Source organism: Miscanthus floridulus, unplaced genomic scaffold, assembly GCF_019320115.1.
Source record: "Miscanthus floridulus cultivar M001 unplaced genomic scaffold, ASM1932011v1 fs_417_1_2, whole genome shotgun sequence".
Lineage (NCBI taxonomy): Eukaryota > Viridiplantae > Streptophyta > Magnoliopsida > Poales > Poaceae > Miscanthus > Miscanthus floridulus.
In genome coordinates, this window is record NW_027096720.1 from 1 (window position 1) to 60,000 (window position 60,000).

The 60,000-nt window shown below is 48.9% G+C and overlaps 3 protein-coding genes, 1 long non-coding RNA gene and 2 pseudogenes across 6 annotated transcripts; 2 read left to right on the forward strand and 4 right to left on the reverse strand.

Moving 5' to 3' along the window:
• Positions 1 to 8,496: 8,496 nt before the first annotated feature.
• On the reverse strand, positions 8,497 to 9,695 carry LOC136531700 (protein ALP1-like; annotated as a pseudogene).
• Positions 9,696 to 11,127: 1,432 nt separating this feature from the next.
• Positions 11,128 to 24,138, reverse strand: LOC136531701 (uncharacterized). The gene is made up of 2 exons (XR_010778087.1): positions 23,937 to 24,138; positions 11,128 to 11,568 (listed from the first exon to the last, which is right to left on the reverse strand). It is a non-coding gene; the product is annotated as an uncharacterized lncRNA (long non-coding RNA).
• A 6,742-nt stretch (positions 24,139 to 30,880) lies between these two features.
• Positions 30,881 to 33,350, forward strand: LOC136531705 (intracellular protein transport protein USO1-like; annotated as a pseudogene).
• On the reverse strand, positions 33,138 to 37,283 carry LOC136531703 (tRNA-specific adenosine deaminase TAD2-like). Of its 3 annotated transcripts, XM_066524357.1 has the most exons (6): positions 37,154 to 37,283; positions 37,042 to 37,079; positions 36,880 to 36,946; positions 36,600 to 36,759; positions 36,266 to 36,513; positions 33,138 to 33,262 (listed from the first exon to the last, which is right to left on the reverse strand). In XM_066524357.1, exons 1-5 carry the CDS (start codon positions 37,187 to 37,189, stop codon positions 36,428 to 36,430), a joined length of 387 nt encoding a protein of 128 aa, XP_066380454.1. In that variant the 5' UTR covers positions 37,190 to 37,283; the 3' UTR covers positions 33,138 to 33,262; positions 36,266 to 36,427. The 3 variants fall into 3 exon arrangements, with proteins under 3 accessions (XP_066380454.1, XP_066380456.1, XP_066380455.1); XM_066524359.1 differs by lacking the exon at positions 33,138 to 33,262 and having other exon boundaries at positions 36,380 to 36,513; positions 36,642 to 36,759; XM_066524358.1 differs by lacking the exon at positions 33,138 to 33,262 and having other exon boundaries at positions 36,390 to 36,547; positions 36,642 to 36,759.
• A 310-nt stretch (positions 37,284 to 37,593) lies between these two features.
• LOC136531702 (octanoyltransferase LIP2, mitochondrial-like) lies at positions 37,594 to 38,477 on the forward strand. The gene has a single exon (XM_066524356.1). It carries the CDS (start codon positions 37,610 to 37,612, stop codon positions 38,342 to 38,344), a length of 735 nt encoding a protein of 244 aa, XP_066380453.1. The 5' UTR covers positions 37,594 to 37,609; the 3' UTR covers positions 38,345 to 38,477.
• A 2,260-nt stretch (positions 38,478 to 40,737) lies between these two features.
• LOC136531706 (transcription factor WRKY19-like) lies at positions 40,738 to 42,163 on the reverse strand. Its single transcript, XM_066524361.1, has 3 exons — positions 41,801 to 42,163; positions 41,583 to 41,687; positions 40,738 to 41,309 (listed from the first exon to the last, which is right to left on the reverse strand). The coding sequence occupies exons 1-3, from the start codon at positions 41,842 to 41,844 to the stop codon at positions 40,799 to 40,801; spliced, it is 660 nt and encodes a 219-aa protein (XP_066380458.1). The 5' UTR covers positions 41,845 to 42,163; the 3' UTR covers positions 40,738 to 40,798.
• Between the last annotated feature and the right edge of the window lie 17,837 nt (positions 42,164 to 60,000).

Sequence of the window (60,000 nt, forward strand, 5' to 3'; positions counted from 1 at the left end):
AGAGTTGTAGTGCTTTTTCTAAGCTTTATAAATGTGTCTGAGATCACTACTTTTGTTGGTCTAGAACTCTAGTTATTGCTATTCAAAGTGGAATTGCAGGTTCTGTCCAGATCTAGACAGAGATGTCTTCATTGTGTTGTTTAACCCTTTTAGCTATGAAGTCACCCTTAGATGATAATAACAAAGTTTTATATAATCTCATTCGCTATCCAGAAAGTCTAGGATCGTCCTTAGAGGCCTATAACTCCAGTTATGGTTAAATTGAGTGGTTGTTATATTGTTGCCCAGATTTTGTGCATATACTTGGAGTTGATTGTTTATGCTTAATCTTGATTGCATGATTACTAGGATTAGCTTATGCTAGTTGATTCCTTAAAGTAGATTAATTTGAGTGCCTCATTGGTGAATGCTTGGTGTTATTTTCTTGCTACCTTACCATGATAGGCATGTGCAATAATTAGTTAAATGACTTGCTCTCTAGTGCTTAAGTCAATATGATGTTACCTTGTCCTTGCCTTTGTATGCCTATTGTAGTGCATCATGAGTTGTTTTCTATGCATTCATACATCTGTATTTTTCATCTCATCTAAGTACGCTAGATGCACCACGTAAAGGACGTGATATTGGAGCCAAACCCGAAGATGGAGTTTGGTCAATCCATCCAGAAGACGGAAGGACTAAGCAAGTGTCGAGATGGGAGATACTCACCAAGCGAGTGTCATCTAACAAACATTGATCTAGTGTTGGATCCCAAGCAAGCCCCGGAGCATTCTAAGCCTCCTATGTTTTACAAATATCAACTTGAGTCATTTATGTTTGATGCATTAGGTTATAAGAGTTGGTTGAAAACACTTGATGCATAGAACTACCTTATTCAGAAATATACCTTGAACCCTATGCAGGTCCATGATCGAATGTATGCTTAGCAATGCTTAGACCGGTAGAAGTCGGGTGATTTCTTGTCACCTACGAGATATAGGTGAATACCAAACCACGGTTGGATATATTTAGTATCATGGAAAATAACCATGTGATGATGAATAAACGGAGATCGGACGGGATCTGGGGATTGAGAGGCAGCAGGACATGGAGGTCTTGTGTGCATATTATATCCCGTATGTGTCGATTAAGGACCGTACCGTTGCTCACACTTCTACCGAGATTGAACACATGCCTCTCACTTAGCTGGCCGGATAACTCGTTTCGACCGCGAAGCTGAGTAGCTCAACTCAGGCCGGGCCCCATTCTATAAAAGTGTGCACTCTGGATGGTAGTAAGGATGTGCGGCGAGCTAGACGTTAGCCCAAGAGCAGGGTAGTCCTGATCGTCCTGGCAGCTGGTCGTCCCTGATTGTGTGGCGCTGGTCGAACACGCGAAATGTGGACCTAAGTTGTACCAAAAGTGACTTAAGGCTACTGTGGCTGGTAGACCTGGGTTTATGTTAGGAATAAATTCTCAGCTGGTTCAAATCGATTCGAATCGCCGTCTCTCCTGGATAGTGAGAAACTCGACTAGCTCCAGCATCGTAGTAACTGGATTATGGAATATAATGATTATGATGAACATGAAATTATTACACCGACTATGGTTACTATTGTTATGCTACTAAATGATATACCACATGTTTGGCACAAGTTAGTTGCTAATCTAGAGATGAATAGATATAATTAACTTGATAATCGAATTATAAAATTTATAGTTGAATTAGTGGCTTTTTATGTAGAATGTGGTCAAGCTAGCTCCACTTATAAAGCCTTGCATGATCCTTAAAGTCATTTTATTTTTGGTTTATGACGGGTAAGTCTAGCTGAGTACATTTGAGTACTCAGGGTTTATCCCACCATGTTGCAGGTGAAATTTTTGGCCTGAGAAAGATGGTGCCTAACCGCGGTGGGCTCGGTGACTCTATATTTATTTCTCATCTATATGCTTTTATCAGAGGATGTCACTTATACTAGCAATGTATTTAGAACTTATATTAATGTAATCATTTGAAAGCTATGTTGTTTTCCCTTAACCGGTTTTGAAACTCAAACTTGTACTATTATTTGTGAACCCATTTGTAATATTATTTCCACTGTAATTCTATGTATGTGATGTGTATTTGCTTAATCACGCGATCTTGGTTGTGAAGTTCATTTACCGAGTTCCTTCGTGACACTCGGTGGATTACCGGATTTACCGTACTTGATCTTGTATAAATTGGACTATTCTCTCACAACAGTGACCCTATCTACTGTAGTTTCTGTGGAGCATATGTTAGTATAGAACCATAGGTAAAAGTTCTCTTGCAATCTACGTACTATAATGAACACAACGTACAATGAAATAGGTTGTTGTGATGAACTGGTGACCAGGAGAACTATTAGCAAGAAAATAGAGAAGAAATACCTTATCTTTTAGTCATCTTTGATGCTCTCTGGAAGCAAGCATTTGATGATTATATCAGCTCATCCAGACCGTTATCTCACGTAAATATATGTAAGGTTTTAGGCCCAGACCGTTATAATTTTGTCCAAATTCAGCTAGCACAGTACCTATCCTGGCGCAGCCCTGTGTGGAAGCCATTTCTGGCTCCATCTGTGCAAGGAAGAATGGGCATTAACGAGCCGGACACACTTGCTGAGTACTGGTCATGCTAAAGTATTGCTTAGTGCTTGTCCAAATCAATCTAGACATTACACCTCAACAGATATTATCATCAGCGTTAGAATGTGAACCTTGCAAGCTATAGCACACCTACCTAAACTAGAAACACTAACAAGACGGATTATCATCATGGAAATTATTAAACAGAAAAGGGAATAAAATTATCCAATCAATTTAACAATCCAAGGAGGATCCACCAAACAATATTATTCTAGAAAAAATGGGAATGCACTTTGCTATCTCTCTCCGTCTAGAAATGATAAGCATATTAGACTGGAGGAAAAGTCAAATTTTACAAAGTTTGACCAACAATTAGTCAAACTATGTGCAGGTTTAGAGCATAAAACTTACATCAATAGATTTGTATTCAAAGTGGCTCTAAGATGATATTGATTCTTTAGCAATTGACTACATAGTATAAGAGAAACTGCGGGTCAAAATCTATTTTGTATGACTTTTCCTATGATCAAATACGCCTATCATTTAGGGAGTATTTTAGACTTTCCCGCCCCTTTTGCCCTACCATTCGAAAAAAACTTCCTGCAAAATCCTAAACCATGTGCTTCTATTATCTTCTGTTTCCAAATAATATGCCATGGTCACTATAGAAATTATATTCAGATCAAGAAAAGATCTGTTGTACTTAAAATAGAATAATATCAATTAATCATCTGATTCAGCGTACTTTTGAATTCATGCTTGCTTTGATCACATTGTATGGAAGGTTAACCTGGTATGTATGTGAACACTCTGTGGAGACTGGAGAAATGGCTTCATAGTGATTGATAATGCAAATCATCAGAAGGGAAAAAGTAACGAACAGGGAGCTCTGCATTTTCTGACAACTTTTTAGTTCATACCTTCAGCATTCCGTACAGATACCAGCAGAGGTGCATCAAGTATGTAACATTGACAATATATTAAATCTCAACTTTGCAGACAAACTCTGTAATTAAGAACCAAAACAGAAATAGCATTTCATTTTAGTTCTTTACTATGCACTACAATGTATCATAAAGGAAATAGTAGTGCTTCACTGCTTCCTGAACATGACATCAATTGGCTGAAATCAGTCCTTGTCAAGAAACCTAAAATTGATTGTGTACCAAAAGGGTAGCCCGGGGCCATAACTACTATTGGTGATTGACAACATTCAACTGGCCAATGGGGAAGGTCTGATTCACCTTATCCTTTCCTGCAGCAGCTAAAAGGGGTAATAAACATATAGAGAAATATTGTGATCACGCGTGCTGATGGCTATATGTCATGAATGGTCTTTGAAATGTGTTCGATCATGGCTTATCTAGACAAATGAAGTCACAAAAAAGTAGTCTGTCATATCAGTGCCCTGAAGTGTGTCTGTATGACTGTGCGGTGTAACTCCATGGAAAACAATCATTGTACCCACTTAGGCATTGATAAAAATGCCGAAGTCTTGCACTAGCCTTAGTGATTATAGAGCAATTGTTGTGGGCTGCCATTTGGATAATAATTGCCAAAAAAAGCACATGGAAAACTGCAGATGTACCTGACATTCAGAACCTAAGAGATAGTGGTCAAGTCAGATCATGTAAGGGAAATGTCACCAATGTAAATGGGAGTAATTAAAACTCAGCAATGCACTAATTTTGGACTGCTGTTGGCATTGGAGACACTGCAACACAAACGGCTAGCTCGCTCTGGTGTGTCCAGCGAGCCCAATGTACCATACATGTCCACTACCATGTCTTCCTCCTACTGTTGTTAGCATATATGGCAGCATAGGCATGATGTAGTCTTCCGAAGGATTGTATCATCTTTGGCTCGACTACTGCTTGGCTGCATGGGAGATGCACGGCTGTGGAGCTGCCACCTAGCGGCTAGCGCTGCAACATCACTACATAGCTGATGCCAGCCTACGAGTTAATCAACCCCGAATCCAAAAATGTAGAACCTTTGTGTGGCCAAGAAATGAATTTCAGGTGGTGGGGAGCAACAACCCCCTACCACCCCCATGCGCATTAAACTCAGAAATAAGATGTGTTCAATCTAAACAAATGTGTGTATCTTTGAAGCAATGCAAGATAGTTAAAACTCCAGGATCAGAACTGAAAATCTTTCTTATTAATTGTGGTTTGTGGACTAACACTAAACCAGTCAATTACAAGCATTTGCCGACCAAAATGGAGCACCCATAGGCCATAGGCTGAACTGGATGTAGCTGACCACAGTTCCAATCCCCTCCGCGTAGTTTTGCGGGTTTGCGCTTCAACCTAGCCTGCAAGCTAAGCCGGTCACACGCACACAACTATTGTCCATTGACGCGAAACGCGCGGCACAATTTTCCTGACCCCCGCGTGTTCACCTGAGGAAGAGGAACCCCTCACTACGATAAGCATCGCGCAGAACCGAGGCGTACGATCGTGCGCCGCGGAAGGGAGGATGGCGGAGGGAGCTCACCTGGTGCTCGACGAAACACCGCCGCGCTGCCGGCTGAGGCGGCGGCGGCGGCTCGGCGTCAGGGTTTCAATTTGAAAAAAGCTGGGAGGCCGACCCGGGCCGGCGACGGCCGACGGGGCAGCCGCAGACTTTCTTGTGACTCCAGCCTCTGGGCCGCGGCCTTAAAAACGATTTTAATTTTCTACGGATGATTGAATAAAGTGAGTGTCATTGTGACTTGTTCTTGTTGTAACTTGTGTTGTGTTATTTAACGACGAAACTACAAATTTACGATGTATTGTGCTTGTGAGCTACAATATATTATTCTAGACTTCTAGTTAGTGAACTTTATGTAAGACTATCTCTAACAACAACATTCAAAATACAAGACTTATTCAACGTTTGGGTAGCGCTACAATCAAAGTGTTTAATACACATTCGACATCCTCTCCCACAACAGGACACGAAAGAGAATCCTTTTTGTAGATGTGTTTTCAGGAGAGATGATAGTCATATTTAGGTTGTGTCTCTCAGATAACTCAAAATGAGTCTCCCGTATAGGTACTTTGTTGGAGGATGATTTTGAGTCTCCTGCTATCCATTTTGGGTTTAGGTGTCCATATAGGTTAACTATTGGAGACAGTCTAAGTGAGGTTAACATATTCGTGGGTTGTTTAACTATAATTATTTATTTCATCTCACTTTGTATTTGATGTCCCTTGAATATACCCGAGATACCCGATAGGCACGGGCATGGGTATAAAAACTTACCCGTGGGTATACTCGTGGGCAGGTAAAACCTAGGGTCACGGGTTTGCTTTCGGGTGGGTAAATGCTTTACCTGCACTTTACTTGCCCGCTGTCATCCCTAGGACTAACCAACAGTTTTCAGTGGGAGATCAGGTCTTGCTTCGCTTACAGCCCTACACACATTCCTCAGTGACAAATCGCCCATTTCCCAAACTAGCTTACAAGTTCTACGGTCCTTAGAGCAACTCCAACGGTTTTGCAAATGGGCTTGGCATTCTTGTTTTTGGAAAAAACTTTAAAAATCTCCTTTCCAATGGTTTGGCAAATGGGCTTGGCATTTCTATTAACTTGGCAAAAACCTGGGATGGACTCACATATATGCGCGCTTGCGCTCGGCTTCGCATTCCCTCTCGCGCGCTTCTCCCGCGCAATATTTCCCTCTCGCGCGCTCGCTATTCCCTCCCGCGCCGCCGGGTTTCCTTCCCGCGAAACCCCAGAAGGAGTCGACGGGATCGCGCCGTCGTACATTCCCGCGAACCCCAGAAGGACCTCCAAGGGATCACGACCTGTTCTTCCTGGGCGACCAGCATCTTCATCAACGCGGCTAGGGTTGAGGTACTCCATGATCCAATCTTTCAATTGATGGTATACGTTTTCCATTGTTGCTAGCTAGCGTTCTGTGGCTCTGTGCGGAGGGGATGGACGGCTGTGCTATGATTCCCAAATAGTAGCGTTTGCTTCTAGAATTCAACAAAGGTCTTCGATGATATGCACAAATGTGTCCGTTTAAACAATATCCTCCTCGATGATATGCATGTCCCTGTATGATGTGAAGGTGTATATGTACAGATGTCTACGCATGTCCTTTGATCTTTATTTTTTTCAAATAAGAGCGAATATATGTAGTGTCTTTGATCTATTCGTGCTAATTTGAAACACAACATTTGCTGTTTTTTTGGCAGATTCGTTCAAATGGAAGGAATGGGATTCTATACGGGCATACTCACATCAAATGGCACAAACGTTCCTGGCTTGGACGACTTGAACTTTCCACTGACTCCACACACTCAGCAAACTAGTAATGATCTTCCTTCCGCATTTCAAGATGATGATGTTGTGGAAGTGCAGGCAGCTGAAGTTGCTGGTTGCCGTCGTGCTGGAAAGGGTGTGTCACATAGGACAAAAAAATTTGATAAAGACGAAGATATAGTTATATGCTCAGCTTGGTTGAATGTTAGCAAAGATCCCATTCACGGTGCCAATCAAACTCGTTTATCATTTTGGGGTAGAATTCGTGCTTTCTTCGACGAACACAAGACAACTAAAGCTATCAGGACAGAGAACTCTATTATGCATAGGTGGCTCACTATTCAGAAGGATGTGAACAAGTATTGTTCATGCTACGAGAAAATTGAGCGTAGGAATCAAAGTGGAGCGACTATCCAAGACATGGTTTGTTTTCGTAGTTGGTTCTTTTATTTGTTTCGCAATATTTAGTTAATATGTGAGGATATAAACATTTTAAATTTTTTACTTGTGTAGATTACTGAAGCATCTGAGATGTACACGGGAGTAGACGAGGAGAAGAAGTCGTTTACTCTTCTACATTGTTGGAACAGGTTGAAGGATGAAGACAAGTGGAAGACAAAAAGGATTGAACTGGCTGAGCAGCAGAAACAAGCCACTAAGAAAAAACAGAAGACTACCAAGGACTCCACGCCGAACAATGTGCAAGCTAACGTCAATGACGAAGTGCAAGAGATTGCAGCGCCAAGTTCTGAAGATCGAAAGAGGCCAATGGGTCAGAAGAGGGCAAAAGAAGCTTTTAGGCGAGGAGGCGCTGACGCTTGCATTGAAGCTTTGGACAAGATGTGGGAGAAGAAGGAGGCTTTTGACAGGGAAAGAGATAAGGAGAAAAAGGAGAGGTACATGGCCTCAATTGAGGTAGAGAAGGCTTCACTTGAGCTTGAGAAGAAGCGATTGTCAAATGAAGAGAAAAAAATTGAAGCAGACTTGTTGAAGGAGGAGAAAGAAATCATGTTGGCGGACAAGAGCTCCCTCGACCAGGACCAGCTGCAGTGGCTTGAGATAATGAAGAAGAAGATCCTTGCACGACATATGGCAAACTAGTTTTAGTTCATGCCTTGCACTTTATTTACCCAAACATTATAGGATTCGATTTGTGAATCAGAGAACCTTTACTTCTTCACTTCAATTGTTTTTCATAGAATCATTGGTTCTATTGTCATATTTATTTGAGTGTACTTGTGTGATACATGCAGCTGTCATATTTTATTTGAGTGGAAATTTGATTCAAAGATGCAGCTATCATATTTTATTTCAGTGTATGGCATGTGAATTGGTTCCTGATAATGATCAACGTGCATGGTACTGTGTAGCTGTGCGCATGGACTCGATGGAACCGAGTGCTGCTCCTGATCAAACTGAATGCTGTTGCTGACAATTGATGGAAACCAAGCACTGTACAGCATAAATCAAATTGTGACGTCCAGGATCAAATTGTGTCTTGCCGAGACTATGGAATTAACACATATGTTAACACAAATCACTTAAAAAGAAATATCGAATACAGAAATATGAAACTAAATTGTTCATTACAATTGATAACACAAAGTGTTCAGTACACTTAAATGAAAATGCTAAGAAATTGAAACTAAATCATGATGCTGGTTCCATAGGATATAGATCAGGATGATGGTTCCATAGGTGCTCGATGAGGTCTTCTTTCAACTGGAAATGTGTTTCCTTGTCTCAGATCTTTTTATGCGCTTCAATAAATTCAGCTAGTGTGCGAGTAGGAATGCCATGAGAAGGTTGCACATTTTCACCACCATAATCGAATCTCTCATCAGGGTCCACATCTCTTTCATCTTCAACAATCATATTGTGCATGATGACACAAGCCCTCATGATCAATGCTAGCGTCTCTGTGTCCCAAACGCGACCTGGTTGTCAAACAATGGCAAACCTAGATTGAAAAGCCCCAAAAGTTCTTTCAACATCCTTCCTCGCTGATTCTTGCGCTTTGGCAAAGTATTTCCTCTTGTTACCCATAGGAAGAGAGATGGACTTCACTAAAGTAGCCCAGGGGGGATATATACCATCGGCGAGATAATAACCCATCTTGTAATCGTGACCATTAATGGTATAGTTCACCTCTGGAGCAATACCTTCCGCCAGGTTGTCAAATAATGGAGACCGGTGAAGGACATTGATATCATTATGAGACCCAGGCATCCAAAAAATGCATGCCATATCCAAAGGTCATGAGACGCAACAGCTTCTAAAATGATAGTTGGCTTGTTCACATGCCCCTTGTACTGACCCTGCGATTCAACTGGACAATTCTTCCATGCCCAATGCATACAATCGATAGACCCTAACATTCCAGGGAAACCTCTTTTCTCATTGAGTGCCAGTAAGCGTGCTATGTCAGCCTCATTGGGATGTCTCAGGTATTCCGCTTCAAATATTTCAACAACTGCAGCAACAAACCTACGTAGGCTCTCAAGTGCAGTGCTTTCGCCAATGCGAACATACTCATCTGTAGCATCAGCAGGAACCCCATATGTGAGCATACGTAGAGCGGCAGTGACTTTTTGGAAGCAACTCAGACCAAGCACACCTGTCGCATCCCTTTTCTGCACAAAGTAATAATCATGTGCTTCAACAGCATTCATGATGCGTAGGAAAAGATCCCTATTCATTCTGAATCTGAAGAAAATGAAAAAAAGTTCAACACCTCGTATAAAAATTTAACAAATACTATGAATTAATCTGAGGTGAAAGAACAACAACCTCCGACGGAATAAATCTGGACCATACGTCGGATTATCCGCCAAATAATCTTGAAACATCCTCCGGTGGCCGCCTTCTCTATCGCGATAAATAACAGCATGGCCATGGACCGAACCACCGGGTCTTCTTTTTTTATTCCAAAACATGTGCACAATCCGAGCAGCTGTCAAGATGAAGTAATCATCGTCGTCTGAAGAATCGGCATCCAATCGTCTTCGGAGACGTGATCTGGAAGCCCTCATCTGTCAGAAATGACAATTGCACATTTGAGAACAATTGCGCATCTGAGAACATCCAACAAAATACGATAGGCTCTGCTGCAAGCTATTCATCTACGAAGCACAAACCTTGGAGATTTGCAGGGCACGCCGGCTTGATGTAGTCTCCAGCAACCTGGAATCCATCTTTGGCTTCCTGGGCACGGTGGTCGGGGTCAGCTACGGCGGGATGGTGGCGTTCAAGATGGTGGAGGCGCACCGTTGTCGGGCTACCTGCTGGCGAGGCAGCCTGGCAACGCCGCGACCGCGCGAGGAAACTCCCGCGACGGCGCGAAGAAAGCCCCGCGCGAGATCGAAGTCCGCGCGCGAAGGGAAAAAATCACCGGGAAATAGTGTGGGTCCACAATTTTCGTTTTTGCCAAGTGAATAATGGGGAACCGTTGTAGATTGATTCTTTTTACCTTTGCCATATTTATTTGGGAGTTGGCAAACTCCATGTTTTGCCAAACAAAAAATGCAAAACCGTTGGAGATGCTCTTATAAGATCTTGGAGAAGGTGGGCGCCGTAGCATATCGTTTGGAAATTCGGGCTGACAGTCTAATCCACCTAGTCTTCCACATTTCTCACAGTTAAAGCTATTTCACCTAGACTACACTCCAGTGTATTCTACACTTCCAATGCTCACTGATTTGCAGGCAACAGCAGCCATACCCAAGGAGATCCGGGAGCGTCAGGTCGTTAAAAAGGGGAACAATGCAATCCCTTAGGTACTTGTTTCCTGGATAGGTCTGCCGTCGACTACGGTGATCTGGGAAGACTTCAACGTCGTTAAGCATAGGTAACCTGATGCGCCTGCTTGGGGACAAGCAGTGTCTTCGGCGGAGGGAGCTATCACAACCCAGCAGTGAAGGCGTAAAGAGGAGGCGTTTTCCAAGGCAAAAGTCGTAACGCTAGATAGTGTGTAATATTAAGTGTAGTTAGTCTTTCAGAACTGTTGCCTGTAAGAATTATTGCATTATTATTATTAAGTAAATCGTGTGAGACAGAGGCAGTCCTCTGCTCCGTTGGCCGAATCCGGCGATCCTCTTGTCATGCTCACGTCGACGGCATTGCAAACGATTCATCTTATTCTCTTGTCATGCTCACGTCGAAGGTCATGTTACTTTTAAGCAATTCAGCAGCATCAATTTTGCATCAAATGGTGCAATGCAAACGATTCATCGTATTCTAGTGTTCTACAAAAACATGCTACAAATAATAGTGAAACATGCATTTCAACCTGACATTGTGATCAGGAATGCCTTCAAAGCTTCAGTCCACAAAAGGAATCTAAATAGGGAAGCTCCAATGGGCCAAAACTACCATCAATACAGGATCAATGTATTAGAAATTGTGTACATGTTTACTACCACGTCCACCCTAAATCCTAGTGTTACTAATGCACAACTGTTACACAAACTTGCAAGTGGGTGGTGGAACACCGTTTCCTGGTTTACGAGCAAGGCTGCACTGTCCTGTTCGGTATTTGTTTTGGTTTGCAATCAATCAAGCGCTCGGAGCTGAACTGGGTATCTTGAATTGCTTCTTTACATAATGTGATGCCTCTGAATCATTTCTGTGACACAGGACCCTAAGAAGAGTTTTGGAGTCCACTCCAAATTTGCTTTTGCCCCCTTGAGTAACTTCTCGTAGGTCATCAATAAGCACACGGGTCTGCAGATATATGATGAACAATAACATGTGATGCTATATAGATAACATTAAGGTATGTACAGATTTCCTTGAACATGAAGGATAGCTATGTATCATTATATATTAAGAAGAAAAAGGGGGAAAGAACCCTCACAAGCACACCCACTAACACCAGAGAGACTCCTACTGACTGCTATTAGGCACAAGGGCAAGGAGAAATGAAATGCCCCTAGCCTGGTCAAATCCCCAAAAGTATAATTCCTCTCTAGCGATGGGCAAGGCCTCAGCTAGGCTAAAAGAGCTCACTTGAGTGAGAATACTGGGCCCTAAGGGATTTTAGGACGCTAGTACGAAGTTACAATGAACCACTAGCTTCTAGCACCCAGCCTAAGTTACGTCTATCTGGTTGGTGATGATTGTGGCTAGCGGTAGGTTTCACTCTCCACCTTGGAGGATATTCTTGTGGACTGAACTTTATATGCACGTATATGTGACAAGATCAGATCATATATAAAGAATCTTGCTTCAGTTTTCTGGGTTGGGATGATTCCATCTCTTTGTTGTTTGGTTGTGCAGATCGGGCCATCCCTGTTTTGTGTTTGGTTTGAGGGATTGAGAATAATGGGATGGATGTCTAATTCACTCCATTACCAACTGTTGTTTGTGGGGTCCATGTGCCAGTCTCCCTATGCCTTGTCTTCTCCCTGGGCGTGTGGCCCAGAATGAGCTCAGCAAGGCCACCGGGACAGACAAGGCAGCTGGCGCCCACCGGCAATATTGGGAGAGGAAATCAGGCGTCAGCAGGAGGAAGAGCACCAGGCGTCGGCGGAAGGAAGAGCACAGAGGGCGGTTGCAGGGGCGCCTCTTCGCACCAGAGAGTCGACAAAAAAAAGGAAAAAAAACATCAGAGAGGGCCCATGCCCATCTGCCTCCAAGCCACAGGGATGTGAAGTCGGCTCGCCCGTGGCCCCTGCCTGGCAGTGCGTCTATGCCTGTTGAGGCCGCCCCTTGCTGACTGCGAGGTGAGGAGGGAGGCGGTGGCATGGGGAGACAGCATGAGCAAGGGACGAGTCGGTCCGCCATTTTTTTAGGGACGAGTCGGTTCTGGATATGAGGGAATATTCCCTAGTCGAACTGTCCCGTCCTCCGTGTTGGCTGCCAGAGGGCAGCTTGGCCAACAGGCCGCTTGGATTGTATTGCAAAAATGACTTAGTGATACAAAGATGCTAACCACTGCATATATAGGCAAGTGGTGTACCTACTCCTTAGCATATTCTAACTGCATAAAGCAGATGCTATGATTCCTACTTGGTTGCCAAGGCACCATGATCAACTTGGTTGCCAAGGAAACACATTATAGTGAATAGTAAATATCTATAGTATGTAACTTAGAAAAACAAGAACACTAGGCTAACTACTAACAATTCTCCCCTTTAGCCTTGTGGTCCTTGGAAGTGATGTGCTTGAGCCCAATTCTTCCCCTCATCTCTTCAAATTTTGATCTTCCAAGAGACTTGGTTAGAATGTCAGCTAGCTGATTAGTGGTGGATATGTGATCAGCCTTGATACTTCCATCTTCCAAGCAGTTTCTGATGAAATGGTACTTGATTCTGATGTGTTTACTGCGCTCATGAAAGACTGGATTCTTGGCTAGAGCAACTACAGACTTACTGTCAACCTTCAGTTCGACCACTTCCACATTCCTTCCAAGGAGGTCTGCTAGCAGCCTGGATAGCCAAATAGCTTGTTTTGCAGCTGTGGTAGTGGCAATGTACTCAGCTTCACAACTAGATAGAGCCACCACCTTCTGCTTCACAGACTGCCAGCACACAAGATTGCTTCCCAGGAAGAACAGAGTGCCGCTAGTGCTTTTGCTGGTGTCAATGTCCCCAGCCAAGTCACTGTCGCAGTATCCAACAAACCTTGCTCTCCCTAGAGCTTTAGTGTAGTGAAGTCCGAATTCCAGAGTACCAGCCACATATCTCAGGATGCGCTTGATGGCAACTTGGTGCTCTGCTGTTAGCCTCTCCATGAATCGACTGACAAAGCCAACTGAGAAGGCTAAGTCAGGTCTTGTGTGGACCAAGTATCGCAGGCTGCCCACCAATCTTCTGTATTGGGTAGGATCAACTTCTGCAGCCGTGCTCTGCCTGCTCAACCTCAGCCGCTCCTCCATCGGTGTATGGGCAGGGTTGCAGGCATCCATGCCTCCTAGCTCAAGGATCCTCTTGGCATAATGGGTCTGCCTCAGAGTGATCCCAGCTGAATCTTGATGTACTTCGACTCCCAGGTAGAAGGACAGAAGGCCGAGGTCGCTCATGTCGAAGACCTTCATCTGAGCCTTGAAACCTTCTATGGCTTGAGTGCTGGCACCGGTGATGATCAAATCGTCAACATAGACACCGATCAGCAGTAGCTCCTCCCCTGTTCCTCGCCTGTACATCGCAGCTTCATGGTCGCTTTGCTGGAAACCCATCTCCTTGAGGGTGGCATCCAGCTTGGCGTTCCAAGCTCGCGGAGCCTGCCGTAGGCCATACAGAGCCTTGCGCAGACGGTACACCATCTTCTCCTTCCCGGCGACGGTGAAGCCAGACGGCTACTTCACATACACCTCCTCCTTGAGGTCGCCGTTGAGGAAGGCTGATTTGACGTCCATGTGGTGGACGCACCATCCTTCTTGGGCCGCCAGCGCGAGGAGAACTCGGACGGATTCCATGCGCGCCACGGGAGCAAACGCGTCGTCGAAGTCGATCCCTTCCTGCTGGACGAAGCCCCGCGCCACCAAACGCGCCTTGTACTTGGTCACCGCGCCCCGCTCGTCCTTCTTGAGCTTGTAGACCCACTTCAGAGTGATGGGCCGATGACCGGGAGGAAGCTCCACAAGTTCCCAAGTGCAGTTCTGCTCAACTGCCTTGATCTCCTGCTCCATGGCGGCCTGCCAGGCAGGATCGCCTTCAGCCTCCGTGAAGTTGGCCGGCTCGCTGGCGTGCGTGAGGTGAAGCTCGGCGAAGAGTCGTGAAGCCGGCAGCGATGTGGGTGCGTCCCCGATGATGTTGGGCATGGTACGGTACCGCAGCTGCTCGTTGTTAGTCGCTGAATTCTCACTCTTGGTAGTAGGAGAATTCTTACTCTCATCGAGAGAGGATGACACTAGGAGTTGGGGCAATTTTCTTGTCTATTCCTCACACAAGCTCACACAAATGCCATGCCAACCCAAGGGGTTGGGGTTACATATTTATAGGCTGCTAGCCAGCCAAGCATATGCCAAGATGCTAATATGCTGTCCTAGCTAAGATGCTGTCCTCTAGTCTAAGATGTTGTCCTCTAAGATGCTGTCCTCTAGTCTAAGATGCTGTCCTAAAAACAGAAAAAACAGCCACAAGGACCATGACCATGTGAGCATCATAGCCCCACAAAGACCAGCCACACATGAGACTTATCCATCATTCTCCCCCTAAGTCTTGTGCGTCGTCTTGTGGGAGAGTTGAACCATCCCGGTCCTGGAGCAGAGCTCAAGGAACTTGATCCTCCCAAGGGGCTTGGTGAGCAGGTCCGCAAGCTGGTCCTTGGTGTTGATGTAGCTCGCCTTGATGCTCCCTTCCTCCAAACAGCCTCGGATGAAGTGGTACCTCACCCGGATGTGCTTGCTGCGTTCGTGGAACACGGGGTTCTTTGCCAGGGCCAGGGCGGACTTGCTGTCCACCCTGAGCTCCACCGCTCTAGTGTCTCTGCCGAGGAGATCACCAAGCAGTCGAGCGAGCCAGAGCGCCTGAGTCGAGGCGGTGGAGGCCGCTATGTACTCGGCCTCGCAGCTGGACAGGGCCACCACCTGCTGCTTGACCGACTGCCAGCTAACGAGGCACTTGCCGAGGAAGAAGAGGATCCCGCTCGTGCTCTTGCTGGTGTCGATGTCGCCGGCGTGGTCGCTGTCGCTGTACCCGACGAAGTGTGCCGCCCCAGGGCACCTCGGGTAGTAGAGGCCGTGGTCGAGAGTCCCCGCAACGTAGCGGATGATCCTCTTCACAGCCTGCTGGTGCTCCGTCGTCGGTCGCTGCATGAACCGACTAACGTAGCCGACGGAGAATGCCAAGTCCGGTCGTGTGTGGGCGAGGTAGCGAAGGCTCCCCACAAGACGCCGGTACTGCGTAGCGTCCACCTCCGTCGTGCTGTCGCGGCTCAGCTTCAGCCTCTCCTCCATCGGAGTGAGAGCTGGGTTGCAGTCGGTGAGCCCAGCTAGCTCAACGACGCGCTTGGCGTAGGCGGTCTGTCGAAGCGTGATCCCAGAGTCATCCTGGTGTACCTCGATTCCCAGGTAGAAGGAGAGAGGCCCTAGGTCACTCATCTGGAAGGTGGCCTTCATCTCTTCCTTGAATGCCGCCACCTCCGCATCCTTGGTGCCGGTGATCACCAAGTCGTCGACGTAGACACCCACCAGCAGGGCATTACCTCCATTGCCCCGTCGGTAGATGGCCGCCTCGTGCGGGCTTTGCTCGAAGCCCATCCCCTTTAGCGTGGAATCCAGCTTGGCATTCCACGCCCTCGGTGCCTGCCGCAAGCCATAGAGGGCCTTGCGCAGGCGGAGCACCTTGCCCTCCTTGCCGGGGATCGCAAATCCCGACGGCTGGTGCACGTAGACCTCCTCCTTCAAGTCGCCGTTAAGGAACGCCGACTTGACGTCCATGTGATGAACACGCCAGGCCTCCTGGGCAGCTAGCGCAAGGACTCCATCCGTGCCACGGGAGCAAAGGCGTCGTCGAAGTCGACCCCCTCCTGCTGCACGAAACCTCGTGCCACCAAGCGAGCCTTGTGCTTGACGATGGCACCGGCTTCATCCCTCTTCAGCTTGTACACCCACTTAAGGGTGATCGCGCGATGACCACGAGGAAGGTCAGCAAGCTCCCAGGTGCGGTTCTTCTCAACCGCATCCATCTCCAACTGCATCGCGGCGCGCCATGCCGCGTGTCTCTCGGCCTCTGCGAACGACCGAGGCTCGCCGTCGTCACACGCAAGGTGCAACTGCGCCTCCAGGTCCTCCAGGTCATGAGGCACCAGTCCCGGCACCAACTGGTCGCCGAGAAGGTTCTCCATCGTACGGTACCGCAACGGCTCGCCGTCGTGGTACGCGTCGATGCGCTCCTCGTCGTGAGAGAGCGGAGTAGCGAGCTCGACCGGGCTGTGCTCGACACGAGCTGGTGTTGGAGTAGACGTGCCCGGAGAGGTGCCTGTCGGTGCTGGAGTGCGTGGCGTTGCCGGCTGTGGTGAAGCCGGCGAAGAACTCATCGCAGCCGAGGTCCTGGCTGGAGAGCGTGGAGCTGTCGGAGTAGCAGGCGCTGGGGTCGGTGGAGGCTCGGGGACTGGGGTAGACGCGCTCGCCGAAGAAGAGCTGCCTACTCCCCCAGCTCCCTCGAAGTGGACGTACTCGACAGTGAAGTCGTCGTAAGTCGGAGCCGAGCCATCGTCCACCGCCTTGTCCCACGCCCATCCTCGCCCTTCGTCGAACACAACGTCGCGCGCCGTGCGCACACGCTGTGTCTTCGGGTCGAGGATGCGGTAGGCCTTCGAGCCCTCCGCGTAGCCGATGAACACTCCCGGAGTGCTCCTGTCGTCGAGCTTGCTGATGTGGCCAAGCTCCTTGGCGAACGCGAGGCAGCCGAAGACCCGCAAGTGGGAGACCGCCGGCTTGCGCCCATGCCAAGCCTCGTACGGCGTCCTGCCGTCGAGCGCCTTGGTAGGCGAGCGGTTGAGGATGTAGACGGCCGTCACCACCGCCTCTCCCCAGAAAACAGCCGGCATCCCCCTCTGCTTGAGGAGGGCCCGAGCCATCCCCACAACCGTCTGGTTGCGTCGCTCGACGATGCCGTTCTGCTGCGGGCTGTACGGCGCGGAGTAGTGGCGCTGAATGCCCTCGTCAGCGCAGTACGACGCGAATTCAGCCGCCGTGAATTCGCCGCCGTTGTCGGTGCGCAGCACGCGCAGCTTGCGGCCGCACTCCGCCTCCGCAGAAGCCTGCGCGCGTCTGATGGCGTCCGCAGCCTCTCCCTTGCTGCCGAGGACCATCACCCACATGTAGCGGGAGAGGTCGTCGACGAGCAGCAGGAAGTAGCGTTGTCCTCCCGGTGTGGCCGGTGTCACCGGGCCACACAAGTCCCCGTGCACGAGCTCGAGCCTCTCCTTGGCTCGAAAGCTCGCCTGCTGGGGAAAGGGGAGTCGCCTCTGCTTCGTCAACACGCAGACGTCGCAGAGCTGCTCCACATGGTCGAGGCACGGCAGGCCTCGCACCATCTCCGTGGCACTGAGCCGCTTCAGGGCCTCAAAGTGAAGGTGCCCGAAACGCTCGTGCCACTGCCACGCCTCGTCGTCCCGACGAGCAGCGAGACAGAGGGGTTGTGCCACCTGCACGTTAAGGACGTAGAGTCGATTTGCGCTTCTGGATACCTTGGCAAGAAGGCGACGACGACGATCCCAAATCCTCATGACTCCGTCCTCAACCACCACGCGCGAACCGTTCTCATCCAGCTGTCCCAAGCTGATGATGGAGTTCCTCAACGCGGGGATGTAGTAGACTCCGGTGAGCAGCCTGTGCTCACCAGACACGGCGGTGAAGATGATGGAGCCAACGCCCTTGATCTCCACGCCGGAGGCATCCCCAAACTTGACGGAGCCTCGAACGCTAGAGTCAAGCTCGGTGAAGAACCCCCGTCGACCGGTCATGTGATGGGTGGCGCCGGTGTCGAGGCACCACCCGTCAGTCTTGTCGTTGCCGGAGCTGTCGCCGAGGAGGGCGTGTGCTTTTGGCTCGTCAAGGTGGAGGAGAGCCGCTGCGGCCGGTGCCGCTGGAGGTAGCTCGATGCTGGCATGTGCCATGAACAGAGCCGGCTCCTCCTCCTCCGCCTGTGCGACGTGGGCCTGGCCGCGTCGTGGCTATCGACAGTCCTTGGCCCAATGGCCAAGCTGGCCGCAGTTGCGGCAGGCGTCGTCTCGTGCCGGCTTGTGCCTGCCGGCGGCGCCGCCTTGGGCGCCTCCGCGGGCATCACCCTCGGCACGTCCTCGCGCCCCAGCCTGGGCGTCTCTACGCGCCTTGCGTGGCTTGCCACGCTTGCGGCCGCCTGTCGCGGAAGAAGGCTCCCCCTTCCTCCGGTCACCCTGGCTGGCAAGCCACTGCTCCCGAGTGAGAAGGAGCTTCCCGCCAGTGGTGATGGGCCCTGAGAGGGACTGTGGCTCATCACTATCGACGACCTTGAGGCGACCTATCGCCTCCTCGATCGACATCGTGGAGAGATCCAGCAGCGACTCGATCGAGCGAGCCATCTGCTAGTACTTCTCGGGGACGCAGCGGAAGAGCTTTTCGACAGCTCTCTCCTCGCCGTAAGTGTCGTCGCCGAACTGCACCATCGTCTGCAACAGAGTGTTGAGACGGAGAGCAAAGTCATCAACGTCCTCACCTGGCTTGAAGGCCAGGTTCTCCCACTCCTTGCGAAGTGCCTGCAGTGTGGACTTGCGGGCGCGGTCGCTGCCGATGCGTGCCGCAGCGATGGCGTTCCAAGCCTCCTTGGCAGTCCGCTTGCTGGTAAGCGAGAACTGCATCTCGGGCGGGACTGCAGCGATGAGAGCATCCAGCGCCCGTCGATCTAGGTCGTAGTCGACGTCGCCGTACCGGACTGCCTCCCACATGTGCCGCACCTGGAGCTTTACCCTCATCACCGCAGCCCACTCGACGTAGTTGGTCTTGGTGAGGGTAGGCCACCCCACCGCCGGGACCGACGTCCCTGACAACAGCCTGGAGCCCGTGGTAACCACGATACCGATCCGGGGGAGAGAGAGCCACGCTGCCTGTGAAGGCCGCGCTCTCCATCGACCCGTCCGCCACCGTTGCCGTGCGCGCCTCCTCCAGGAGCGCCGCCGCCGTGCACGCCTCCTCCAGGAGCGCCACCGGCGCGTCCGCGCCTGTCTGGGCTGCCGCCGCGCTCGTGGGCGTGCGCGGCTTGCCCCAGGAGCGCCACCGTCGTGCGCACCTCCTCCAGGAGCGCCGCCAGCGCGTCCGCGCCTGTCTGGGCTGCCGCCACGCTCGTGGACGTGCGCGGCTGTCCACTGCGCCGCCCGCGCTCGCGCTGCCTCCCTCTCTAGCAGCTCGAGGTCCGCGTCGGCGGTGTCGTCAGCGGAAATGGAGCTGCCGATGCTGCCGCGCAGAGCCTCGACCTCCGCCGCCGCCGCACGCGCTGCATTCGCCGCCGCCGCTGCTTCCGCCTCCGCTCTGGCTGCTGCCAGCTCCGCCGCTGCTAGCCTCGACGCCCTTGCCGCCGCCGCAGCGGTCTCTGCCGCCGCTCGCTCGCATTCCTCTGCCGCGGCAAGTTCGGCCTCCTGCCGACGCCGCGTGCTCGAGGCGACCGAGCGCTGAGACTGCCCTGCGGACATGACGCGCTACCGGGGGGCTGCTGCGTGGGGAGAGGGCTGCTTCAGACGAGCTAGGAGAGGAGTGAACAGGAGCGGCCGGAGCTGCTGCTGCCAACAGCTGGGGCTGTTGTGGGGCTGGGAGAGAAGATGAGCAAGAGATGCTCAGGCTACAGGATAATACGGCTTTGATACCAGTTGTTAGTCGCTGAATTCTCACTCTTGGTAGTAGGAGAATTCTTACTCTCATCGAGAGAGGATGACACTAGGAGTTGGGGCAATTTTCTTGTCTATTCCTCACACAAGCTCACACAAATGCCATGCCAACCCAAGGGGTTGGGGTTACATATTTATAGGCTGCTAGCCAGCCAAGCATATGCCAAGATGCTAGTCTAAGATGCTAGTCTAAGATGCTAATATGCTGTCCTAGCTAAGATGCTGTCCTCTAGTCTAAGATGCTGTCCTCTAAGATACTGTCCTCTAGTCTAAGATGTTGTCCTAAAAACAGAAAAACAGCCACAAGGACCATGACCATGTGAGCATCATAGCCCCACAAAGACCAGCCACACATGAGACTTATCCATCACTCGCCACCGTAGGAAGCATCAAGGCGATCGTCGTCGTCCTCGAACGGTGACGCGAACTCAACTGGGTCCGCCTGCTCGGTTTCTGCTGCTGGTGAAGCAGAGGAAGTTGGTGAAGCAGAGGAGGCTTGTGGATTGTGCTCCCCTGGAGCTGGTGACGGCGTGTGTGGCGGAGCTCCGTCTGTGTCGACTCCCCAGAACTCGATGTCGAAGTCACTGGAGGCGGAAGCAGACGTCCCAGCGGCCGAATTGGACCAATCCCAGCCGCGCCCTTCATCAAACACCACGTCGCGGCTCACCTTAACACGTCTCGTCGCCGGATTGAGGACCCGGTAGGCCTTGGCGCCCTCGGCGTAGCCGATGAAGACCCCAGCCTTGCCGCGGTCGTCGAGCTTGCGCAGGTGCCCGAGCTCCCTTGTGTAGGCGACGCAGCCGAATGTACGCAGGTAGCTCACCGCCGGCGCTCGTCCGTGCCAGGCTTCATAGGGGGTCTTGCCTTGCAAGCTTCTTGTCGGCGCGTGGTTGAGCAGATGCACCGCCGTCATTACCGCCTCCCCCCAGAATTTGGCCGACATGGACCTCTGCTTCAGGAGCGCGCGCCGCGGTCGCCACGACCGTCTGATTGCGCCGTTCCACAACACCGTTTTGCTGCGGTGAGTGTGGTGCAGAGTAGTGCCGCTTGACTCCTTCGGCGGCGAGGTACTGTGCCAGCTCGCCGACGGTGAACTCTCCTCCATTGTCGGTCCGCAGTACCTTGAGCTCACGGCCGGTCTCCTTCTCTGCTTCAGCCTTCACCCGCTTCACGGCATCCGCCAGCAGCATCCTTGGTCGGCAGAAGAGCACCGCCCACATGAAGCGGGGTGGCGTCGTCCACCATCAGCAAGAAGTAGCGGCGCCCTCCTGGCGTCGCCGGCCCACATAAGTCGCCGTGGACGAGGTCAAGGGCGCCTGCGCGCGTAGGTACTGCGCCTGCTGCCGGAAATGGCTTGCGGCGGAGCTTGGTAGTGACGCAGGTGTCGCAGACTTGCTCCGCATGCTTGATCACCGGCATCCCCCTCACTATCTCCTTCTTGCCGAGCTGGTGCAGCGCCTCGAAGCTGAGATGCCCGTAGCGCTCATGCCACCCTCCATGACTCGTCCTCTTTCGTGGCGGCAAGACATACCGGCCGCGCGGCCTCCAAGTGCAGGACGTACAACCGACTGGGCCCGCGATGTACCTTGGCGAGAAGACGACTACGCCGGTCCCAGATACGGAGCACTCCATGATCAATCTCCACCCTGGAGCCTCCTTCGTCGAGCTGCCCCAAACTCATAATCGAGTTCCGGAGCGCTGGGATGTAGAAGACGCCGTGGAGGACGCGCTGATCTCCGTTTTTGGCCTGGAAGAAGATGGAGCCGGTCCCCTTGATTTCCACTCGAGACGAGTCGCCGAAACGCACCGTGCCGCGCGCCGTGGTGTCGAGCTCGGCGAAGAGCTCCCGGCGGCCGGTCATGTGATGCGTGGCCCCGCTGTCGAGGTACCATCCGTCGAGCGCCTCCTCGTTGGCGCTGGTGTTGAGGAAGACGCGCGCGCGGCTCGTTGATGTCGAGGGAGACCGTGGCCTTGGAGCAGACGGCTTCGTCCTTCTCGTCAAGCTTGAGGAAGCCGTGGGCGAAAAACAGAGCACCATCATCGTCCTCTGCTTCTGCGACGTGCGCAGCACCGCCACGCCCTCCACCGCGCCGTCCACCTCGATCACCTCCAACACGGTTGCCTCCTCCGCGTTGGTTGCCACCGCCGCCGCCGCGGTCACCACCACCACGGCGCGGCTGGCGGCAGTCGCGCGCCCAGTGGCCGCGATAACCACAGTTGAGGCAGGTGTCGTCGTTTACCCCGCGATCGTCGCCACCGCCTCTGTCTCCTCCACCGCGATTTCCCTTCCCGCGCTGCTTGACGTCGTGGTTCCTTGCCCGACGCGGAAGCGGCAGCCTCCTCCTTCTCCTTGGCACGCCACTGCTCCCTTGTCAGCAGCAGTCCACCGATGGCGGCCGGTTCCGCGTCCAACGCCTCCATGTCGTCCACCGTCTTCAAGCGTCCAGACACCTCCTCGATGGTGAGGTCCTGGAAGTCCAGAAGCGTCTCGATGGCGATCCGGAGCTGAGCGTACTTTGGCGGCACGGCGCGCAGGAGTCTCTCCACCGCACGCTCTTCATCGATGTCGTTGTCGCCGTGGAGAAGCTGCTGCTGCTTCAGGGCCATCAAGCGAAGGGTGAAGTCCTCGATCTGCTCACCTGGACGGAAGGCGAGCTTCTCCCAGTTGCTGTGGAGTCGCTGGAGCGTGGCGCGGCGCACTCGATCGACTCCGATCCGCGCGGCGGCGATGGAGTCCCAGGCCTCCTTGGCCGATCCCTTCTCGGACAGCGGCATCTGCATCTCCTATGGCACGGCGGCGATGATCGCCTCCACCGTGCGCCTGTCCTCATGGTATGGCAGGTCCTGGTACTCGATCGCATCCCAGAGTTGCCGCGCCTGGAGCTTCAGCTTCATGATCGAGGCCCACTCATGGTAATTTGTCTTGTTGAGCATCGGCCCAGGTGGAACTTGCGCCAGAGTCCTTGTACACGGTCTGGATCACCGGCGAGCGGCCCCCGGCCCGTCCGTGGCGGCGATCCTAATCCCGATCGGGCGACCGCGTCTGCCTGCGCTCGCGCTCCGGACTCCTCCGCGGAAACGGGCGGCGATCACGCGGCGGATCCTCCTCCACCAACTCTCGACGCAGAGCCGCGGCCGTGGCGGCTGCGTTCCGAGCTGCTGCTGCGGCGGCCTCCGCGGCCTGCTGCGCCTGCGCGGCTGCGGCCTCTGCCGCGGCCAGACGCTGCGCCCGCTGCTCGGCGGGCGGCGGCTGCTGCTGCTGCTCTCTCTGCGGAGGTGGCCATGCTCTTCCCTGTCTCTCAACCGGCTCTAGATACCAATTGTTGGCTGCCAGAGGGCAGCTTGGCCAACAGGCCGCTTGGATTGTATTGCAAAAATGACTTAGTGATACAAAGATGCTAACCACTGCATATATAGGCAAGTGGTGTACCTACTCCTTAGCATATTCTAACTACATAAAGCAGATGCTATGATTCCTACTTGGTTGCCAAGGCACCATGATCAACTTGGTTGCCAAGGAAACACATTACAGTGAATAGTAAATATCTATAGTATGTAACTTAGAAAAACAAGAACACTAGGCTAACTACTGACACTCCGGTGTCTCTGAACCAACAGTAGGATGAGGTGAGATATCCCACCTTGTCCCTGTCCTGCCCCCAAACCAAAACCTTAAGTTTTATGCTAGACTACAGATGAGCATATAGATATTAGGAATTGTCATTTTCTGAAAGCTATGGCAACACATGAGCACCTGATTAGTGAGAACATAATCCAAACTTTACCTCTTGCTTGATCAGATTTATTACAGGACGTACACGCGAGACCAAGTTTTCAACAGTTCCCCGAGGCAGTCCATCTCCACCAGAAATAAAAAATTCCTACAGCAAGTACATGAATATTTAGATCACAGTTAATTGTTTGGTCAATAAAGACAGCAAAAACAGTGTCCAATCCTGTCAAGGCATGATACTCCATTCCAGATTATATGCCATTTTAAGTTTGTACAAGTCAAACAACTCAGATTTTTTTTTTTTCTTGAACACGCAGGAGAGCTGCGTATCATTTGTATTAGTAGAAGAATAAGGAGTCATACATAGACCCAAAAACACTCACCCCCACACCTTCCCTGATTTCTAAAGCTACATCACCTGAGTCTGAGAGTACAGCGACCAAGCATGCTAACTAACTAAGCACCCCTAGCAGTGAGCAAGGACAGACCCTTGGCTCCTGCCAAACACCACCAATGGGCATCATCCCTAGCTATACTAAGGGCTGTGTTAATGTTAGGTGCCACCCCATTGAAGACACAGTCATTCCGGTGCTTCCAGATGCTCCAGGCTCCAAGGATGATAATGGAGTTTAATCCTTTTCTCACATCTCCAGTGGTGGCCGCCTCTGCCTTCTCCCACCAATCCTCCCAAGCTGAATCCTCGGGTTGAGGCGTGAGTGAAGAGAGTCCGAAGCGCTGCAAGAGGGCAAACCAGAATTGTCTGGCAAACACACAACCAACTAGGAGGTGATCAATGTTTTCTTGTTCTTGGTCACAGAGTAGACATTTGGCCGGGTGAGGAAGTCCTCTCCGAGCAAGCCTGTCAGCTGTCCAGCACCGTTTATGAGCCACCAGCCACATGAAAAAGCGGCATTTGGGAGGAGCCCATGACTTCCATATTCTCTCATATGGCCTGAAGTATATGGCGCCCTGAAAAAATACATCATAGGCAGACTTCGCTGTGTATTTTCCTGAAGCCGAAAGCCTCCAAATGTGTCTGTCCTGTGCCCCATCCTGCAGCTCAATATTAGATAATTTATCCCACAATTCCAGATATTCCATCAGAGCTTCCACAGGTACTCCCACTCGGATGTCCTCGATCCATTTCTCATCAGTCAAGGCCTCCGCTACTGTACGCCTGCCTATTATTCTTTTAGAGACCAAACTAAGGATCTTAGGCGCTACTTCCTCAATATTTTTCCCCTCCAGCCATCTATCCTTCCAGAACAGAGTGCTAGCTCCGTTTCCTACATCGGTATACACTGCCATAGAGATGAGGCCATCCACCTCCTTGCTCACTTGAAATGGCAGACTTGCCCAAGGTTTACTTGGTTCAGATTTTCTCAGCCATGGCCACCTAGCTCTGAGTGCAAAACCTAGGGATTTTAGGTCCGCAATTCCCAGGCCCCCAAGTTCTTTAGATCGACAAACTTTGGGCCAAGCGATGAGGCAGTGTCCTCCATTAGCTTCTTTTCTGCCTCTCCAAAGGAACGCTCTTCTGATTTTATCAATTGCCTTAATAGCCCAAGGCGGAAGCTCAATTGCCATAGCCAAGTATACTAACATTGCAGTCAGGACATGTTGCACCTGCACCACCCTTCCTACCTTTGTCATTAGATCTGCTTTCCATCTTGGCAACTGATCAGCTATTTTATCGATAATTGGTTGGATTTGGTCTTTGGTCAGCTTCTTGATGGAGAGAGGCAAACCAAGATATTTGCAAGGAAATCCCTGAATACCACAAGGTAGCAGACTCTGAACAACTCCCATATTTTCTTCAGAACAATGGATTGGCATTACGTTACTTTTCTGCACATTTGTTTTGAGTCCAGAAGCTTCCCCAAATAGCTGGAGTATTCTCAAAGTCAAATTGATATCCGCTGCTGCAGGTTGGAGGAAGAGAGCTACATCATCAGCATATAAGGAAATTCTGTGCTGAATAGGCCTTCTAGCCAGGGGTTGCAGGATTCCTTCCTCATCAGCCTGTGTGACCATCCGATTCAGCACATCCATCACCAAGATGAAAAGCATTGGAGAGAGAGGATCTCCCTGGCGGAGCCCTCTTCTATGTTGAATAGTCTCCCCAGGGCTGCCATTTAGGAGCACTTGGGTGGAGGAAGTTGAGAGCAGTCCGCAAAGAAGATCACACCATCGAGCACCAAAGCCGAGCTTTCGGAGTACCTCCAGCAGGAAAGACCAATTTACTGAATCAAATGCCTTTGTGATATCCAATTTCAGGAGTATTCTTGGCTGCCTTTGAGAGTGTAGGTATTTTACAGTCTGCTGCACCAACATGAAATTGTCCTGAATAAATCGTCTTTTGATAAAGGCGCTTTGGTTGGGGGAAACCATTTCATCAAGACGGCCAGCTAACCGGTTGGCAAGGATTTTAGTCACTAGCTTAGCAAAACTGTGTACCAGACTAATGGGCCTAAAGTCCTTTACCTGAGCAGCCTCATAGTTCTTTGGGATTAGGGTGATAAATGCAGAATTTAGCATCCACAAGTTCCTGAATCTTTTTTCCCAAATGGTGTGCAGAGCAGACATTACATCCTCTTTGATTATTGTCCAGCAGGTTTTATAAAACTTTCCTGTGAACCCGTCTGGACCTGGGGCCTTATCAGTTGGCAAGTGTTTGATGGTTCTCCAAACCTCCTCCTCCGTAAACGGTATGTCCAGGGCCTCTAGATCATATTCTGGGATATTGAGTGCTTCAAGGTTTATAGTTCTTTCTCTGTCACAGGCTGTGCCGATCAGGTTTGAGTAAAACTCGAAGATTTCAGCTTCCTTTTCCTCATGTGCAGTGACAATGTGATCACCCGCCTTCAATCTAGCAATAAAATTCTTCCTTTTTCTATGTCGTGCATGCATATGGAACAATCTGGTATTGGCATCCCCTTCTTTAAGCCAACCTATTCGAGATCTTGACCTGGCTATAGTTCTCATTAATGAAGCTAGAGCGAGCGAGTGCTTCTTCAAGTTGTTGCGCAGCCATAGCTCGTCAGGCTGGAGAGCACGACTGTCTTGGGCTATGTCAAGCTGATGAATAATTTCCCTTGCCATGGACAGTTGGGAACTGATGTGACCAATTCTCTTTTGACTCCATCTTTGTAAGCCTTTTGCCGTTGCTTTAAGTTTCATGGGATAGAGTCTCCAAAGGGCAACGACGGGGTTGGACAGAAGACCACATCTCTTCAATAGTTTCCTGGAATCCATCAAGACTAGGCCAAAAGGCTTCAAAGTGGAAGCGTCTTTTGCTTGGCAGTCTGTCACACAATCCGAGGATGAGCGGACAGTGGTCAGAGTCATCAGAAGCTGAGCTCTGAAGAAGACTTTCCGGGAACATTTCCTCCCAGTCAAGAGAGCAGAACACTCTGTCTAGTCTTACCAGAGTAGGAGAAGCACTGGTTAGGGAACTAGACCATGTGAATTTACGACCATGCAAGGGGATTTCATTAACCGCCATATCCTCAATCCATCTCCTGAATCTTCCCATCATTGCTCTATTTAAATTATTATTGTTTTTATCTTCATCCTTATATATGAGATTAAAATCTCCTGCCACCATCCAAGGGCCTGTACATTGGACACGTACATCCTGCAGCTCTTGCAAGAATTGGATCTTTGCTTCATTATCTTGTGGCCCATATACACATGTCAACCACCATGAGCCTCTACTATCAGAGTTGAATTGAACAGATGTGGAAAAAGTATCCACTCTACTTGCACTTACTGAACCCAGGCAACTTCTCCAGGCAATCAGAATCCCTCCACTGGCTCCGGTCGATGGTAGAAATATGTAGTTGTTATCAAAATCAATACCGAGCATAGAGAGCACAAGCTGCCGTGAAATTGTAGTCATTTTTGTTTCTTGTAAACAGACAACATCAATTTTGTAAGAGTTTACAACTGTTCTGACGGCATCTTGTCTTTTTACTGAATTAAGCCCCCTTACATTCCATATCAATATATGAGATGGGTCCATAAATATTGAGAGTAAAAAACGACCAATTAAGAGGAAGCCTCCATCATACCAGGTACTCAACTGGCTCCTCAACAGGGATCTCATCAGGAGAGAGCCATCCAAATAGAGCAGCCAATGCCTTGATGTGCAGGGGTGATAGAGGTTGTTGAAATCGTCGTACATATTCCTCCAGAATGTGCTGGCTGAGTTGCTCCCTTTCTTCTTCCACATCAGAATCCAGGGCCCGCACAACTTGTTTCTTTAAGTGGTCAGGACACGCTTCTGGTACGCCCAGCCCGGCGAGGCGGCGACTTCGTCTTGGTGCGTCGCTGGGTGGCGGAATCCTTTTTCTCCTCCGTATGTTGATGCACGGGATTGGCAGGATCCGCCCCGGCAGCTTAGAGAGCTTGCTAATGAACTTTGATGCAGGACTGACCGGGCTGGATGGCGCCGCAGCCACAGAGCGAGCTCCAAGTGATCTCCTCCTGGTGCGACGGCGGGTGTAGACCTGGATGGGTCGGGCGTACCTCGCTGGGGCACAACGTGCTAGCTGTTGGCGACTCGAGGAGACACGTTGGGTCCGCTGTGAAGTCACAGACCTCGGCCGGGGCGCAGGGGATGGCCGTGGCGAGGAGGTAGAGTTAGAGGCGGTGGGAGCAGCGGTAGCAGGGGGTGGTGAGCTCAGTGGCGGGATAGCAGCAGAGGCGCTGACGGGCGGCGGGGAGGGGGCGGCGGGGGAAGAACACGGTTGCGGGATTGGGGATGACGGAGACGTGGCCGGTGACACGAGGCTGACGGGAGTCTCAGCCGGAATAGATGTGCTAGCAAAACTGAAAGTTGGGCCACCTGGAGCTTGGGCCTCGAACAGCCCATCCAGGCGGGATGTGGAAAGCAGCCCAGAAACCACCAGCTGATGCCCTTCAGGGCACACCGAAGGCCCATCGGAGAGCTCCAGAGGGATCTCGATCCGTCGCCTCACGATGTCATTAACCTGCCCGACATCTAAATCTTCATTCGCAGCCACAGCCGTATCCACCGCTGTATCCACGTCCAGATTGCCCGCGCTCTTCATAAACGTCGTAGCACGAGAGCATGAGCCCTCGGGCAGCGATCCCGCGTTAACGGCATCACCCGCAGGCCCGGCCGCCTTGGACTTTGAGCGAGCCGCCTCGAGACTATGCGCGCGTCGCAAGGCCCCAGTAGTCTCGTCGTACTGATCATCAATGCCAAGATCCACTGCTGCCTGGACGCGAGGACCCAAGCGTTGGTGAACAGGAGCCCTGCTCGCTTGACCGGCGTTCGTAGCTTCACCCGGCGCCGCGGCCGGAGCCATAGGAGACGACGGAGAAGAACGAGGCCTACGGCTCCGGCGACGATCACGATCCTCATCCTCATCTTCTGCATCTTCTGGAGGGGGGTGGGGAGGATCTTGATATGCACCCGGCTCGGCGAGAGGACGAACGTTGACCTTGATGGGGTAGGCTAACGTCCGTACGCCGGAACCGCGTTCCCAGGCGGGCTCCACGATCTCCAGCATCATCTCCGGGGGGAAGAGAGCGGGATCGGAGCACCATGCCTTTACCATGAATACATCACGACGATCAGCATTGCCCGGGTGCAGTCCATCAATCCAGCAAAGCTCGTCCAAGAGAACTTCAGCAGTCTCCAAACTCCAGGCATGGGTAGGGATGCCCACGAGATCAACCTCTACAGCCACTGGGAGGCTCGCCGCCGTGGCCTGGACAAACCTCGTCCACCGCCTGACGTGCAAACGGGCAGAGCTGGTGACGATAGGTCGCCCTCCATTATAGATAGTGCCAGCGAGTTCCTCATTAGGCAAGATCAAGAGGAAACTGGACGGACCCCAGGGACGAAGGGACAGCCGAGTTTCTTCGATCTCGAACCTAAGGGCAATTGTGGCACGTACGAACCCGATCCCGCCGTCGCCCGAACCTCCAAGCCAGGTGATAATCAGAGCGCAGCTCAAGGCATCCTCGCAGCGGGAGAGCCGGTCTGACCAGTCGAGAATGCGTCTGGGAACCGCTGGAGCATCAACGCCCTGCGTAGCTTCGACGGTAGGCTCCGGCAGAGGGTGGGCGGGGGCGTCGTCTTCATCGCCGGTATCGCCACCCAGGAAAGCCGCATCCGCTGCGGGACGCGCCCTCCGCGGGCGACGGCGTCGCTTACGCCTGTGCGTCGTGCCATCGCCCGAGGCCGAGGATTGCACGCCCGTTCCACCACCAGCAACAACTGGAGACTGCGTGTCCGTCGGTCGCGACAACGCCGAGACCTTGGGACGCCAGACCAGCAGCCTACGGCCAGAAGCGGGGCGGGGACGACGGCGGGATGGGCAGACATCAGAGCGATGCCCAAGACGCCGACAAGCAAAGCACCTCGGACGGGAACGGCAGGACGCGGCCAAGTGAGCGGTAGACAAGCAGTTGAAGCAGCGCCCTCGTAGATCCTTCGGGACTGGCCGCCGAGGGGGAAGCGCTCTCCGATGACGCTCGCGGCGGCGGCGACGACTTTCCGAGGTAACCCAACCATCGCGGTCAGGAGGAGCCGCCGCGGCCGGACGAGTGCGCCTATCGCACGGCCGGAGGATAATCCGCACCGGCGCACGAGGAGGTGCCGTGGCCGCAGACGAGACATCCGCCTGAAGAAGGGCCGACGAGGCAGCGGCTGGCACCGGGGCAGCAAGAGGAGATGCATCGCCGCCGCCCAGCAGGACATCCTTGAACGTAGGGGGTTCCAGCTCCACAGGGAAGCCACCAGAAGACGGGGAGTCGTCGCACCATCGCTGGCCTTTGGAGCGCCCAGCCGTGGCACCGGGGGTGGAGGAGAAGGGGCCCTCAGGCGCCGGAGAGGGAGGGGGTTGGGTGGTCGGCGCGCCCGGAGTAGGCAGCGGCGAGCGGCTGGTGGAGCTAGGGGACAGGGAGGCGCCGGGAGGGGGAGCGGGAGCGACGGAAGCCATTGTAAGCAGCTATTAGTTCACTGCTGACATTCGTTGTCATGATCAGTCTCATGGTGTTCATGATTTCAACTTGGAACAGGACAGTGGTGAAAAGTTGCTTCAAAGAGCTAAAGAAGTTGATGCATGCCTTATGGTTCCCCTTGTAGAAAACAGTAAGTTTAATGCGCTCAGGGATAAGAGGTCAAATTCAACTGAAATCTTCATTGAGGGTCTGATTGAAGATAGAAAAAAAATTGGCAGCTGAAGTATCTTCACAGATTAAGGCACACCTTACAGAAAGATTTGCAGCCAAAGAACAATATAAGAGATCCAAGTTAGAATTAGAAACCAGAACTAGAAGGCTGGAGAAGGAGAAGATCGATCTACAAAGTAACTTGGAAAGGGAATTGGATAGAAGGTCAAATGATTGTTCAGTCAAACTGGAGAGGTTTCAATCTGAAGAACAAAGACTACAGGAAAGGGTAAGAGAGCTTGCAGAGCAGAATGTGTCATTTCAGAGAGAAATTACTTTGCTTGAATCATACAAAGTTGATGCTACTAGTAGGATTAAAAGTCTAGAGCTGCAAAACAAGCATCTGAACAATGAGTTGCAGGAAGTAAAAGGTGATCTTGACAATCTTCATAGCTCCTCAGCAAAATTGCAAGATAACCTTACTATAGCTATAGAGGAAAGGGACAGGATCCGAGAATCTCTGAAAGACAAAGAGGAGGACAAAAAGGTGTTACACAAAATAATTGCAAGATTACAAAGGACGTATAACGAACAGGAGAAAACAATTACTAGCCTAAGAAAAGGATTTGGTGCTGAAACAGAAATGAGAGCTACTGGAAATAGTGACATAATAAACAGGATGCAGATGGAACTTCTCAGACTTACCAGAGTTGAGCAAAATCTGAGAGGAGAAATTCAATCCTGTACCCTTGAGATGGAGTCTCTTAGGCAAGAGAATGTAGCGATTTTCAATCGTCTACAAAGGAGTGAGGATGGAGCGAATTTTTCCAGAGTTCGTCTTGGCCAGGAGCTTCAGGCTAGAGTGGAGAGTTTGCAGACACAATGTTTATCATTACTTGACGATTCTAGCCAACTTTGTGCCATGTTGTTGGAATTGATCAAATCAAAGAAGAGTGAGAACAGCAGTGTTGTTGATGCATTAGTAGCCATCGAGTACACTCTGAAGTACCAAAGCATGATAGGAGGAATTGAGAATGTAAAACAGAGTCTGCGTATGATCAAGTCTCTGTGGACTGAGAAGCAAAACGAAGAAGAGATTAACAGAGAGCTGAAGGTTATCTTTCAGGACAAGAGAAGTTATTCAGGGTATGACCTATCTTTTGGTTTCTTATGTTTAGGAATAACTTAAATCTTTAAATGTTGTTAGTAGTATTATGAGTTCCATTTAGATAACATGACATTTTTCGAGAAAAAAAATTAGATAACATGACAGACATTTTCTTGTAACTCATTGTGAAATAATTCTAGTGTAGTATCTGTTTTGTAGAATATGAAAATACATTTTCTTAGCATAGAAGTTGCTGGAATAATATAGTAGCTTGGGTAATTCAAGCCAAAAGCCAGCATCAGAAGCTAAATCAATCCACATTTTTTGTATTTTTCTTTTGTGCAGGATGACATTGAAATTAAGCTGAGAGAAGAAGCTATGATCAGCAGGGTTCTAAAGGAGAAACTTCTGTCCAAGGAATTAGACATTGAACAATTGCAGTCAGATCTAGCAGCTTCAGTCAGGGTCCAAGAGGTACTGCAAAATGAGATCCAGAGAGTTCAAGATGAACTGTGTTGCCTCACACACAAGTATCAAGCATTTGGAAGTTCAGGTGACCCGAAAACCCTGATTCCTGAAAAGCTATTTTTGATATTTTCCCTTGTCAAATCGATTTTAGTTTCTTACTTCCTAAAATCTGTTGTTTCTGTCTTGATGCATTATCCTTCTAAAGGTGAATCATTAGATGTTGCCAGCTATATTTTTCTACTTGTTTCTGTTGATATTACACCTGCACATGACTCCATTGTCATATTTGGTTTCAATTTCGTACATTGCAGGGTTTGAAGAAAGACGAGATAATTAACCAGGTTGAGCAGGATTACCAAGAATCTGCAAAGGAACTGACTGCTCTTCGCTGCATGCTCAAAACAGTAAGCGATGAAAGGGATGTCTCGTGGCAGGAATCTAAGCAGATGAGAAAAACTGTCAGTGGCTTGCAAAATGAAGTTACTTCGTTAAAGCAGAAGATTAGAGCACTTTATGAAGATTCACAGCTTAAGGAGAGTGAGATACTGCTTCGAGAGGGTGAGATTTCAATATTGCGTGACGGTAGCGACGAGCCATTTAACATCATCAGCAGCCCTCGATCGATGAGGCAGTTCGGCATGGAGTAAATAAATCTGCATAGAACAAATAGCAGAACTCGATTCTGAAGTAGACGATGTTTTTGCCTTTGTGAACAACAATAGTAGCTTGTGTGGCTCTTTAAACCAACTCCAAGAGACTTTATATCCTTCCTAATTTATATGAATCAAGATTTTGGTGAAAAATACACTTCAACATCCTATTCAATTTTGGTGAAAAATACAATCCAACACTCCGCCACGATGAGGGTGGTAGCCACGGCGGGTACGCCTGCGGGCGTCGAGGGTGTAGCGCGCGTCATGATGAAGGCCGAGATGTTCATGCACCAGGACCGCAGCGCGCGGCCTGTCACCTTGCTGCGCCTGGTCGACTGACACGTCCCTGTTGGGTTGCTCTGAGGACGCGCGCTGGCTGGCGTCGAACTCGCGTCGTCGGGACAGCGAGCTCTCGGCCTGTTGTGCCGCCGCACGCTAGAGTAGTGTGCGAATCTCGCGATGGGTCCGACGATCCTCGGGTGTCGCGGGCCCGGAAGCCCCCGGAGCAAGGCCGCCGCAGCAGCGATGTTCTGGCTTGCCCTGGTGAAGTGTGGGAGGGCTTCGTCGTCCTCGATGATCCTCTGGTTCACGTCGCGGGCCATGGCACACGCACGCCCACTGTCTCTGTGGCGTTCGAGCTCCGCGCGTTCCTGCTCGAGCTGGAGTAGTGCTTCCTTGAGCTCTTAGTGTCGGGCCTTCAGCTGCTCTACCCGCAGGCGAGGTGGGGCCCCTGCATCCCCCTCGACCTCATCGTCGAAGCCGTTCGTTGGGGTAGCCTTTCCTTCATGGATGCTTTCGACATACCCCTCGGGAGTACCTGTCATAAAACATTCACGAGAGGGGTGATGGCTCCCCCTACTGGAGTTAGAGTTGGAGGGTGACTCCGATTCTCCTGCGAGGAGGTCATAGAAAGATTCCGCGACATATTTGGTCATCCCCACGAACTCATCGTTCGTGGGGGATGGAGGCGTGTGTTGCACCACAAGGTGGCCAACGGTCTCGGCGGCGTTGCGCAGACCGAACGGAAGCGCTGTCGGGGCACTCCGGTTGAGGTATTCCGGGGAAAGCGGCTCTCCTCTGATAAGCAACGTCATGACATTAGCGAACGAGAAGGTGAGGCGGCCTAAGTCCTCTCGGGACGGTCGGGGTCCTAGGAAGGAGCCGAGCTGGCGTTCTAGCCTCCCGTAATCGAAGCCGAGGATCTGGTCGCTCCCAGGGGCGCGGGCCTCTGGTGCGTGCAGCCGCAGCTCCTCAAGCGCCTCGGCGATCGCATCAAGGCCGACGGAGTGGAGAGGTTGGACGATGACGGGAGCTTGCACCAACTCTCCCCCCGTCGTGACGATGAAGTGCAGGTTCCCGAAGCGCACATGTGCGCCCAGGACCTAGCTGAAGCCGTGACTAGCCATTCGAGGCCTGATGTGGACGTTGAGACGCGTAAAAAGCCCCTACCTAGCGCATCAACTGTCGGTGTTTCGAGTTACCAACTAGGAAATTTCTAGTATTATGCGTCTAGCTCGGATGGTGCGCTTAGAGGACACGAGGTTTATATTGGTTCAGGCAGAAAGTCCCTACGTCCAGTTCGTCGCTGCTGCTCATGTTACTAGCGCTGAAAATTTGTAGCAGGGGTTACAAACAAGCGAGAGAGGGACATGTCCTAAGTCTCTGATGTGCGTGTGCTCCTAAGGCATGTTAGGACGTGTGTTTTGATATCTACAGCCGTGTAGAGTGGTGAACCGCTATCCTCTCTCCTGGGGCGTCCTGCTTCCCCTTTTATAGATGAAGGGGAAGAGCAGGTTACATAGAGAGAAAGAGGAAAAAGAGCCAAGGAGAGGAAGGCTTTCAGGACCGCTGGGCCTTTCTTCTCCTTTATGCGGGTCCCACCGACACTGCAGATGGTGACAGGGACGGCTTCACGTCGGGCGCCTGTTCGCCGCTGATGCCACACTCCGGTGTTGTCGGTGGGTCGTGACATCCCATTTCGTCCCGGCGGGTGACGTGACGAACCAGCGTGTTGGTCAGCGGCCGTACAGGGAGTATGCGGCATAGTGACCATGCGTCCGTCACTGTTGGTGATGTGAGTTCCCTGGAGTGACATGTCGCGGGCATGGGTCATGTTGAGATGTGCCCGCTCCCTGCACGATGCCAGAAGTTTGACCTTGGGTTGTACTTTTTGGCCCGTAGTGGTTGACGGCGGTACGGGCTTCCATCAAGAGCCGCGCCTGAGGGGTCGAGCGAGACAAAGCCCCCGACCCAGAGGTCAGGCGAGGCGGAGCCTGCGCACCTGGGGGTCGTTTGGAGCTGTAGTTGCGCTCTTCACTGCTCGGATGAATCAATGTTGATGACCATTAGCTTATTCTCTTCGGATACCCTAGTATTAGTCCCCGACACACCTAAAAAGAGCTACGGCTTCTTCAGCCATGATCCCTCAGGTGAATTTGAAACCTTTTGGTTTAGGGGCTTGGCTCCTAACAAACAAACATACTAAGGTAATGTTTGTAGGTACAATTTGTTAGTGCCTAAAACAATGTATCACAAGCATGAAAACAGAAACACCAAGCAGGTCCAACTTTGCAGTAATCATGACAGCGCATGCAACATACTAAGTGCCAGCACGAATAAGCAATCATTTTGACAAGATGTTTCGTATTGCATTCCACTTAGGGGGTGTTTGGTTGTCACCCCTAAAATTCATGTCACATCGAATGTTTAAATACTAATAAGGAGCATTAAATATAAAGTAATTACAAAATCAATTACATAGATGGAAACTAATTTGCGAGACGATTTTTAAGCCTAATTAATCTATCATTAGCACATGTTTACTGTAGCATCACGTTGTCAAATCATAGACTAATTAGGCTTAAAAGATTCGTCTCGCAAATTAGTCGCAAGTTGTGCAATTAGTTTCGTAATTAATCTATATTTAATACTCTATGCATGTGTCCAAACATTCGATATGACAGAAATTTTAGGAGACACTGCAGGAACCAAACAGAGCCTTACCCTGATGAATCATCTGACAAAGAAGTAGCACCCTTGTGCAATGACATGATTGATCCACATCCTCCAAATTTGTCATTGGCACAACCAAAGTATTAGCCTGTTTGTTTTGGCTTATTCGCTTGTATCTGACTTATAATCCACGGTTTGAACAGTGTTTTTCTCTCACACCAAACCAGTCAGCAGTACTTTCAGCCATGGCTTATAAGCCAATTCAGCCGAAATGAATATGTTGTATACTTCTCTTATTCCTATCCATGCACAACATGTCAAAATCAGAAATTCCTATAAAAATAAACAGTTTAACAGGGGAGCATAGACAATAAAAAATTCAGACCAATTATCGATAATGCTGTTGCACACATTATACAGGGCTCACACGTGACATAAAGGTCGCATCCTGCAAATTTCTCCGCGACCTGTGGCTGATCAAGACCCATGCTTTGCCACTGCCGAAGCAGGACATCAATAGCTTCCATCTCAGCATGTCTTGTAGCCTTGCAACATGGGAAGTCACAACATAACGACATGAATTGGCCAAACGAACACACGAAAGAAACATCTTAAAGCCGACATCTACAGGCTCCAGTAAAAAAAGAAAAGAAAACATAGCTCACATCTCGGGTGGCATTCGTCTTGTTGCTTACAGAGGAAATCACTTTCCCGTCCTCCACAATCACACACCTAACATGAGCGAGGGAATTAGCAAGGATATAACCAGGCAATTAGCGAAAAAAAAAGAATAAGTAAACGACTATCGCGAATAAGCGAGAGCATACCCAACAGGGACCTCGAGGTTATCTAGCGCAGACTTTGCCTACACAAAACAATCAGCCGAAGGTAAAATCATACACGCTCCAGTTGCAAAGCGAGCAGGATTAGCAGCCGTACCTGCTCGAGTGCTAGCTCCATAAAAGCCGCCGCCATCCTCCGGACCAGGGAGCGAGGAACCGAATTTCTACGCCAAGCAAGCACAAGGAAGTGACCGCACGGGTCGGCTGGCGTCAGGGCGCAGCCGCGCAGGGTGCTGGAGCGGACGAGCTGGACGGCGCTCGGCAACTCGGGGGCACGCACGGCCGCGGCGCGTCGAGTTAGGGGCGTCTCCGCGGCGGCGGCCGTCGCTCGGGCGTTGCTGGAGAGCGTCTCCGCGGCGGCGCTGGACTATACCCTCTGGGCCCTTTTCTATCTTGGGTGGGTTGGGTCACTTTTCGGTGTCTCATAAGCCCGTGGGCCGTGCCCATCCCCTTCGCCTCCCTCCTCTCTGTCTCTGCTCGTCGCTGACCACGGCGTCGAGGCGTCGAGCATCTATCCCAGACCGTCTCTCTTCCCCTACCGACCGCGAGGGAGATGAGCGGTGGCGCGCGGAGGGTCCTGGAGGCGTGGAGGCTCGGCGTGGTGAAGTACGGCGAAGCGCTCCAGCTCCAGGAGCGTCTCGTCGCGGACCGCAAGGCCGGCCGCGTCGGCGACCTCGTTCTGTCGCTGCAGCACCCGCCGACCTACACCCTGGGCAAGCGGCGCGAGAAGGCGGAGCGGAACCTGCTCGCGCCGGAGGCCGAGCTGCGCGCGCTGGGCGCCGAGCTCCACCGCACGGAGCGGGGCGGCGACGTCACGTTCCACGGGCCGCGGCAGGCCGTGCTGTACCCTGTCCTCTCGCTCCGCGCCCTGGGGCTCGGCGCGCGGAGGTACGTCGAGGGGCTCGAGTCCGCGATGATCCAAGTGGCGGCGCTCCACGGCGTCTCCGCGAGGCCCGGGGACCCCGGCGAGACCGGGGTGTGGGTTGGGGACCGCAAGATCGGCGCCATCGGGGTCAGGATCTCATCCGGGTTCACGTGGCACGGCCTGGCATTCAACATCGACCCCGACCTGGGGTACTTCGAGCACATCGTGCCATGCGGCATCGCCGGCAAGGGGGTGACGTCGCTGCGGCGGGAGGTGGGGGACGGAGTGGAGCTCCCGGCCGACGGGGTCATCCACGACCAGCTCGTGCGGTGCTTGGCGACAATTTTGGGTTTTACCGATGTGGAATTCAAGGATGATTGTGAGCGTGGAGACCTTATTGGAGCTGCAGCTACGCAATCCTGACGCGTGGTTCAGTTTGCGTTCTTTAGAACGTCCTGGGATCAAAATTTGGAATGTCTTTTTTCAATCTGATACATCCTGTGATCAATTTTTGGAGCACAGCTTGACAGGGCACAATTCTGTCTGTACTTGCCTACTTATGGCTCGTTTAGTTCCTTCGTCTAAAGTTTACTTCCTATCTCATCAAATGTTTGAACACATTTTTAGAATATTAAATATAGACAAAAAAAAAAATAACTAATTACATAGTTTATAACTAAGTTGCGAGACGAATCTTTTAAGTCTAATTAGGCTATGATTTGACAATATGTTGCTACAGTAACATATATGCTAATGATGGATTAATTAGGCTTAATAAATTCGTCTTGTAGATTACTGTCAGATTCTGTAATTTATTTTTTTATTAGTATCCGAACACCCTATGTCATATGACACTCTGACGTGACATCTCAAACTTTATCCCTGAATTTAAACCAGGCCTCAGTGTAAGGACAACAGTAACACTTGCGTTGGTACATTGTTTTTCGAATTTGATTGGTTGCAAAAGCGCTGAATCGTCAGTGGATGCTGTTGATGCTGTGATTCTCTTCAGTTCTCTGTTTTTTTCCTTGAAGTAGTAAACATTTAAAGGTGGCGGCAACGAAGCCCTCGCAAAAAATTAGCTCACGACGATTATCTACGATTTGCTGCTCAGGGCTATTTGGAATGTCGGAATTTTTTTCTATTTATGTGTTTTTCCTGTGAATTTAGAGTGTGAGTTTTCAAAATGAAAAATTACAGGACAAGTTACGATGGACGGTAATAATTCATTCATCTTTCATTAAGATCATAATTTCCACTCAATTCTTACCCTTCCTCTTGAAAGTGATTACTGAGAGTTGGCTCTCTGGACTTCCATTTCTCTTCCCACCAAAACTCACTCCCACGAAAAATACAAAAGATTTATAAAGTTCTATCTCGAAACTCCCATTTCCCCTTTGAATTACCCCAACCAAACATGTTGGAGTGGTTTTAGAATGCCTTGAAAAATGAACCCGAGTTCAACTCATATGTATCTTTGCTATATTTTCCTATCTAACTACTTCCTCCTATCACAAATAGAGGTCTATCTAGGGGCTTTTTTTTTAGGAAATATCTAGGGGCTATTTGAACTCACGAATAGAAAAAAACGTAGAATAGAATGTGCACTACAAGATCGAACATTTGGATGGAGAGTACGAAAAAAATATAGGAATTCAATAAGAGAGGATAACACAAAAGAAACTTTCCATGAGGTTTAACATATTGGTAGGATTCCTCCAAAATCCTTATAAAACAAGACATTCCATAAGAATTTCATAGAATTTTAGAACCCAATCTATTGTTGCAAAGGGATTCTTAGAAAATTTTCCAATAATATTCGAATTGCCTAGAATTCCATCATTTTTCTTTTGTTCCAATGGGTCTGACCTTGCCTATGTCAAGTATATATTACAAGAATGTGTTCATATGTATGGTCAACCAATAACTTGTATAAAACTTTAGATGGTGCTGGTTAAAATAAAAAAATGTTTGACTTTACGTTCTATTTGGTGGTGCTTCATCAACTCTAGAAATATATGTATTATTAGATGCGTAGTTAGAGGTATTACGCATTAGACACGAGTACGTAGTTAGAGGTATAAACAAAACATTTTGAAGTTATAGGTACGGTGTAAATTTAAACAAAACATTTTGTCTGAAGTTCAGACTAAATTTAAATATTTAAATTATTTTATTTAAATTATTTTAGTTTAATCTACGAACTACAGATATGAGAGGAGGCTCTTAATTATTTTGTTTGAAGTCTCGGTGGAGCTGTGTCCATGCTACTTTTCATTGTTATTTAGTAATCAGTGTTCAATTATAGTCTAATTAGGTTTAAAAAATTCGTCTCAGAAATTTCGTCTAAATTGTGTAATTAGTTTTTTTTTTATATTTAATGCTTCATGCATGCGTCTAAAAATTCGATGTGACGAAGAATCTTAAAAAATTTTGCAAAATTTTAAGAACTAAACAGGCAAGCACAGACACTCTGCATCATCCTCTTTGCCAAAAAAAAAAAGGGGGGGGGGGGGGGCCTACTTCGTCTTTGTCTAATTTTGCTTCAAGTTTCACCTTGTGTTCAGATTTTAATCGCCCTCTGATTGCCTTGCATAACCCGGTAGTTTCATAGGAACATTAATTTATTTTCGCTCTATTTCTATATATATAAATAATATCCTGAATATTAGAATATACGTTAATCAACAGTCACAGCTTGCATACATGAACTGTTGGATTGAAATTAGCAGTGGTATTTCGATTTCTAACCAAGAAAACAAAAGTAACATGCGAATCTCTAGTAAGCTTCGGCGTGTAACAAAGGAACAAAAAGAAGACGACATCTGTATCATATTAGTTTGTCGAAGTAAAATCAATTGCCTTCCACTGATCAATTTACAAAAAATGGAAGAACCTGATAGACCCAAATCTGCCTGCATCTACCACCTCTTCCGGCACGGCGCCGGCGGCACCCGAGAAGGCGTCGTGGCACTCGGTGCTGCAGGACGCCGGCTTCTGCTCCACGGCGCCGGCGCCGGCGCCCCACGGGTACGTCTCGGACCGCCGCAGCGCCAGCACGGGCGGGTTACTGATCTCCGGCGGCGTGCCTCGCCGCGCCGCCGCCGCGCTGGAAGAGGGCGAGCCGCCGCCGCTGGCATTGGTGGCCGCGGCCGGCGGTTCTTGCGGCGGCGCCCCGGACGAGGAGTCAAAACAGATGGAGACGGCCTTCCCGGACGAGGTCTGCAACTGGAACTCGGAGGGGGAGAGCGGGAGGAAGGCGCTGTTGCACGAGTGCTCGTTGTAGTAGGTGACCGCGTACAATGGAGGGTCGCTGTGGTCCTTCTGCTGCACCTGCTTCGTGGCCGGGCAGTTCATGTTGTCCTTGTACGTGCATCTATAGTAATACCTGCAGCGGAGACAAGAAGAACCTGTGTGTGAGCGAGTGGAATGAACATTTGCTGAAATTTGGCCCGCCGATTTGGATGCGGAGAATGGGATGAAACAAACGGCAAAGTCAAAGGAGGTTGGCTAATAATACTACAAAGGCGGATTCTTTGCTGGCGAAGATAGATTTCTCAGAAGACGCGCAGGCAGATGCAGAATCCCTTTCCCCCCACGGTAAATAAAGTAAAACAAACGAGGAAAGAAACAGAACAAGTAAAATCCGGGCGGACCGGACCTGGGGAAGTTGGTGTTGTTGATCTTCTTCTCGCCGTACTTCCTCCATTGGTGGCCATCGTTGTGCGGCGCGAAGGTGTCCACCTTCCTCATCCGCTTCTCCTTCCTGCCAAGATTTTTCCCCCCCAAAACAAAGAGAAAATGAAATCAGGCGGCGCCCTCCAAATTGAACCGCGCTGGTGCGAAGATCACAGGCGAAACCCAGCCGCAGCCAGTTACCTCGAATTGATGTGCGAGTGATGCGAACTCGGCGCCGGAGACATTGGTTGGTTCCGGTGGAGGAAGGAATCAAGAAATGCAGGGACGGGACCGACCGGAGGAGAGGGGTGAGGAAGAAGACGCGGGCAGCCGGCCAGCCGTGGGAGCAGACAGCAGGTTGCAGGCCAGAAGCGCTTTTAATTCGGAAGCGTACTTGACCAGACACCACAGCACACCGGGGCAATCAGAGGAGGAGCAGCCCTTTTAAGCTTACGAATCACAACACATCACAAAGAAAGAGAGAGAAGGGACGGGACGGGAGAGAACTCCATAATAATGGAGACCTCGCGGCGAAGATTATCTTGGCCTCCGGGCGTATCGCTGTCACGTGCCCCCGCTCACCGACGGCCCGGAAGAGGGGGCGACCTGAGAAATTTCTGCGCGCCTTCTTCTGAGTCCCCCCCAGCTCAACACCGCCGGAGCCGGAGGTGCGCACAAGTGGCCTCCAATGATGTGTCACACGTATTTGTTTATTGCTTAAGCACTGTCATTGATATCACAGTCACAACTTGGGTTAAAAATTAATCCCAAGCTGATCGACTATTTTTATCTAAAAATATACTGTACTCTCTTCGGCGAGACCGGCTCAAAATCTTGTTTCGGAACGAAAGGCCATGTTCGGCCAGTGTACAAGCCGTTTGCGCTGATTTACATGAACGAGAGGGTGTTAGGTTGCCCCTCCTAAAATTTAGTTACTGTCTCATCGGATATTTGACACATGCATGGAGTATTAAATATAGATTAATTATGAAATTAATTACATAGGTTGTGATTAATTTGCGAGATAAATCTTTTAAGTCTAATTAGTTCATGATTTGATAATGTTTTGCTACCGTAAATATGTGCTAATGACGGATTAATTAGGCTTAAAAATTCGTCTCGTGAAGTACTGACGGATTATGTAATTTGTTTTTTATTAGTATTCGAACACCTCATGCAACATCCTCCGGACACAGCTTCTAAATTTTAGTAGCTGGATCCAAACACCCACTAATTTATTGGGAGATTAAAATACTTTACCATGGCTGATAAGCCGGCTCATAAGTTGAGGTGGTATCAAGATAATAATAAATAAAAAAAGAAAAGAAAAAGGAGGTAGGGCTAGGTACTGTACCCTACCAGTTGGGCTTGACCTGATTGATGCTTTTCCCAGGCGGAGGGCGACTGGGAGGTGCCTGCTGCCGGCTCGCGCGCGCCTCCCAATAGTCAGTCAGTCCCCCGAAACAAGAGAAACCTACCGCGTCCCGATGGAGGATCGCAAATTCGCAATCGCATGCCTGGGTTTTTTTTAAAGACCTGCACATGCTGCAGGCCAAGTTGGGGCGAGAAGGAATCTCATCTCCCCCCTTTGCCTTTGCGTGCTTTCCGCCGAGTTTTTTTTAGGACCCCGGAGCATGGAGGTGAGCTCAGCTGTGATGTTTCCCGCCCCCACTGGGTCTTTAGTTAAAAGTAACCCCGGCCCACCGGCGATTGGATCGCCGGACCATCATCTCTCATGCCCGCTGCTGCCAGTTTGAGTATTACGCGTGCAGGTGGAGGGAGGCCACCCAATTGGCCGCTGCCGACGCGATAAGTATGGCATTGGCACGCACGGCGTCACTCCCTTGCTTTGGCTGCTCTCTAGTCGAGCGGTTGATTTGGCCGTCGACTCGTGGCGGCGTCCATGACCATGACGCGGTAAAAAAAAAATTGCAGAGACGTAGGAGGAGCGGTAAAGAAGGACGATGACCGACAGGAAATTCCGAGAGGAACGAACGCGAACGCACATCCATACTACTATTATTCTGTCCGGCGAAAATGACGGCCACGGGATTAATCAATTCGCAAAACCGGATCGGTGCACATGAAACCATAACTCCGGAGGCCAGCAAAGTCAGAAACGCTAAATCAGAGGGGACAGGCTAACAGGCACAAGATGACTTAGTTTATTGCAGCTCATCACTGAATAAGGCCCAGTTTAGTTGCCAAATTTTTTTGGCAAAACGCTACTGTAGCGTTTTCGTTGTTATTTGATAATTAGTGTCCAATCATAATCTAATTAGGCTTAAAAGATTCGTTTCATGGATTTCGTCTAAACTGTGTAATTAGTTTTATTTTTTATTTATATTTAATGCTTCATGCATGCGTCCAAAAATTCGATGTGACGGAAAATCTTGAAAAATTTGGCGTTTTGGAGGGGAACTAAACAGGCCCCTAAGACTCTCCGTTTAGCTAGCAAGCAGAGCTCTGACTTTCTACCCCCAGGCCCAAGCATGCACAAACCGCTGCTGAGTTAGACAAGTCCGCATTTGATTATCCGGAGTGGTTAGTCCTGCTCTTCTTCATCTCTGCCCTAACCTTGAGATTTACAAACACTTTGAACACCGGTCCATCTCAAAATAATAAAAAAGAAACCCTAGAGGAAGACGGGCACGCCAGCCCTTTTTTATAACGGGCTCTTGCCCCTCCTAGAACGGGGACGGGTATCGTCTCCTGATTGGCTGGTTGGTAAGAGGGAAGGGGTGCATGCAATCCAGATCTTGGCTTATTCATTGACCTGCATATATGTACGCCGCTTTGAATGCAGAGTGTAGTTGGTTATGGAGTAAATAAACTACGGCGCCGCGGCCCGGTCCCTGATAAAACGGGAGAAAAAAAAGAAGAGAAGTGTGGCCACAATGAACTGCACGATTAACAACTGGGGGTCGAGAGACCCAGGGATAGAAAAAGTGTATGATTGGGCCCTGCCTACGTGTGTCATCCCATCAGCTTACACTGCATGACATAGACTATGCATTCAACTGCCGCAAAAACCTTCTCACCACCAAGTTTTGATAATCCACTCTCTTTACGACGACTATTGTGGCATGTCCGTGCGTTGCTAGTGAGTAGCTAATAAATTATACTAAAAATACATGGGTCGCACTATAAGATAATAATACTGTAAAAATTAAATATCAACGTTAAAGTTATAGTTAATTCAAAAAGCAAAGTTTGTGAAATTAACCGTCACAAAGAGCGCGATGTCACAGGCTTACAAACTCTACTTTATAGACATTTCCGTGATGCGTCTAAGATAATATTTTATATCGATAGGAAGAAATATCTAATATCCATTTCTTTCGTGCGCTAATAAATCCACGAATAAGTTCCGCCACATCTCTATACCATCCTGTACACAGGCTCGAGTATATATATGTCAATATTAGTGCCTGTCACATGGGTAATATTGCGTCTCTTGAAAAATCTTCCACAAAAACTTAAAACAAAGTATTATACTCGCCGTATAAATATGTGTGGCTTTTGGTTTATTTTACGTAGACATATATTATAGAATAAGATATCCACTTAAGTGTTTGTGGCAAGATTCACGATTAGCGATATATAGAAATAGTTAAATCGTAGGTATTATTATTGCAAGCTATAGTGACTCTACGTTAGTTATCCATCTATGTTCTCTGCAATGTTTTCTTCCCGTCTGAATTTTTATTTGAAGACATCCTCATTCCATCCAGGAATATGTACATTCACTGTGTCCGTGTACTGCAAGGTAAATCTAAGAGTGTATCTGGCATACATCAGCGCGGGTGTGTCTTTACATCAGTCTTCAATAGATCTAGGATCAATCATGATAAGCATCTTCTCCTTCTGATCGAAAACATAAAGTATATACTTTCAAACGTGCAGTCATGGTAAAAGAAACTGCAAATATGCTAGTGTTTAGAATAGTATATAGGAAACAAGTAATAAAAGCAGGAGCAAGCGACTTACATATCTGCATTGTCTAAGCTATATTCCATATCCTCACATACATCAATCGCAGCAACCATTTCTTTCTTAGTGTATTTTTTATGGTACTCTGGCATTTTTGTTAAAGCACACATTTTCTGGAAGAGAATGATATCGAGAGTAAGGATTAGTATAACTTGGCCTACTTTATACAATTAGGAGAACAACAAATAAGACAATATAATATAGCACGATAAGAATTTTAAAAATGTGCTTACACAGAATCTCAGGTCCATGTGATGCTTCATAATACTATTGTATTATTTCATTGTATTGTAGTCTCGAGCTGCCTGAAAACGGACATATAAGTTGAACGGTTCTCAGAGATGTCTCGATTGCTCATTACCAACTCTTGTAGATCCTTGACACTTAGGGCAATTATGGAGGGATGAAAACATTTAACCCAAGGCTTTCTGCAAAGCCTTAGACACAGATGATGGTTTTCATCATATAAGATAGCACACTATTATTAGTAAATAAAGTAATTAAAATAAGCATGTAGCTTACTTCAACGTCGCTTCATCCTGAATTGCCATGACGTAATCACACAGTAACTCAGTCATCTCTTCCTTATTCATTGGCATGTCTTTCATGGCCTCAAATGCTCAAAACTCATCAGGGTCTTGGTTGGCATAGACTTGTGAGGATTTATTCTGAGTTTGCATGTGTTGAGGGGTGCCCGTTTTAACCACTAAGCATTCGGCCTCCTCATAATGTTTTCTCTTTTTCGTGAACACTTGATCAACTATTTTTGAATTCTCTATTATGGCACAGTCACTTGGACTTCCAATATTTTCATCCCTATCGAGATATGGAGCACCCTTTTCGTTTGTTTAACTCCGACGATAGCAAGATCGTCGCAAGCTTCAATCTAAATTCTTCCATATCATCCTTCACGATAGTATGAACCTAAATAATTATTAATTAAAAACCCACAGCTAGCGCACACTCATAACTTGTGGTAAGACACATAGTTTACCTGATTGAACTCGTCTAACAAATCGTTCCCAGTCCAATACTCCATAAAGCTTATTAAGAATAAACCACATGAAAAACTAAGTACAACATTAATAGAGGTTCAGGCTCACATTAGATAAAAAATGCAAAGACATATAAAATTCAATTTATATGGCATGCCATTATTTCTGATGTACCCATCTGTTTGTAATAATTTGCCGCGAAAAATCTCTCTAACCGGTCAGGTATCAACCTTAACGTCTAGCCATTTGTGCTCTTTCGGACATGTTTCCTCTAATATAAATTATATATGTTTTCGCAATCCAACTCGCTATTTGTTCATAGAAGAACGAATCAATCAGTATTTTTAAAATATAAAATATGTATAAATAGCTGTGTTAGAAAATAGTCATAAGTTTATTTAGGTCGGCACGTCGTAACATCTTGCCCACAATTTTATTTATTATATGTACGCCGCTTTGAATGCATAGCGTAGTGGGTTATGGAGTAAATAAACTACGGCGCCGCGGCCCGATCCCTGATACAACGGGAGAAAAAGAAGCATAGAAGTGTGGCCACAATGAACTACACGATTAACAACTGGGGGCCAAGAGACCCAGGGATAGAAAAAGTGTATGATTGGGCCCTGCCTACGTGTGTCATCCCATCACCTTACACTGCATGACATAGAGTATGCATTCAGCTGCCGCAAAACCTTCTCACCACCAAGTTTTGATAATCCAATCTTTTTATAAGGACAAGGCTATCTCCAACAACACCATCTAACACATTGGTCTTTTAAATAGTGTTACAGATAAAAGGTTCAGTACTTATTCGACATTTTCTTCAACAACGAGATCTAAAATAGAATCATTTCAGTAAATGGATTTTCAGGAGAGAAGATGTCCATATTTGGGTTGTGCCTCTCAGGCAACCTAAAATAAGGCTTCCATATAGGTACTCTATTGGAGACTGATTTTAGGTCTCTTGCTACTCATTTTGAATTTAAATGTCTATATAGATTCCTCGTTGAAGACAGTCTAATGGACTCAATATGTTGATGTTTTCGTAAACTAAAGGAAATGGTCAGTACATAAAGATATATAATATAATAAATAGAAATAAGCCAAGTAGGGATTAAAAAAATATTGCGCTGGCACGAGAGGCACTGAAACCTAACATTGGAATCACTTAAAGAAAGCTTGAAATAGCATGCCATTTACTGTACTTATCGCCTATCTGATGGGGAAAAAAATATAATATTGCCGAGGACGACGGACCGATAGTAACAAGTTTGGTGCCTTGTATATATGCGTGCCTGCCGACTGCCGTGCCAAACGTCAAACCACGAAGCAGACGGCCGAGCCTGGACGTGTACGATGGCGCCAAACTCATTCAACGAACCCATAATAGCCTTTGGAAATTAAAATGGCCTTTTCCGTTAGAGCCGTGGCCAAATTTTTGTGTCATACTAGTATATAGTATGCATCGCGTCGCCTCCTTTATTTGGTCACGAGTCTTTGCTTATCTGAAAAGCACCTTTTGATTCATTAGTCTTTGTTAAAACTGACCTCGCCCGCTTGTGCAGCTGTGCTACGGTCAGAATAAACGCCATTAGGTGTGGATCGAGGTGGCGCAGTCAGGCCGACTGCTTATAAGAAATTGACCCTGCTTAGGCACAGTCTTAGCTTAGCACGGCCATCCGCCAGTGTTTAGCCAGGTTATGAGTAGACTTACATGTTTTTCTTTCTCAACAAATCAGTCGTACAAACCAGCACAAGCGGCTTATAGATCAGCCGATGAGTACACGAGAGAGCAAACTGCAGAAAAAGATGTCATAAAACTTTTCTTCTATCTTTGCTTTGCACGAGAAAAGATATGCTCCTAGTCCAAAACCAAAACTGCACCAGCCTTGTTAGGTTTCTGCGTCGTAAGCAAGAACCGGATTCAAACATTTTTAAAGAGGACCATCGTTGGTCAGAGTGAAATTGGGCGGCAGCAGCCAGCAGCCAGCGGCCAGCAGCCTTGAATGTTTCCTGGATCAGTCTCTGGACCTGGGGCATGGAGGGTGGAGGCATACCGCTGTGCCGTTCCTGTTGGCGCCCATAGATGCCAGTTTGCCACGTGGCCGGAAAGCGCTAGACTCAGAGGAAGAGGAATTGCTTTTGCGGTTAGCGGATTAGTTACCCACTAGAAAACTTGAGGCGCGGCAAGCTTGCCCAGTGGAGAGCCAAAGCCTGTATCGAGTTAACGCTGCGCCAGCTTGAGGTAATCTAGTGGAGAGGTCCAGCTCGATATCTATTAAAGATTTGGCTGAAGGGATGTTAAAAGTACTGCTATTACATTAAGAAAACATTTGTTTTATTTCATGAGATCGATGTGCTGAGAAAGAGAAATGTTTTCAAGACTTATATTCAGTTTTAGCACCATTGAATAACATTCAGGCTGAGTGATAACGGAAAAGGTTATATATAAGTAAGAGCATAAAAGCTCAGAACATTTGTTTCAGAAAATATGGTCAATATAAGAGTATAAAACAAAAGTGAGCTACTGATTACTAAAGGATGGGATCAACTGAAACCGAAAAGGTGCATCACCAATAAAGTGCAGTTTGCTAATGGTCAGATATAACAGCCGCATCTTGAAAAGGTTTCGGATGTTCTAACCTGATATTATCAGAACATTTGTTTCGGAAACTGAGATCATCAGAACATTTGTTCTAACCTCATGTCAGCCTCTAAACAATGACCTAAATGATATTTGTTTCAGTGAACCTGTTGGAACTTAAGGATCTGAGGGCATAGGAGTGCAAGAGGGGAGGCCTGGGCTTGAAACCCCGGCGACGAACTGGCGGCGCCGTGCTCGGCGCCGGGCTAAGAACTCGGCAACAATAGGAAGACATGAACAGTAACGCCCGGGGGGCCCAAGGGGAGATAAACTTAATCCCAGGCTAAAAATCTATTACTTTAGAATGTTTGACACTTATACCAACTCAATAACAAATCTCTCCTGAATCTAAGGCTAACAAACTCGACTTAACAAACTCCAACCAAAATAGCAATCCTGATAACTGACTCCTACTGAATCGGCTGAAGCTAAACTGGCTCCCACGCTTGGACCCTGGTGACCGCACTCTGGTGCATGCCTCCGCATGACTTGCTCAGCCACTCTTCTTGTTACGGCGCTGGTACACTTTTCCCACCATAACATCACTCCACCCCACGACGAACAGCTCGTCCTCGAGCTGGAAGGCGGGGAACTCAGCGCGGAATTCTTCAAGCGGCTCCTAGGTGGCGTCGGCTTCAGGCTAGTCTGCCCACTAGATCAAGACATGCCAAGTGCCCCGACGAAGCTGGGCACGTAGAGCACGGGCTGGCTGCTGGAGCCGACAACCATGGCGTAGTGGAGGAAGGACCGGGGGTGTTGTTGGAGGAGTCCCCCGAAACGGCTTAAGGACGCCAACATGAAAGACATTGTGGATGTGCGCTCCTTCTGGCAACAACAGACGGTACGCGACGTCGCCAATGCGCTCTGTCATCTAGAATGGGCTGGCAAACCGCGGGCTCAGCTTGCTCCACAGTCACAACAGCAGCGACTACACTAGTCGATGGAGGATGCGTAGGCACACCCAATCGCCCACTGCAAACTCCAAGGGGCGATGGTGGCCGTCGTAGTAGCGCTTGGCATATTCCTGGCCCTAAAGAAGGCGTTAGCGCACCTCAGCTAGGAAGGCGTCGTGATCCTGGAGAAGCACGTCGATGGTGTCGGTGCGCGCTGTGCCTACAGTATAGGGAATTAGTGCAGGCGGAGGCCGCCCATAAACAACCTGAAATGGCGAAGTCCATAAGGCAGTGTGGTAGGACGTGTTGTAGCAGTACTCTGCCCAGGGCAGCCACTCCAACCAAGCACGAGGGTTGTTGCCGGTGATGCAATGTAAATACATGGCAATGGTCTTCTTCACTGCTTCCGACTAGTCATCAGTTTACGGGTGGAACGCTGTACTGAGGCAGAGTTTGACCCTCACCAACTTGAATAGATCCCGTCACACATTGCTAGTGAACACGGGATCCCTATCGCTGACAATGGAGTTGGGGAACCCGTGCAGGTAAACGATGGCCTCGAAGAATGCCTTGGCGACTGACGCCGCTGTATACGGATGACTGAGTGCTATAAAGTGCACATGCTTGGAGAAGCGATCCACCACAGTCAAGATGACGCTCTTGCCATTAACACGCTATAGGCCTTCGATGAAGTCGAGCGAGATGTCGGACCACCCCTACGATGGCACCTCTAGGGGCTGCAGCAGCCTTGCCGACCAAAGGGAGTCCACGTTGTTCTCCTGGCAGACAGTGTAGGCATGCACAAAGTCACACACCTATGCACGATCGCCCTTGATGTAGAACTAGGCACGCAGACGGTGTAGGGTCTTCTGAACGCCCTCATGCCCAACCAAGTGAGCAAGATCCAGCACAGTGGGCAGCAGCGCCGACTGCGCTGGCACGAAGACGTGGGCGCCGTGAAGAATGAGGCCATCCACGACATGCCAAGGGGCACCGCGTTCAGCGGCGATCGAGTCCCACAGCGCGTGCAACACTGTGTCCTCATTGAGCTTGCGGCGGAGGTTGTCAAAGAGGTCGAAGGATGGTCCTAACAGGGCGTGGAGATGATCAGCAGCCTCATCATGTCGGGACAGTGCGTCTGCAACCACGTTCAGGCGCCCCGGCCAAAACTCGACGGCGAAGTCATAGCCGAACAACTTGGAGACCCACTGGTGTTGAGGCAGGGTGGAGAGGCGCTGGTCGAGGAGGAACTTGAGCGTATAGTGATCGGTGCGCATAATGAAGCGACGCCCCGATAGATAGGCCCTCCAGTGACGAACAGCCTGCACCAAACCAATTAGTTCCCGCTCGTACGCAGCTAGCTTCATGTGCCTTGGCAAGAATGGACTGCTAAAGAACATGATCGTGCTCGTGCCCTGGTGCAGCACAGCACTAAAACCCGACATGGAGGCATCGTAGTCCACCATGAAGGGTAGCTCGAAGTCCAGCAGTTGGAGACCAGAGCCGCAGCCAGTGCTTATTTTAGCGCCTTGAACGACACCTTGACCTCCTCTGACCATAGAAAAGTGTCCTTATGCAGGAGCTATGTGAGGGGCGCAGCGATGGCGCTAAAGTTCTTGATGAAGCGGCGGTAGTAGCCCGCCAAGCCGAGGAAGCCACGGAGACCCATGCTGAGCGTGGTTGTGGCCATGACATCACTGCTTCCACCTTGGACTGGTCCATGGCCACTCCATCCGTAGAAATGATGTGGCCCAGGTACGTGATGGAGGACATGGCGAGCGAACACTTGCTGCGTTTGATGCGCAGCTGCTGTTCATGCAACGCTGTGAGGACAGCCTTGACATGCTGGAGGTGCGACATCCATGAAGGGCTGTAGATTAATGTCATCGAAGAAAACCAACATAGACTTACGTAGGTATGGCCGAAGGACCATGTTCATGAGGCTCTGGAACGTCGCCGGCTCATTGGTCGGGCCGAACGGCATGACAAAAAACTCAAAGTGCCCCTGATGCATGTGGAAGGTTGTCTTCTCGATGTCATCAGCGTGCATCCAGACTTGATGGTAGCCCAAATGGAGATCGAAGTTGGTGAAAAATTTGGCACCTTTGAGTTCATCCAGGAGCTCCTCTACCACTAGAATGGGGATTTGTCCTTGACTGTGCGATCGTTGAGGGCACGATAATCCACACAAAAGCGCCAGGAGGAGTCCGATTTCTTGACCAGCAGCACCGGTGCTAAGAACACCGACATACTTGGCCGGATGACGCCCTGGGATAGTATAGCAGCACACTAGGACTCGAGCTCCTCTTTTCTATAGCTGTGGATATCGGTAGGGGTGGACTGCTACCAGCGCCGTGTTGGGCTGTAGATGTATTCTGTGATCACACGAATGGACTGGTGGCAAGCCCTAGGGCTCAGCGAAGAGGTCCTCAAAGGACTGCAGTAAGCGCTCCATTAGAGCCGACCCATCTTGGTGAAGTGCATGGAGGCGCTGAGTTGACTGTACATCATGCTGTGTCGAGCCAATGCCGTGCCAGAACACATGGTGGACTCCACGTGAGAACACCATGCACAAGTCATCGAAGTCCTAGAGGATGGGCCCCAATGTCCTCACAAAAGTGACCCCAAGGACCATGTCATAGCCGTCAATCGGGATGGAGTAGCAGTCGATGGAGAACTATTTGTCAGTGATGCGAATGGCGATGTCCTTCATGAGGCCACGATAGGCCACGCGGTCACCATTAGCGATGATGACCTCGGTACCTATGCAGGGGTGGAACTGAAGGCTAACACGTCGGGCGACGTCGCCGCGCACAAAATTATGTGTGGACCCCAAATCCAAGAGTGCAACAAACTGCTCATTGACAATCTGTATGTAGAGCTGCATGGTGTCTTATGTACGGATGCCAGTAATGGCGTTGAGCAAGATCACGGGGGCATCGAGGTTGAATGGTGGCGGGTCTGCTGCTGTAGGTGCTTCTGGCACATCATCGGTGTCGTCTGGTTCCTCGACGATGTAGTCATACGCCTCTAGATAAAAGAGTCAGGCACACTTATGGCCACAAACATACTGCTCATCATAGTTATAGCAGAGCCCCTGCTTATGACGTTCGGCCATCTCCTTAGGTGATAGCCGCTTGAGGGGGCGTGTTGTGGCTGTCTGCGTGGATGAAGCTGATGCCGAAGTCCCTTGGGAACCCACCGACGTGGTCAGTGCTAGTGCAGCACTCGTGTTGTGTTGAGGCGGTCGAGGTGGTCGAGCCGACAGCGCTAGCAAGGTGAGTAGGGCAAGAGCATTCCATCGCTCGTACGTGCATGCTAGCCGCATGGCATGCTAGAGATCTTGTGGGTCATGGAGCTCGACGTCGATGCGAATGTGGTCTGAAAGGCCACCAGTGAACAGCTGGGCCTACTGGTACGGCGAGAGGCGGCTGACATGCGCCATCCGCGCCTGGAACTCATCTAGGTACGCATCGACTGAGGATGTGATGGGTAGAAGTGCCAGGTCCACCAGGTGATTGGTACTGAGCGGTGGTCCGAAGCGCTGATGACAAAGGCGTTTGAACTCTTCCCACTCGGGCCTGCCGGCGTCACATTCTAGGATGGTGTACCACATCTGAGCCATGCTGGTGAGGTGGTAAGACGCGAGCCAGACTCAATCAGCATGGCGAGTCTGTTGGCCACGGAAAAACTGCTCACACTTGAGTAGCCAGCCGAGCGGGTCTGCCTTGCCATCATAGGTTGGGATAGACAGCTTATGGTAGCGTGGAATAGTAGGGCCCTCTGGTTCTGGTGGTAGATGAGGCAGTGGAGGTGGTGTGTGCATCGCGGTCAAAGGTGGCGGCGTAGTGACCCTTGCCCCTTGCACGATGGATGATAGGGAAGGCACGTGCGATGGCGAGTGCAGGAAGGAAATCTAGGTGATGGGAACACCTGTGGATGGTGGCGGCGATGACAGGGATAGGGCCCCAGTGATGGTGACTCCGGTGGTCGGCACTGGTGGTGCAGCCTAGAAAGGCGCCATGGACAGCAGCAACTCCGAGATGGCCGGGGTCGACGCAGGCAGCCTCGGAATGCTGCCATAACTCGGCAGCCTGTACTGGAAGAACGGTTGCACCGAAGATGAGGGCCGGCGCTCCATAGCAGCGAGACATAAGGAGATGTCCCTAATCTGGCGTTGCATCGCATAGATGGCCATCATCAAGGCATTGAAGGCCTCGGTGGGAGATGCTGGGGTTGTGGACTATGGACTGAGCAGCGATGTGGTGGTGGCAACGATGGGCGCAAAGGTGGTGAGCATAGGGAACGCGAAGGTGGTGGCGGCGGCGGTGGCAGCGGCGATAGTTGGAACAACGATGGTGGCTGATGAACCAAGACCAGACATGGCTGATATCAGGTTGTTGGAGCTTAAGATTCTAAGGGCGTAGGAGTGCGAGAGGGGAGGCCTAGGCTTGAAACCCCGGTGATGAACTAGCGGCGCCGTGCTCGGTGCCTGGCTGAGAACTCGGCGACAACAGAAAGACATGAATAGTAACGCCTAGGGGCCCAAGGGGAGATAAGCTCAATCCTAGGCTAAAAAACTATTACTTAAGAATGTTTGACACTTATACCAACTCAAAAACAAATCTCTCCTAAATCTAAGGACTAACAAACTTGACTTAACAAACTCCAACCAAAATAGCAATCCTGATAACTGACTCCTACTGAATCGGCTAAAGCCAAACTGGCTCCCACGCCTGGACCCTGGTGACCGCACTCTGGTGCATGCCTTCGCATGACTTGCTTAGCCACTCTTCTTGTTACGACGCTAGTGAAAGGTCCTTGTGTGGTTTTGGTAATTGAGTGACAACCTAGGTGAACTAATGGTGTTTATGTGAGATACACAGGTGATTAGTCCACACGTACATATGTATGAGCAACATATGCCATGAAGGTGAAAATAGCTTGGAGATGTTGCAAAGCTCACACATATGATGATGAAGGAGTTCATTGCACATGAGACATGACATTGAGTCATGAGATCAAGGTGGAGAAGATCATGATAAGACTTGGCTTGATGGACCGGTTGCAAGCGAGAAGGGCAAGTCAGAGGCTTTGGAGTGATGGACCGTGTGGCGGTGAAGCTTGAGCAAGACTTAGCGCCGATGGACGAAGGTAACGGTGAAAAGCAAGTGATGTCAAGATCGATGAACCAATATGATCACGTAATGATATGAAGTGGATCATATCATTGTTGATCGTGTTGGTGCATATGTTGCATCGACATTGGAGGAGATGGAATGGAATGCGCAAGGCAAAGGTATAACCTAGGGCATTTCATTTCACTGGTCATAGGTGTGTAGAGAAGTTGATGATTGGGTTTAGGATAGATGGCCGTACTATCAAGAGAAGCAAACTTGTTTGCATATTGGTCATCTATGTGTCACTCGAGTGATCTAACTTTGCATCGTCGCTAGGATTGAGTGGCATGACAAGTTGAGTGGCTAACCCTTTGGGAAATGATTGTGAAAAGCTAACACATATACACATAGTGGTGTACACTTGGTGGTGTTGGCACATTTACAAAGGAGATGAAGTTGGAGTTGACGTGGATCAACTCAGTGAAGAAACGAAGATGAGAAAGGTCCCACAGAGTGGACCGTACTCTGGTCACGCAGTGACCGGACGCTGAGGCTCAGCGTTCGGTCAGTGGTGGCAGTCAGTGTGCAGCGTCGGTCAGTCGATCGGACGCTGGCTCTGAAAGTGACCAGACGCTGGAGATAGTGTCCGGTCCTATTGTCGGACGAAGTAGTGTCACTAGAGAGTGACCGAATGCTAGGGCTACATCTGATCACGTCCGACCGGACGCGTTCAGTCAGGGTCGGTACCTTACTATAAACAATCGGACGCTAAGGGTCCAGCGTCCGGACAGTTGAAGCTGCTGCGTCCGGTCTGAAGATGACCGTTGAGATCGGAAGAATGCCGTTGAACGCAGGTGACACATGGCTGTCATTGGGCGACTAGACGCTAAGGTCTAGCGTCCGGTCAACACGACCGGAGCATCCGGTCGGCCTTACTTTTGCCTAGTGAAGGAGTAACGGCTAGTTTAGCCCTTGAGGCTATAAATAGAAGTGGCCTTCGGCCATGGCTGGTGCTGAGCACCTTGGGGGACTTTGTGTCCATGCTTGAGAGTGCTTAGGAGCCCTCCATCTCACACATACTTGATAGTGATCATTCAATTGTATGAGTGAGTGATTCTAGTGCGATTACATCGTGAGGTTGCATCGAGTGGCACTAGGTGATCGAGTTGCAAGCCGATAGTGCTTGTTACTCTTGGAGGTTGCTACCTCCTAGACGGCTTAGTGATGGTCTCCGTGGAAGCCCGCAAGAAGTTTGTGCGGCACTCCGGAGAAGAGCTTGTGAGGGGCATTGTGCTCGCCCCACGGGAGTCACGAAGAGCAACTGTAGTAAAGCGTGTCATTGAGCTACCCTCACTTTTGGGGTAGGTTCTTGCGGCGCCCGACGTGCGGGCTTGACGGGTAATACTAATTAGCCGCCGAACCACCAAGTGAGCGGTCGACATAACAGGAACTATCGTGTTGGCAAACACGTGAACCTTGAGAGAAAAATCACCATGTCAACCTTGTTCTTTCCGTTGGTTTGTATCGCCGTTACACAAGCTTGCAATTACTTTCATATATATTGAGCTTGTGTTGTTGCTTTTGTAATTAGTTAGCTTGTGTAGCTTGGTAGTTATCTTCTTGCTTGTGTAGTACAGAAGTAGCTCCCTTGCGTGGCTAATTTGGTTTGTGTAACCTTGTTAGTCACATTGCTTAGTTTGTGTAGCGAAGTAGTTGCGCTCTCTAATTTGGCATTGGTTGCCTTATTATTGAGCATTGCTAGTGATCTTAGTTGACTTTGTGCTTTTGCTTACTAGCATATGTAGGAGCTCCCTTATAGCTTAAAGTACTAGTGGCATAGGTTTACGTGACCTTGCTTCTAGAATTGGTTAGGAGAGCTCTAGCAAGCCCGGCACCTTTGTTACTTGATTAGTATCTTTGCAAGGTGCTAGTGAACATAGATAGAGGGATGTAGTCTTGGCTAGACCGATAGTTTTAATTCTGCACTTGTTTCGGTTAGCTAATGCGATTAAGTTTTAAAAAGGACTATTCATCCCCTCTAGTCACCATCTCGACCCTTTCAGCTGGTACACTTTTCCCACCATAATAGAACCTGATTTTATTGACTGAATGTCTGAATTGAACATCAGAAACTACAGTCAAAGTTAATTTTTCAGTCAACCTGATATCATTGATTGAATCAAAGTAGCAGCTCAATGCTGCTAAAAACAAGGAATCAGTAGCACTCAGCAAATCGCTCCTTGTAATCAAAATTTGATATCAAAGTTGAACTTTTTAGTGTTTTACTAAGAATTATTGATAATGTACAACTGTTTAGCCGTAAAAACATCAACTGTGATATTTGTGGTGAGTTCAATAAATTTGAAAGAGTGAAAGTACATTGCAATGGCCATACCATTTTAGCAAGATAGGAGCATAAAGTACATTTTAACAAAAAAATAATAATTGGAAAATAGTGCAGATCCCTAATTGTGGAAAAAATTTGCCTAATGGTATGGAAAACACATATATTGTTATGCCGGATCAAGTGTTGGGTTGTCATCTTGCATCTTGCATTGCTCAACTTGAAAGGCAGTACCGCTTGTAGATTATAGTCACATTTGTTGGGGGGGGGGGGGCTCTCAGTACAGCATGCAACTTGGTGAACGACAGATGGAATCAAGTTCCTTAGTTAAATATGAGTGAGCAGCATCAACAGGAAAACACCTCTAAATTAAACATGAGCAACTGGCCTCTACATTTTTGAAGTTGACTATTCTCCTACAACTAAAAAGAACAAAGTGTGGACACTGTTTTGGTGCGACAATTGCCTTAGTTCGTCCGTCTGCCACTCCATGCGATCGATCCCACCTCCCACACTATCCAACGGGCAAGCGTGTAAAGGAAAGGCGCGATAGAAAAAGAAACTGCCATCCCTACCATCCTCGCCTGCTTTAAAGGAAATAAATCGATCACCCGAGGCCACATGCATGGAAGAAAACAATAATCATACATGAAATGAAGCAATAATCATGCATGAAACAATAATTATGCATGTGAGAAAATAATAATCATGCATGGAAGGAAACATCAGTGGTGCAAAATAAAAGATGTGCATGTTATACATGGTGAGACTGGTGAACCTTTTGTAATTTCCTAAATGAATATTCCCACCATTAGTATATAGGTCCATTCCCCTGTGTTTCTTCGTGCTCCCATTAGCATATAATTTGAAATTATTATTGTGTCCATCACCACTTCCAGATGACTACTTCCATTAGCATATACTTCCTCTACCCCCAAAATATAAGTCATTATGGGATGCGTGCAGGTCAAACTTTCTCAACTTTGACTAGGTTTGTAAAAAATACGTGCAACATTTATATCTCTAAATAAGTTTATTATCAAAATATATTCAATGTTCTATGTAATGATACTAATTATGTATTATAAATATTAATATTTGTTTATATATAATTGGTCGAAGTTAAAAAAAAGTTAACTTCTTGGGAAGCGAGAATGAATTCTATTTTGGGACAGAGGGAGTATATGAAAGCAGTGTTCAAAATATTTTAACAATCAAGTTTGTCTCTATCTGATGGGTAAGCTTAGACATCATAATGGCATAAATTTTTTTTGACTCTTATGGACACCCTCATAGATCAGTGCAAAGCATCCTAATCCTACAGCATATACAAATGGCAACCTTAAAGTTATGATATTTTAAAAGGGTGGACAATAAAGACCATCTTAGACGTTCTGGCATTAGAGTATATACGTGCAGACATATAGGCATGGTAGTGCAAGTGAGCAGCCAGCAGGAGTCGTAATTTAGGAGTGTTTAGATCTTAGGATTAAACTTTAGTCCCTGTCATATTAAATTTTTAGATATCAATTAGGAAGACTAAACATGAGCTAATTATAAAATTAATTACATAAATTGTGGCTAATTCGTTTGCCAGCGCCGTATACAGGATAGTACGGAGATGTGGTGGAACTTATTCGTGGATTTGTTGGCGCACGAAAGAAATGGATATCGGAAATCTCTTTCTGCCGGTATAAAAATGATCTCCGTCGCATCACGGAAAGATCTACACAGTAGAGTTTGTGAGCCGCAACGCCACACTCTATGTGACCGTGTAAATTTCATGAAACTATTTGCATATATACTCGAACCTGTGTATACATGATTATATGGAGATGCAGCGGAACTTATTCATGGATTTATTGGCGCATGAAAGAAATAGATATCGTAGAATTCTTTTTGTCGATATAAAATATTATCTTAACTGTATCATAAAAAAGTCTATACAGTAGAGTTTGTGAGCCTGCGACGTCATGCTCTCCGTGACTGTGTTAATTTTATGAACTTTGCTTTTTGAATTAAATATCACTTTGACGTTGATATTTAATTTAACAGTATTGTTATCTTATCATGCGATCCGTGTGTTTTTAGTATAAAAGATTTAGTTGTCCCGTAGCAACGTACGAGCACGCTACCTAGTCTAAATATAAAAAAGTGAAGGTAAAGAGAAGTGATAGTTGATACATGACTATCCATAGTTGAGTGATGATCTGTGTATTTGTTTGGCAGTGAAATTGAGGAACTACAAATAAAGACAAATCAACTAAAAGATGAATATGTCAACCATCACCATCCTTAAAACATGTCAAGCCATGTTGGTAGAGCAAGCTTTATTAATTCAGTTTCTTTGTTAAATAGAGTGCAAGCTTTATTAATTCAGTTTCTTTGTTAAATAGAGTCCAATGCTTCAAA

Excerpts from the sequence above, each read along its gene's own strand:
- LOC136531703 (XM_066524357.1), bottom strand. The coding sequence starts at position 37,189 with ATGGCGGCGGCTTTTATGGAGCTAGCACTCGAGCAG. Across the intron at positions 36,947-37,041 it reads AACCTCGAGGTCCCTGTTGG|GTGTGTGATTGTGGAGGACG; the intron begins GTATGCTCTCGC and ends CGCTCATGTTAG. Across the intron at positions 36,760-36,879 it reads AGACGAATGCCACCCGAGAT|GCTACAAGACATGCTGAGAT; the intron begins GTGAGCTATGTT and ends CCATGTTGCAAG.
- LOC136531702 (XM_066524356.1), top strand. The coding sequence starts at position 37,610 with ATGAGCGGTGGCGCGCGGAGGGTCCTGGAGGCGTGGAGGCTCGGCGTG.
- LOC136531706 (XM_066524361.1), bottom strand. The coding sequence starts at position 41,844 with ATGTCTCCGGCGCCGAGTTCGCATCACTCGCACATCAATTCGAG. Across the intron at positions 41,688-41,800 it reads CACTCGCACATCAATTCGAG|GAAGGAGAAGCGGATGAGGA; the intron begins GTAACTGGCTGC and ends AAATCTTGGCAG. Across the intron at positions 41,310-41,582 it reads AACAACACCAACTTCCCCAG|GTATTACTATAGATGCACGT; the intron begins GTCCGGTCCGCC and ends TCTCCGCTGCAG.